We start from the raw sequence: 53503 nt of genomic DNA, 5'->3' as shown, positions 1-53503 counted from the left end.
GGCCACTTAATTAGATTTTTCAAATTATTATTTTTATTATTTTAATGCCAAATAATTCTAAACCTAGACCTAGTAGTTGCCTATAAATAGAAAGTGATGGCTCATTCACAATACATGCTTTCATTAGCCTTTCTGACAGAAATTTCTCTCTTCAGAAAAACTGAGCCTTCCTCACTCTCTACCTTGGCCGAAATCTCTCTCTCTCTTTTCCCTTCATCTTTTTCATGACCCTAGTGAAAGAGTAAGTGCCCACACACAGCAAGCAGTAACTCAATCATAGATTGGAAGACTGTGAAGGATCAAAGCTTGAAGAAGAAGAAGATTCGGGCTCAGATCTTGATTATACTCTGCTACAGAAAGGAATCAAGGGTTAGAGATCTGAGTGGAAGGAGACATTTATTCCGCTGCATCAATGTAAGGTTTTCTTAACTTTATATGTGTTTATTTTATCGTTTTAGAAAGTTCATATTTAGGATGTTAATAAACATACTTGTGAGTAGATCTAAGATCCTGGTAAAATAATTCCCAACAAACCGTTCCAGGCAGGTCACCGTACTAATTAGAAGAGCCTATCAGGTCACTAACTGCCAACAGCCAGTGACTGATGCTAATATATCCACGGGGCCACAGAACGGGTCAGAAGAGCGTTTGGCTAAACACAACCAACAAACCCAAGTCGGTGGACCATCCAATCCAAGGACACAGGTTCAAACTGGGGGCCAACTGGTAGATGGGAAAATTTTACCAACTTGTCCTTGGGGAGGGAATGATCAGTTTAATAATCATACTCAAACAGAGATATCAGGCCAACCCTTTGCTCAAAATAGTTAAACACAAAGGCCTCTCGACACATCAGTATTTGACCGATTAGGTACCATGCATGACCTCAAAAATGACTTGAATTGCCGGAGAGGATTGGACAGACATGATATTCCTCCTACCGTACAGTAAATACAAATAACTATGTACCAAGCCCAGTTCAAAGAGATCTTCATGTAACACAGATCAGCCAACAGGCAGGTCAAGTTGATCCATTAGATCATCTTAAGAGCCTCCTCAAGGCCTGATTGGCCCAAAACTCATAGATTTGGAACTTGACCAGACTAGAGGATTTCTATTCTCACCATAAATCAATGCTCTCGACCTACTTCCTAAGTTCAAATTGCCAACATGGAAAATGTATACAGGCAAAGAAGATTCGTTGTCTCACATTAAATACTTTAAAATGCAAATAACTTACAAGCGGTGAGAGGTAATCTACGGTGCAAAATCTTCCTAACTACTTTAGCCAAGGCCGCCTAGCAGTGGTACTTCAAATTAGCTACGGGGAAGTGTAATTTGTGGAACTCTTTCATGTCAAAATTTCATGCACAGTTCTCCTTATCTTGACAACTACCATCTCACTTGGAAGACCTGGTAGAAGTGAAGCAAATTCCAGGAGAACCCTTTAGAGCTAGCATCAGTAGATTCATGACTTAAGCTACAAAGGTGAAAGAAGTGACTGAGGAAGGAAGGTTGGCCGCAATCTTAGGAGGTATTGAACCCCTAGGGGAATTATGGAAAGACATTAAAAGACTTCTTGTGGGGTCAATGGCAGAATTCTTTGACCGGGCAGATGGATGTATAAAGCTCGAAGAAGCATTTCAACATGTGGACACAACTGGACAAAAAAAAAATCAACAACACACCACTGTAGCCAATACATCTGTCATGCCAGACCAAAATTCACAAAATCATAGTTGCTCGAACTAAGGTAGAAAAGGTTCAAATAATGGCAACAGGCAGGGTGATGGAAAGAAAAGCAAGTTTAGTGGCAACTCCGAACAGCATCCTCGAGAGAATGCCTCAAAGTTCAATGCATTACTATCCTAACAGAAGATATAGAGACAATCTTTACAACCACCCAGTCTGTGGTGCCATATAAAAAACCTCCTCCTATGAAGAAAGACATGAGCAAAAGGGATACCACTAAGTTCTGTCATTTTCATGTGGATTACGGTCACGACACAAATGAATACAATAACTTGAAGCAAGAAATAGATTTCCTCAAAATCTTGAAGAATATATAGAAATTTTTAGAAACCCATGAATGGTTGAATATGAATAATTTCATGCCAAATTAAAGTGATACAAAATTAGAGAATCAGAAGGTTTAAGCGTATGTTAATCAAAGCTAAAAGCCCTAATGTCATCTACTCTATGATCGGTCAAGAAAAGTTCAAGAACACAAAAATTTAGCAGCAAAAAATTCAGAAAAAATGCATGTACTCAACAGATATTGCATAAAAAAGAGGGAAAGACAATTACTCATTGTTTGAAGCTTTTTGAAATTGCTCGGAGGGTATCAGCAATGGAGTTTCGAACAAGCTTTCTTCGAAGATTTAAGAATAAAAAAGGAGAAATTCCTTGCTCTATTTTTCTAAAAGTAAAAATGGCTAATAAAATCCCCTAAAAGCTTACAACCTCTTTTATAGGCATTTGAAAGGAGTAATTAATTGATTTAAAATTCAAATATTTTAATTTTCGCCCCTAAATTGAACATTAGTACTCATTACAAATGGTACAGACATCACGCATGTAGTGTCACTCAACCGTCAGTGCGTGATTCGAGATACACCTTTCAAGAAGTATATTAAATCTCCCATCTACCGAAGAGATGTTCGATCAGGTCACATCGGATCAAATATGACAACTAGACACACATCACCCATCTGGACAGCGTCCTGGCCAAATAAGTCCACGTGCGACCAAGAAGATCCCGCGCAGACTTAGGGGGAAAATGTTATCAAAATTTCTACACTATGATGTGGCATCTATCTAAGAGACACGTGTAACATATTTTATAACCTTGGCAAATAATTCTACTCCTAGTAGGTCATACCGACTGATGTCGCCCAATTAATTACACTGCGGTCGCGGTAGTAAATGGGCTATGTCGTATCCACAGGGAGGCAAATTACCACTAAAGATTAGTATAAATAGAAAAAGATAGAAATTGGAATGAATTAAAAATGATGAGGTGAGAAAGTTGATCAGATAAAGAACTTGGCAATGTAGAAATATAGCTATGAAAATTCTATTCTAATACCGATATCAATTCAAAACACAATTGTAATTCTACACCATTAATTACAACCGGGAGATGTATATAATAAAAGCACAAATTAATTATTTTTTTTTATAGAATAGAATTTTCATAGCACAAATTAATTATTAATCTTGCATAAATTGAATTTCACCTTAACTTAACATCATATCATATTATATATCATAAATCGACAAAATACCACTGTTGGCAGAATGCAGTAAACGATATACAACATAATAAATATACCAAAATAATTAATAGCCTAATTTACATAAGAAAAGCATGACTGAACTTATATAAAAGATACTATTAACTTTGAAGAAAAATTAGAAGATGAAGAACAATTTAATAAATGAGATATGGAGATGAAGCACAAAAGAATCAATATCAATATTAAGAATAAGAAGTACAAAGCTACACTCTAACCTCACCAATATTACTATTCTAATACACTCATTTTTGTCACTAAAATAAGTATAAATAAAATAATAATAAGAGAGAACAAGATGAGAAAGTGTATTTCTCTACTGTAAAATCTGATGCCTTTTGTATTGTATTTGGCTCCTTTTTATAGTGCAACATTTCTCCTCAAATCTGATATTTGCGTAGTGTGAGTAGAGGAGAAATGACATAAAATGCGGATGAAATGGTGTTATGGGGCGTCAGGTGGAGTGGTCAAATTTGGAGACATGCGGTCAAGTGGCACACAAATAGAACTTCTATCAGATGGAGTGGGAATCGTGCGTCAGTTAGCTGCTGAGGAAGTGGCTTCATTGATCAAGTGCTAGAAAATGGTGATGGTGGGACAAGCTTCTACGTGGGCTTTAGGAATTTAGTTGCATAATTGAAGACTTGGCCCTTTTTATTTGACAAAGCCCATTTAATTACAAATTTAGTTGTCCAAAAGAATCCACACTAAAAATGATCAACATAATCGTAGATAATTAATTGATATAGGTAAATTCATTTGGAATAAAGCTTGTAAAAAAATTGTTTGGCTTGAGACACCATTTTCATTTATACCAATTTAATCAAATTTGAAAAATGACACAAAATTAAACCAAATGAAATATTTTCAAATAAAATAATTTTATAATTAAAACCATGAAAATATTCAATTGACATTAATTTTAGCTACACTATTAAGGCTCAAAATATACAAATTTAGGCCTTAATCACCGACTGTTATGATGCTCAAAATCATACATAGATGGTAGGATGTCCGACCAGATAATGGATACACATCCAACCAACTTCACTAGGCAGGTAGGTCGCATGCACCGATTAGAGAATGCGAGTTAAAAAATTTGAAGGTATATCTTGTATATATCTCCAAGCTTGCGAATCACAATACGATCCCTATATTCATGGGATAGATTCGTGTCTTCTAAAAATAAAGGCAATCAACCTAAGTTTCCTATTTTTTCACTGTAGTTGTGGAAATAAACTAGTTTCTCATTTTATTTCTTATTGATTTAGGGAAACTAATTTCATGTAATTAATCCCTATAAATAATGAATTCATCTCACTATTCAGGGACACAAAAAATATTTAGAGAGAGAACACTCAAGACAAAAACCACGATCTCAGAGTAAATTGATTAGAGATTATTGTTAGAGATTTAGAGAGAGAATAAGTTATTCTGCTCACAAGTTAATACAACAGAAATAAAAGTAGACTCTTACCAACTACAAGCAGTCAAACCTTTATAAATCTATAGTATTTTCTTTACTTTAAACTATTTATTTTTTGTTATTTAATTATTCTTAATCGCTTTATTTTGACTCATTGTCGTTGGCTAAAAGCGAGGTCAATAAATATAATCAGAACTATATTATAAAACTAGAATTTATATTTTAATTAAAAAACTAAATAAAGTCTGTCTAAAACTAAATAAAAAGTAAGTTTATAAAAATTAGTAATATGTGTTGACTCAAAAATCTAGACTAAACTTCTAACCACACACGCTCGCTAGATTGGCGAGAATGTATAAGTAGTTAAGTAATTATAAGAGAGACACAATAAATTTATAGTAGTTCACTCCCTGTATCGTGATAGTAATAGAGCTACATCTACTTCAATTTTTTATTTCTCATGAGATATGGTAATTACAGAAAAAGACTAAGTGTCAAAAGCTCTAATTTCTAAAGAGACAAACTAGAGAGAAGCTCTCACCTTGTGGGTAATTTTCTGAATGTGTAAAATGAGCTTATGGAGCTCTCCTTTTATAGGTGAAGGATGCCCAAAAAATAGGAAAAAAAAATATAAATATAAGATGTTTTTGACCGTTGATGATGATCCAACGGTAAAAATTAGCTCTTGGTGGTGATGGCTATTTTTCAGAGCGAGTCCCACTACGGGTAGTCCAGAGCTTATTTTTTGTAACTCTCTTAGGGGTAAATTTTGACAGCGATAGCTTCAGAATTACGATTTAAGTGTGGGACATGACTTGATAAAGCATTGAATTAGCTTCAAAATATAAGTTGAATCACGTGAATCGAATCAAAATTGAGTGATTTATAGCTATTTTACTAGAGGCAGTTCATGACCCAGCGCCTAAGTTGACATATGACGTCAACCTGGACACTGGGTAAGTGTAAAAACGTCTAAGTGGTGTACTTTAAGATGCCTAAGTAATATTTTGACATCACTTAATCAGTTTCTGTATTCAGACGAAACTGGTCACTAGTTCTCAGAGATATTGCTATTTTGCAAAAATAAGAGACTCGAAACTCTTTATTTCCGAGTGAGCAGAAAATGATAAATGCAAAGTTGTGAATTTAACTTCTCTGACTTTATAATTAATCTTTGTTATTATGAAAAACTAGACGAATAGTCGAAACGGCGTTAGAATCAAATAAGCAAATTTTTCCTAATGTTTCCCTATTCCATATTTCTAGAGATTCAAATGTATAAGCTCATAATCTTGCTAAGAGGGCTTTATGGTTGTATTCCAAATTTGAGTGTTATGTAATTTGTACTTAATGTTGATTTTTAATGAAGTTGCAAATTTCAAAAAAAAAAAAAAAAAAAAAAGTAAGAAAAGCTACAATAATTTTTTATTTGACGATCGCTAGCTATATTTGGCTTTATTATTTATTAATTTTTTAGAGAAAATAATCTGAGAACACTATCAATGAGCATGAAACTTAAAGGAGTTGAGATCTAGAGAGATTCATTAATAAATGGCACTAGTTGTTAAAGTAAATTTAGCAAAAGAATCTTAGTTAGGTTAACCATAAAGTTTTAGTAATTTTTCTCTTTTAATGATTAGTATTTTTAATTTAAAGCTCATATTTTATCTAGAAAATATGATGCTACTCTCTTTTTACAGTTATATATAATACGATGAGTACAATTTATGGCAAAGGGTATTATTCCCTTGTACAAACTGACATTAGCTAATATTTTATGTACTTAGACTAGTTTACACGTGATACAAAATCCACATACACAAGTATAGGGCAATATAGTATACATATACTCATATTTACAACTTCACCAGTTAAAACTAATGGACTCAAAATGTAGATTATCTGCCAAACCAGAGGCACAAATTTTGGCAACCTCGTGTCTCATCTTTCTTGGCCCACAAACAAGAACTCCAACATCAGAAGCTTTCGACTCAAACAAGATTTCTGCATGCACAAAAAAAAAAATTTGTTTATAATATATATATATATTAAGCTAATTATAATTTTTGGCCCCTGAACTTTGACATATACCAAACTATGCTCCCTGAACTTTCAAGGTCGTTAAAAATACCCCCTGAACTATTGAGATTGTTGGATTTAAGGACTTTTATCTAATTTTATTCAATTTTACTATTTCAGTGATTATTTATATCTCAATAGTTCAGGGAGTATTTTTAACGACTTTAAAAGTTCAGGCACATAATGATTTAATACATGTCAAAGTTCAGGGACAAAAATTCTAATTAACCTATATATTAATGTACTAATTGACTTACTCTTAAGATCAGGCCTGGCACCAAAATGGACTTTCATAGCTTGCGCTAGTGACTGATTAGGAAGGCTTTCCACCTCTCTATTCCCTACTACGTAAGACCATGCAGCCGGAGACGACGTCGGTGGCGTCTCCATTTCCAAGTGTTGAATTTGTTTATTATTATTATTATCTTTCTTAGAGTTACGACTCTTATTTGACAAAACAAAAGCCACACTTGAGGCCAAGCAAATGCAAGCACACACCAAGAACATGTCCCAAAGACATCTGTAAGAGTAGTGGTAAAATCCCCCAGATTTATCCACGGGATAAATATAGTAACGAGTTACCAAGCCCAACACTAAGAGGAACAAGACAAAAGAGGAGGAGATTATTGCACCCAGCCAAAGCCAGCTGTTTGGGCCTAGAGTTGCAGAGATGGGTGAGTCTAGTGGGTTGGGCTTGAACAATACGGTTTGTATTGGGCTTTGTGCTTCAATTGTTGGTTGCTCGCTCTCTTGGGTTACGTAAGCTTCTATTTGAAGCTCTATTTGGGAGATTTGATTTGCTTGTGGACTTGATATGGGAAGCAAGAGGTCTAACATGGCCAGATCAGCTGAGTTCTTGAATGCACAAATAAGGACAACTCGAGGAATGTGAGAGTTGGGAATTGTGTTTTGGAACATTATCTCTCGGATTATAGAGATGAAAGGAGTAATCCCACTTCCACCACACACCATAATTAGAGCTTCATGCCTACACATAAATATGGGTAGAAAAAAGTTCAGAACTATAAAATTCTATTTCAAATTAATTATGAATGGAGTAACACATTCTTATAGTTATAGTTTAGAGAATTGCTAAAGGATATTTATGGCACCTAGCACCCTTATAAAGTATAATATTATTGTTATTGGTACAATTTAATAATACATCTCACTTATTTTAATTTAATAAAAATTATAGAGAACTGTTAACTAATTATAAAATGTATGTCATAGAGGTGTTAAGCATCTTGGTGCCCCATAGTCTATAGTTTATTATATATAGTTAGCTTAATATATAATAAACTATAAGAATGTGTCAGAATTTTATGATGATGTATATTGTGACTGGAGAAATGCTAAAGGGCACCAGTGGTGCCTAGCACCCTTTATGTGTTAGTATCGCTATTAGTTCAATTAAGTATCGGGTCCTACATAGTTTAGTATAATAGTTTTTAGGGAGTATCGCTAGCCAATCGCAACGTGACATGTCGAGAAGGTGCTAATATTTTCCATAAATATTCAATAACTGAATAATTAGAGGTATAGAACCAAGATTAAAAACTTGTGGAATATATTTATAACTATATTGTACACTGTTATTAAAATAAATGAAAAGGTCCCTAATGTGCAAGAGCCTCCATACATAAAATAGTGTAACAATTTGTGAGTGAGAAATAACCTTAGAAAGGAAAATGAGGATGGCCCATATGGTCCTTCAACAGAAACACCCAAGTGATCCACATTAGAAAGCTGCTTGTACAATTTTTGAGACCAACTTCCTTGGCTTTTAATGACAATACTTAGCTTATCAGGCTCCATATTACAGTTAGAAGTTACTGTAAAAGGGTGCCATTGAAGCTTTGAAATTGTTGGCACATTTATAAACAAAATACTCGTCGGATTATACTCCAACTCTGTAATATAATATAACAAAAAAATTATAAGTATAGTCACATATATACAACATTTAATACGTACGTACTAAGTATTATGTAATATGTACCTTGAGTCTTGGCAAAATTGAGTTCAAAAGCTCCACAAGGCAGAAGACGAGAGGAGAGTAATTTGATTCGATTCCGTGACTGTAAAAATCTCAAGTATCGATCGATAAGGAAGAGGAATATCCCCGGAAGAATCATGCAGAGGTAGGCAGAACCAACGTGGAGTACATAAAAGATTATATACAGTGTATAGAGGTGGTGAGTATAGAAAAACAGCTCAAACATTTTTCTCCTAACTTTATTTAAACTGGTTGCCCAAATGGCAAATGCAAATACCATTGCAATCTCTCCTGCTACATTTGACACATAAGTTTGGCTCCACTCTAGTGCCTGCAACCAATAATAATAACATTAATTTGTCTTTTTCTTATCTCGTATGTAAAAGAGATTCCAATTATGTGGTCAACACTTTAAGAAGTTTACACCAAACAAAACAGAGATAACACAAAGAACCGTACATCGACCATTTGATCGGTCATGGCCCAGTAAATGAAGAATCCAACGGTGTGAGCAGTAAAAAGAACCGTGGAGAGATGACCAAGCCAAATGTGATATTTAATGCTAGACTCTGATGTGAGTCCAACCAGAGGAAGAATTGAAGAGCCTCTTGTTACTGGAAAAAACAGAAATGCCCAGCATGTGTTTCCAATATAACCAAGTCTTAGTGAAACACTCCTGAATTTTGCTTGCCATCTACAATAATAATTCATTTAAACTTATACATTATATATATATATTAGCTATACAGTTTGGAATTAGTATATATAATTATTGATTCTTACACTTTCTCTCCCACTTTATGCATGTGAAGACTGCCAAAACTGACATATAAGTAATTAGCTAGAGACCATGTGAGGAGAGCAATAAACATGAGCACAAAACAGATCTCTACTGAGCTAACTATTCCCAGAGGTGCTTTTACACTGACTGGATTTCTCCACGAAGCCAAAGTACGATGAAATTGGCTGCTTGTTACACCACCACTACTGCAAATAATTATTAAAATTAATTATATTAATACACACCAAAGTTTCAGAATAATAACAACGATTATTTCATTAATAACCTGTTGGAGGATGACTTGTTATTGGATTTCTTCTGGAGATGAAGATAAACACAGCTCAAAGCTCCTATAAACATCATAGGGAATGTAAAAAGAAGAAGATTTGTCCCTGCAAAGTAATAAGATTCTACTAATTAATTGAGAAGAAAACATGTAAATTTTTTTAAAATATTTGTCAATTAATAAACCTTGCTCTCGTAAGTATGTAGTTGAGCTGAGTTTGGTGGTTAGCTTAGGAGTCCATTTCTTATTGTAAGATTTTGTAGGTAGCAAAACCCAAACCAATAACGACCCAATAAACACCACAAGGAAGATTGTCTTTAGGACTGTGTTCCTCATCTTCATCTTATATTATTTTCTAATTGGCTTTGGAAACTCTTTCCAAAGATGAGAGGAGAAACCCCTTTTGCTAGTACCACTGAAATAATGTTCTTAGAGGCAAGCTTCTATATATATACAGTACAAGTATAATGCTTTATATCTCATAAAATGTATGTGTGAAGCAAAAGAGCATGATTCATGCTTATATACAAGTGGATTTTAAACACTTATAATGAGAAGTCAAAATGAAAGAATGATGAAAATAATGTATCTATTATTGCTTTGCTTCTTTTACATTCAAAAGAGTCGGTTTTATTATCCATTGATTTTTGTAATATCGTGTCAATTTTTCTCCGGTTGATGCCAATAGCGACACTCATGAAAATGACATTATTCTGATTTCTGATAGTAATAGTTCAATACTAATACTATTGAACAAGCTTTACTATTAAAACAAATTATTTATTATTGTATACGTACAGATATCACAATGCTTTATGTGTGTGTAATCTCAAGTAAGCACAAGTGCTGCTCAGCAGAATAATCTAAGCCGTCCATCAATCTAGAATCTGGATCTAATCATAAACGAACAATCAAGATTTGTCTGACACTTTCTCAACATACGATTTTCCTTTTATCTCTCTTTTTTTTACTTTTTTTTTTTGGGGTCCACGTCCAATTATTTGGCCATTATAATCAGCAGGATTACACTAAACATATAATTGATGTTCACATAAAGTAACTATTAAGTTCCATCTATATAAATATTGGTATATGATTTTGTCTAGTAATATACTCTCATATATCGTGGTACATTAGATTGGTCTCATGGTACATTAAATGAGTGTCAGGTACGTTTTTACTTTTTAACCCTAATTACCCCTAGATCAATCTCAGCCGTCAGATCAAATAATTTCTTCATCTGACGGTTGTCGTACATCGCAGATTGCAATCCGTGAAAGTACAATAACGGGACAAAATCATATCCCTATAAATATATATCTGAAATTAATATATAAATGATTTGACTTTCAGGGGATAATGCAAGTGCATTTGACTATATATGGATAATTAATCCGTTTGTGTGTAGTACATACAGTACATAAAACTTCTGACATTGTAGATAGTAGTACAACAACATATGAACTAAACTATTTTCTAATCTAAATATATTCTTCTAGTACTAGCAAACGTTATAACCTATTACAAAGAAGAAAATTTATATACCATATATAGCATATACTAATTAAGACTTAGAAAATCAATTAACTAAGGATTACAAGCTGTTGATTAATTTCTACATGTGTTTTAGAACCATCATTCCAAAACCAATGCCAAGAAACGTTGCAATGGAAATACCAAAAATGCCTGCGAGGATTGAAGGGACAACCAAAGACCACCATCCTTTAGCTGTGGCCATTCCACATGCAGTGGTCGGGCCACCAATGTTGGCATTCGATGCCAAAAGTAATAGTTTAAGGTCCAAACCAAAAAGCTTTCCCAGGCCCAACACAACCACCAAATGGACTGTTACTTGAACCAAAGCAAACATGAAAATACCAGGGGCAGTGTTGATCACATTCCATATGCTCCCACTTGCACCAATAGCAGCAAAAAATACCTGTAGTTGCAATTATATATATGCATATAATCAAACCTTATCTTTTGTAATGTAATCACCAATGAAAAATTAGCATATCCTTTTTTCTTTTACTTTATCAGGGTTTTTAATATTAGGAAGTATAATGTATTGTATTTCAGGATTTTCTCTTTAAAATACTGATTTTAATTCAGTTGACCAAAGTTTTATTTTTCTTTTTTTGGTGGGGAGCCATAATATATGAAAAGTTGACTTGAGAGATTATTCAAAGTGTCAATAGCAACAACATATTGTACTGAATGATAAGGTACTTGTACTGTTTAGTTTAATAGCCTTATTCTTAAGTCTTTTATAATAAACAACACTCAACTTAGCTCTGAATTTCTGAGCTGGGAAACTCATAAACAAAGCAAAGAGGATACTTCGAAAACAAATATACTATTTAATACAAAATAAATTTGGGGGGAAAAGTTTACCTGCATTAAAATGATAGCAATAACATCACCAGCAGGTGCAATGTGACCAAAATATTTTGGTAGAACAGTGGCTAAAATGACAGCAATGGCAGTTATTCCTGGAAGGCTACCTCCTTGAATACCTGTTAACTTTGTGAGATATGTTCCAGCCTTGCATATGAGAAAAGAAGTAGCAACAGCTACACCAGTTTGCAACACTGGAATCTTATCACCATTATCAGATTCCGATTTCATTGTAGAATCTACCAATATTAGAAGAAGAAGAAGAAGAAGAAGAAAAAGCATTATGACCAGTAAATGTTACAGCAGAAATGAAAACACCATTTAGCATCCAAAGTAAGACAATGTAAGAGATGAAATTGAATGGAAGACATACCATTTGTGGTTTTTGAAGCCTCGGGTGGTATTTTAGAGGCAAGTGCAAACAACACTATAAAATAAACTGCACAAATAACATTATCTGCTGCTACTCCTGCAGTCAAAACTGATGGAGTGACACCAAGGGCCTCCGAAATAGCAACATAATTAACAGCTACCAGGATGAACCAATTGGAAAAGAAATGAAGTTTTTTATCAATCATTAATATTATAGCTAAGAATTGTAGTACAGATTATGAGAAGCATTGATAAATGTTGATACTCACATCCTCCAATATAGCTACCCATCAGGGCAGCAGCTATTTTCCAATTATCTGCACCAAGTGATCGCATAGGGACCAATGCAAAGGCCACCAAGGTTCCAACTATAGTTGCAACTGTCATAGAAATAGAATAAAGTTAATTTAGAATCGCACTGCTATAGCCTAGCTGTTATGCTTACCAAACCAGATTCAAACAAGCAATAAAATCATCAGTGTAGCAGCAACAATATCCAAATACAATCCACTAAGAAAACAGTAAAAGAATACAGAAAATTACAACACAGACCTTAAAATGGTCAGAGGCAATACAGAATGTTAAAGAGCAAAACAATGGCAGTCCTCTCTCTCACTCTCTACTCTCTCAACTTATTAGAGTTTGTCCCCACACGGCTAATGTGTAGAAATAAATTGTGATATATAAGATGAATGGGCTACTCCGCTCTCATTGCCAATTGGTTTTGAGATGGAACATCATCCAACTTATCCCCAAATTCTAACATAGCTACACCTTTTCATTCTTTTTTACCTCACTCAGTAAATCATCATGCACACCCTATTCAGCACCAGCTTTACCAATCCTTATTTCATGATTATAGGACAAATGGGATATCCAATTTGTTATTACAAAAGCAGCCAATCAGGTTGGGCTCCAGTACACACTAGCACCAGCACCTGGTCACTAAATCTTAAAGAAAGACATGTAGACCTCCTCACAAAGTGATGACACATCAGCACATTAATTTGTATCACCATCTTCAACATTTCAGACAATCAAACAGCAATATCTAATTGGGGTTGGCCTATAATTTGCTGCTTCAACTTAAGAGGTTAGTTTCCCAGATGACTCTCTTGAAGAAATTTCTTATGCATAACATAACGTCAAAGTTCAAATTTAGGAAGAGAAATATTGTAAAACTCGTATTCTCTGAAGATTTGTGTAAGAAAAGAAGTAAAAGTACCTGATGCAAGCAAAAAAGCTAAGAGCAATGTCCCAGTTGAGCGAATGACATTACGCAAATCTGCTCTAAACAAGAGCAATGGAATAGTTAATGGTAAAAGGAACTCCATGACAACTGAATATGCAGGTGCCTCATAAGGAATTATGCCTAAATTACTTGCTCCAAGTCCAACCAAGGTGCTCACAAGAGCAGCACTGACCATGCTACCAATCTTAGTCTTCTCAGACCTTGCTTCCACACATACAATATCATTACCCTATGATATGTTAAGAAGAAATAAAATATGCTTTGTAATGAAAAGTCAAAACAAACATAAATAGAGTCACCCAATAAGTCAAACAATAATCTTCCTCTTTCAGTAAATTAATTTATTAATCCAATATTTTCCAAACATAAACTAAAAACTCCATTATTATATTATCACTTACCAGAGACCAAAAGCACCAGTTGCAAAGAGAGCGGTCCACGTACCCCAATGGTCATCCGGAGCTATAATTGGATACTTAAGCTGCGACCTCACCTTCCCTGCTCTACCCAAAGGTCTTCGTTTCTCAGACTTGTTTTGTCGCACCCGACGAGTACGGTGCGCCGGAATGTGAACGGAGAGGTGGGCAAATGACACGTGTAGCAATGGGATTGATGGTGAAAGATGAGAGAGAGGTGAGGAGAGCAATGGTAATCTCAAAGAAGCCATTAAAGTTGTGCCGTCAGCTTCGTTGTGTTCTACTTCAAAATCTTATACACAGTTCTTCATTTTTTTTATTTTTTTTGAATAATTAATGGAATTTTTATTAATGGCAATTAAGTACATCTCTCAACTACATGAGACACAGTTAACATTAGAATTAGAAAAATAAATTAAATAAATAGTCTCCTAATTCTTAAATTGTTTGACAAAAAAAATTAAAATCAAATCAAATAAAAATGAATGCAGTATTACAATTTATTTTAAGAAAACATATATTTTGTTTCATTCACTTCTCAAAAGAGTAAGACACGACACTACAAATTATTGCAGTAGTTTCATTTAATCTCATAGTTTGAGCATTTGATTATTGTGTAAGGTACGTAACTACATGTAACACCCTAACTAACATAGGCGTATTACGTGATTTTTAAACATGATGTGCAGCTCGTTGCTAATCAACGAGGTTTATGGAAAAACGTGATTAATTAAAATTTTGCTTTTTAATTAAACTTATAAAACAACATTACAAAAGACTCGGGATCCCGATTATAAAATCATTTACAAAAAGATTTAACTGTTTAACTGATATACAAAATACATGTCGCCTAGCGACCAGTTACAAAATCAGCCTCGCTGTCCCGATGATCGTACGCTCCAGGCCTAACCGCCCCGACATGTACAACCTTCATAAGCTCGCTCACGGTCCATCAACACTAGCCTTGCCTTTACCTACACATCAACGTAGAACTGTGAGTCGTACCCCGCAAGAAAAGCATAATAATACTCATACATAATTCGAACTGCCGTGTCCAACACGATACTGAGTCCCGCTACTGCCATGTCCAACATGGTACTGAGCCACTACTGCCATGTCCAACAGGGTACTGAGTTCTGAACGTTCATGGGGGACGCGTACTATTGACAAGTATCCTCCCGGACGGCCGAACCTGGCCATACTCCGCCGCTCGGTCATACTCCGTACCGTACCGACGGGGATAGGTCAATAAGATCGAACCACCAACCAAATGTCACTGACGGCCGAACCGGCCATACTCCGCCATTGGTCATACTCAAATTACCGTACCGACGTGACAGGTTGGATGGTTCGAAGCCTAAATACATAACTAATGTAATCTAGCAAGCTTCCTACATGCACGCTAAACATGTAATCTACATATGCATACCGTTATACTAATCTTACTGATTCCGAATTCAGTGTGCTCGACAACCCGACCGGAACCGAAGCCGAGCGCTTGACATCGGCTCCTAAACCATAAAAATCACAACGCTATAAGTGACACGCTAAATCACTTCCCGGACTAAAACTATGAACTAAAAGTTTCCCTATCGATAAAAAGCATGGCAATACCCCCTAAAACATAAAAACGAGGAAAACTAGGTTTCGAAAATTCCCCAACCCAGTAGATCGGCTTGCCCAACCGAATTCCGGCTCGGGAAATTGTGACACCCATCCGACCCGATGCACAACCGAATTCCTGCTCCTCGAAAGAACATCAAATAATCAAATCTTGCACAATTCAACCCCAAATCACCTCAAACTTTCCGCACTGCTCTATACCTTCCCTAGAACATATCCAAGGCATCAAAACAACCCGTAAAACCTCAAACATGAAAATGCCATTGGAGCTCAAGCTTTGAGTTCTAAACTCAAACTTGAGCAAAACCACCTAATCAGCAATCAAACTAGCTTAAAACCTCTTAAACTAGCATAATATAATCTCTGAAAACAAACAAAAACATTAACAACAATACAAAGAACAGCATTACCAACAATTTCTTCAAAATTTACATTTTTGAGCTAGAAAAACCAAACTTGAAACAAGGTAGCCTATATGCATTTCTAACAAACCTTTTGAATCACCTCAAATTAACATGCTTACAATCCTTTAAATTAATACAAAATCACAGCAGCAACCATATATCAAAATCATGCATGCATTTCATCAATTTTCCTTAAAATTCAAGAAAACACAAAGGCAAGTTAAAAGTGATCAAACCTTGGCTAAGATTACACAAATATGAGTTGAAATTCACAAGGATTTGAGGAGAAAAAACCCAGCTTTTGAATCCCATGCACAGCCGAAATAGAGAGAGAGAAAAGAGAGTGTTTCCTTTTCAAGATTTTCTATTTTATTTTTCTAAGTGTTGAAATGAGAGAAAAAGATGAGTAAATGCCACATATCAACTTACATATCAGCCAACAATTAAATAAATAACATTTATTTTTCATTTCATAAAGTCACAAAAGACAAAATACTAATGGGGCAAAAAGACCATTTTGCCCCTCCACCATAAAACCACATAAATCAAACTAAAGGGGTATTTTTGGGACATTCTAAATTCTACCATTCCCGACATTCCCAATGTCTAAAACCCGTCCCCAAACTACTAACCTACTAAGTTGTGATTTCTACTGAGCCAAACGCCGAGTTCCAAAATACCGGGCACCGGAAATGCAAAATAGGCAAGCTACTGAATGACATAAATAACAGTATAATAAATTATTTAAATAGCTATAAATAATTTCATAATTAATCACAATTAACTGATAATTTCCAAATTAACTAAGCGGGCTTTACAACTATCCCCCCCTTAAAAGGATTTCGTCCCCGAAATCTAACTCGAATAACTCGGGATATCGAGCTCTCATATCTCGACTCTAGCTCCCAGTGGCTTCCTCCACCTCGTCCGTTTCTCCGCAGAACCTTGACCAATGCTATGGTCTTATTCCGAAGGACTTTATCCTTTCTATCCAGATCCGCACCGGCCGTTCCTCACAGTCATGTCCGTCCGAGCGCCGAAGACTCTCATAACCGAGTATATGAGTAGGGGTCCGAAACGTACTTTCTCAACATCGAGACATGGAATACGTTGTGAATCGCCGATAAGGCCGGGAGGCAATGCTAACCGATATGCCACTTGACCTATCTTCTCGAGAATCTCGAAAGGTCCCGTAAATCTGTGGCATAACTTGCCTCTTTTCCCGAAACGTTTAATCCCCTTCATCGGGAGATACTCGTAAAAACACATGGTCCCCTACTCGAACTCAACATCTCTCGCGTTTCTGGACCGCGTAACTCTTCGTCCGCTCCGTGAGGCAAGCATTCTAGCTTTTATTTTCTCTATCGCCTCATTGGTCCGCCGTACCGACTCAGACCTAAGTATTTCCTCTCCCCCCGTCTCATCCTGTAGGATAGGGATCCGCATTTCCTACCGTACAACAGCTCATGTGGAGCCATCCCTATCGTACTCGATAATCGTTGTTGTAAGAGAATTCTATCAACGTAGATATTTACTCCATGAACCCTCAAAGTCCATAACATGCTGCTCAACATATCCTCCAATATCCGAATTGTCCTTTCTGACCGACCATCCGTCCGAGGATGGAATGCTGTACTGAATTTTAGCTTCGTACCCATTGCCCGTTGCAAACTTTGCCAAAATTTGGAGGTGAACTTCGGATCCCTGTCCGAAACTATAGACTTCGCACCTCGTGAAGTCTCACTATCTCTCCGACGCCGCCCGCCAACCGATCCACCGAAAATGTTGTTCTAACCGGCGAAAAATGAGCAGATTTCGTAAATCGATCCACCACTACCTGCATGGAATCATACATACCCGTGGTCCTAGGTAACCCGACCACAAAATCCATCGTAATATCCTCCCATTTCCATTCTCGCAGAGTTAGAGGCCGCAACAACCCCCGCCGGGCTCGATGTTCGCCTTGATCTGCTGACAAGTGAGGCATCTCGATACGAATTCTACCAAATTCTTCTTCATACCGTTCCACCAGAAGTACGGTTTCAAATCTTGGTACATCTTGGTGGTGCCGGGATGCAGAGAATACGGGGTAGAATGAGCCTCCTCAAAGATCTCATTTCTAAGTTCCACACTGTTCGGAACACAAACCCTGGCTTTATACAAAAGCATCCCACTGTCTGACACTGAAAAGTCCTTGGCTTAATCAGCCAACACCTCATCTCGGTAGCCTATATGCATTTCTAACAGCTTGAATCACCTCAAATTAACATGCTTACAATCCAGAAATTAATACAAAATCACAGCAGCAACCATATATCAAAATCATGCATGCATTTCATCAATTTTACTTAAAATTCAAGAAAACACAAAGGCAAGTTAAAAGTGATCAAACCTTGGCTAAGATTACACAAATATGAGTTGAAATTCACAAGGATTTGAGGAGAAAAAACCCAGCTTTTGAATCCCATGCACAGCCGAAATAGAGAGAGAGAAAAGAGAGTGTTTCCTTTTCAAGATTTTCTATTTTATTTTTCTAAGTGTTGAAATGAGAGAAAAAGATGAGTAAATGCCACATATCAACTTACATATCAGCCAACAATTAAATAAATAACATTTATTTTTCATTTCATAAAGTCACAAAAGACAAAATACTAATGGGGCAAAAAGACCATTTTGCCCCTCCACCATAAAACCACATAAATCAAACTAAAGGGGTATTTTTGGGACATTCTAAATTCCCGGCCATTCCCGACATTCCCAATGTCTAAAACCCGTCCCCAAACTACTAACATACTAAGTTGTGATTTCTACTGAGCCAAACGCCGAGTTCCAAAATACCGGGCACCGGAAATGCAAAATAGGCAAGCTACTGAATGACATAAATAACAGTATAATAAATTATTTAAATAGCTATAAATAATTTCATAATTAATCACAATTAACTGATAATTTCCAAATTAACTAAGCGGGCTTTACACTACACTACTAACAATCTCTCCAATTGTAGAGAACTTATTATTTTCAACCACCATGGAGAGTCATAAGATAACAAAGAAGAACTAATATTTTACCAGGATCTAGATAAACTAACAAGTATGTTTCATTAACATCCTAATATGAATTTTTAAAACAATGAAATAAACACATAAGGGATTAAGAAAACCTTACATTGGGTGCAGCGGAATATAATGACTCCTTCCGTTCAGATCTCTAGCCCTTGATTCCTTTCTGTAGCAGAGCATTATCAAGATCTGAACCTGGATCTTTTTCTCTCCTTCTTGAGCCCGATTCTCCTTCTTGTTGATTGAATTCTTCACAATCTTCCACACTATGATTGAGATACCAGTTGATGTGTGTGGGCACTCACTCTATCACTCAAGGTATGAAAATTTTAAGAAGAAAAGAGAGGGATGTGGTTTTGGTTTTGCTATAGGAAGGAGGCTTAAAATTTTACTGAAGGAATGTGATGTATCATCATCTTTTTCCTTAAGCCATCACTATCTATTTATAGGTAACCACCTAGATTTAGGTTAGATTTATTAGCATTAAAATAATAGAAAAATAAATGGTAAATTCTATACTAAGTGGCAGGCCTTAGGATGTGGATTGGGCCCCACTTTGCAATTTTGCCATTTTGTCATTTTCCCATCTCATTTTCTCAAAAACGCTAATTTTCTAATTTAACCACTTAAATGCCAATTCTAACTATTTAATAACTAAAAATTAATTATTAAATAATATTGTCATTTAATATATATTTATTAATTAGACATATAAAGTCTCTTAATTAATAAATAAAACCAAGAATCTCTTTTCTTCACAATTTTTCCATTGCTTAGTGAAAATTCATAAACTAGATATAGTCTAATTTTAGAATTATAATTGATTAATTAAAATCAATTTACTGAGTCTTACAAGCAGTATGGTCTCAACTAGTATGGGGACCATAGGCCTATATAACCGAGCTTCCAATAAGCAGAACCAAAACTTACAAGGTAAATTCACTGACTTATTAATTCCTTGCTGCATCCACGCATAGAACTTGGAATTGCACTCTTAGTCATATAGAACGATCAATATGTTCCACGATATAGATACGCTATAAATTATCCATTGTTATAATCCCAATAATCAATGATCCTCTATAGATGATGTACATTGCATAGGGATAAAATTACCGTTACACCCTTTCAATGTACTTTATCCTTAAAACACTTGCCACCTATAAATGATATTATAGTGAACTAATATAGTCGCTAAAATGAACGTTCTATCATTTATCTCTATTTAGCAAGCTCGAAGGAAATCATCGTTTCACTTCTAAATACCTATAGAAGCTATAGATTCCATATCTATGATTAGCGCTCCCACTCAATTGCACTACCATGTTCCCAAAATGTACGTATCACCCTGACCAAAAAGTAGGCTTAACTAACAAATCAAAGAACATGTATAATACTCTTGAGATCGACCCTAAACATATCAGGATTAAGATCATTTGATCTAGGATCAACTAGGTGATATTGAATTGAATAGATATTACGGTAAATTTATCATATCTAATCAAAGTTCAATATCGGACCCTTCCAATATATACTCCATACATCCGATACTGGTAAACTTTGCCAATGCCCTGGAAAGGACATAACACGTATCCAAGGTGTAAGCATACCTATCGTTGATTATCATGCCAGTCTAAATCCAGTGAACTGACAAATCAGGGAATTAAACTTTCAAACATATAATCAAGATTATATTCCACTGTGCTGACAACACTATAATCATTAACAAATACATATGTTTTGGACTTAATAGAATTTATACATTAAACAATCATGAAATAAATCATGTGAACCATGCAACATAAAATGTTATTTCTGATCTTTATTAACTAGTAAATCTGATTATATTGAAATGGGTTTTATTTAGGGCACAAAACCCAACAAATTCTTGCTATAGTGTTTTTCCCTCTATGTTTTTCTTGGATGAAGAAGAAAACTTAGAGAGAACTTAGGAGTTCTTTCTATCCCCTTTGCATGAAGGGTTAAAGGGGTTTTTATAGGCTTAGAGTCGGATTCGGGCATACCCGAGACCCATTTAGAGTTCATCTACAAAATAGACCCACTATTGGGGTAAATACATAGAGTACATGAAATTGAGGCCCACTACAAGATTTTGGCTCGTGGGCCGAAGGTGTCCATACGGATGGGGCCACGCGGTCTGGAAAGGCCTCACGCGCGGGTGCTGCTACAGTAGACAAGAATGTCAGATAGGCAAAGTTGGATAAAGAGGACATACTCCCTTTGGTGGCTCATGCACTATCATGTTCTGACATAAGGGACAAGATCTAATTTGGTGGACCAAGTATCAGAGGGCAGTCACGTCATCCTGCAAGAGGCTTTTAGAGGCACCTCTTAGACTTCCTCTCCAGATTGTCTCAGCGATTGTTTGGAAGGCTTCGTTTGTGTAACAACCTAACTCCTAAAGACGCCATGTGTGTACCTTTACAACATAGTTTTTGTAATAGTAGATTAATAATTTAATAAAATCAGTGGTAATAGTAAAAGTTTTACTAAAATAAAACTATAGCAATGAACAGGATTACATCGATAAAAATTTATTTTTGGGATCACCTGTTACAAAATTTTTACAAAAAGACTATATACATTATACAAAAGTAAGTCAAAATACACATCAAGTGCCGCACAAAACATCTTTTGACAACTCGACCATACAAGCCGGATAAGTCAATATGTATATTTGTCAGAGAAGATTGTCATCTCATGACTACCCTAGTTTTCTTTTGCATTTACCTGCACCGCAAAGTATCCATGAGTCACAAAGACTCAGCAAGAAAAATAAACATAAACACATATCAATCAGAAAACCAATTCAGAATAATATAATTAAACATTATAACACAAGTACTTGTCTAATAAGATAAGTCATAGTCGTTACTTCAGAAAGTAACCATTTCCATTATTGTCTAATAAGACAACCCTGATGCCCTAACCCAGCATCCACACATCTCTTGTTATCTAATAAAACAACCCTGATGTCATATCTTGGCATCAACATACCTTTGTCATTGTCTAATAAAACAATTGACAAGTATGAAGACTAACAATGGTTTTGATTGACGTCGTGACTTTCTCTTGCTTAACGATAATTACCGTATTTTTACCTCGATCATAATCGAATCATAAACGATAATAATCGTATCTTGTCATGTTATGTAGTATGGATGTACTTTCTTACCTCTAGTTCTAATTTAGGTATGTCGGTCGACCCAAAATAGAGAAAGATCAACGATCCCAGACCCTATGTCACAACAACAAAAAAGAATCGATTAATCAACTTGACCTAACCCATAATAGGTCTTAAATTCATAAATGGAGGTTTCCCTATTGATAGATAGCATGAGAATACCTTAAATATTGAAAAAAAAAATACAAAATTAGGGTCCCGGGACTAGTCTCAAAATGGACGGTTCGTTCTAAAAATGGTCGACCTATTTTAGAAATAGGACAGTCTGAAATTCCCTTGTCCAATCTTAAAAAGTCCATATCTCACTCATTCTTGAGTCGAACCTTACCAAAATTTTTAGAACACCTATACACGTTATAAGAAATATTTTTCATGAATAAACCTCAGCAAAATTCCCAACAAAAATCATGTTATCAAGCATGAGCCAAGTTTGAGTTCGTTAAACTCAAACTTGCATAACTGTTGCTACAACCATCCAAAAGACTTCAAACCAATTCTAATCAATCCTAAACAACCATGGGAAGCCCTTCCTAACCTCCCCAGACTCCCTCAACAAGTCCTATCCAAAACAGCCACTTAAAGCCAACTAAAACCTTACAAAACTAATGAATTCGGGTTAGGGTTTACCTTAGATTGCTTGGGAGGATGGAGGTGTTGTTTCTTCTTGCTATCCTTGGCTGAAATAAGCTTGAAAATGGAATAAAGCTTGCTGGTTTGTTCTGGTTTTGGAGGGTTCAAAAATGGAGAGAAAGGATGAAGAAGAAATGTGAGTTTTGACTTTTCTTTTCACTTTGAATTTCTTTTGTTTTGATTTCTATCTTAAATCTTTCCAAGTTGTTGGTCACCACAAATTTGGTGAGCCACAACCACTATTCACTCAAAATAAGGTGATTAAACAAAGGACAAAAAGACTAATATTCCCTTACTTTCCCACTAAGTAATCTCGTAATCCTAGGGATAAAATAGTCCAATATCGTTACCCCGCTAAATCTTGATATTCTAAAATCAAATTATCATAATAATTCCATTGAAATCATATTCTAAAATTGTTGTGATACTTTTAGCCTCTGATCGAGTCCCCAAGGTCGTTGAACTTAGAAATATTTTTATTCAACGAATAACATACATCATACCCACATATTCCAATAAAATGTTTCTAATTCATAAATTACGACTATTTATCCACTTATGGTAAAAATTCCTAATTCACACTTAATTAGATTATTGGAATCATAATCCTACTCACTGTACCCTAATTACTTCATATTTATATAATAATTTCTAATTATTCATAATTAGGTTCGAGAATATTACAACTATCCTCTCTTTATAGAAATTTCGTCCTCAAAATTTACCTGAACAACTCGAGATACTGCTCCTGCATTTGTGACTCTAACTCCTAAGTCACTTCCTTGACCCTGCTATTTCTCCATAGTACTTTAACTAGTAGGATTGTCTTGTTCTGAAGTACTTTTTTTCGGTCCAAAACCTGAACAGGTTGTTCCTCATATGATAAGTCTGTCTGAAGCTCAATATCATCATAGCCCAAAATATGTGTCGAATCTGATGCATACTTTTTCAACATAGAGATAAGAAATACATTATGCACTTTGGACAACCCAGGAGGTAAAGCTAGCCATTAGGATACCTGGCCTACCCGCTCCAGTATCTCAAAAGGACCAATAAATCTAGGGCTTAGCTTCCTTTTCTCCCCAAATCTACATATCCCTTTCATAGGCGGTACTCAGAGAATTACAGAATCTCCAACCTAGAACTCAATATCTCTACGCTTTGAATCAGTGTAGCTTTATTGTCTTCTTTGTGAAGCAAGCATATGAGATCGATTTTTTTTATGACTTCACTAGTCCTTTGAACTGCTTCAAGCCCAAGATATCTTCTCCCGCCGGCTTCATCCCAATAAATAGGTGATCGAAATTTTCTTCCATACAACATCTCCTAAGGTGCCATGCTAATGGTACTCTTATAACTGTTATTGTACGAGAACTCAATCAACGGTAGAAACTTGTTCCAAGAACTTTCAAAATCTATCACACATGCTCGTAGCATGTCTTCCAGTATCTAAATAGTTCTCTCAAATTGACCATCCTTCTGAGAATGAAAGGATGTAAATTTGAGATCCAAGAATGAACTGTGTAAATTACGAAGCTAGTGGCGAATTTATCTCAAGGGATTGCAAGTATGAATAACTAGTATAGAAGTTGAAACAAGTGCTAAAATACAACTAAGAAAATATTCAATTGTAACTGAAACACCAAGTGAAACAAGGTTACCAACCGTTGAAGATAAAGGACAATCCAAGCCTATTTTTCTACATATAACTGAAATTGAAAGAACCTAACTTCACAAGGTATTTATTGTGTGTGATCCAGAAGATCAAGGAAAAGAAAATTTATAGGTACATGTGAAACAAAAAAAAAAAGAATAGGAGCAACAAATATGGCCAAAAAAGTCATAACCGGAAGACATGTCATAACCAAGCGACTAAATATTGAGAGAATATTAGTTTGAATTCTTTAATTTTTTCTGTGAACGTTTACTGACAGAATTGTTATTTTAATATATTGCTATTACATTTCATACATTATTGGTTTTAAAAAGTTGCATAATAGTTGTTTTATAATTGAATGCCAAATCCAAACTATTATAAAAAAACACGTAAAGCATTAGCAACACCATATTTGAAACATTAATTAGAAGTTCAAAAAAAATTTCTTATTACATTGACTAGCATGTTGATCATTCAATAGTTGTCCAACCGTTGAATGATAGTTGTATAGAAGGTATTACAGATAATGTTAGAGATTTTATAACAATGGAAGAAAATCAAGATATTACAACTCTATTGTAAAATAATACAAGGACTAAAATAAGAGGTTGATTAAATATATGTTACAATACATATATATACATATATATTATATATATATATATGAAAGGTAGGAGAGAAGATTACAACACATGTAATATAATATATGTATATATATATAACAAGAGAATAATATATATATATAAACACTCACTCACAACCTTGAGTGTGGATTAGTGGGGATCACCATGACTTGAACAAGGTATTACACCTTTGTCCAAAAGCTTATTTCCCCCTATCTCTAAGCACTAAGGGAACTCTCATGGAAATAGCTTTGGGAATTATCAAGCCTTTTAGGGTTTTCTAGCAAAGTGCTTTCTTGATAGAAAACTTGACATCTCGTACTCCCAAATGAGCACCATAGACCTCCTTTATATAGTGTTTAGGATATCACCATTTGAAATTCAAAATTCATAAGTCATAACCTCCATGGTTGTTATGGACTCAATAAAGAGATGTAACTCATGCACACCTCTTATAGAGATGTAACTCATGGACACCATAACTCATATACCATTAAGAATTTCAAATAAAGATGTATAACACCTTTTACACTCTTAAAGCTGGTGATAATGGTGGAAGTTACTCATAGTAACAACTCCTCCAAATATTACAAAATGATGACACATAATATATAATGTCATATGTTACATATTAGTTTGTTACATGTATTTAATCTACACATTATATTATTGATAAATAATATAACAGATAACACATAAATTCAAAAGATTCAAGTGATTTCTCTAACTACTTTCCTAGCTATAATTATTAGACATCTTGAATAAAAATTATCCCACAGTTGAATTAAACATTTTATATATCGGCATAAACGAAAAATTTACACAAAAATATATGCATTGAAACCCAAAAACATATGCACTAAAGATAACAATCTCATATTTAGTTCTTAAACAAAAAGAAAAAAAAAGTAATATAATTATAACATCAATAACCAAGTCTCAACATCTAGCATTAAAATAACAAACAATAAAAATAAACAATAACATTCAACAGGCTATAGAAATCAGTCCCCAATCACATACCCTTATTCTTCCCTTGAACATTCTTCATGGACTTCTTAGGCTTTTCATCCTCACTATTAATGTTTTCATCATTTTTACTTTTACCATATGCAAACAAAAGCACAGCAAGCCTCGTGCGATAAGCTTCAATATTAAAATCCAGTGGAACATCTTTTTCATGATAAAGAATTCAGTAAATGCAGCAACAAAAGTACCACAGTCACTGTATAACAAAACAATAATCAAAATAGTTAACACTATAGTGAAACACATCAACAACTAAAATGCAACAACACAAATATATGGGGTCAGAGAAGAACAATGCTTGATCTCAGACATGAATATCCAAGAAATGACAGAATTGAGTAGCACGAAATATTGTCATCACATCCTTTATTTATTTTTTTCTTAATGTTGTCAATATCACTGTAAGTACAAGTAGAGTAGCACTTGGACTTGAAATATTCAAAAGTATGGAATTTGTATTCCCGATTCTGTAGGGATAAATAAAAATAAACATGATAATGATAATATAAACGGTTTTAAAACTATCTTGAAACTATACTAAATTAATAAAAAATCATTCACGTAATAGACCTAATTCATAACTAGTAGGTAAACTATATTGCAACCATACATAAACATCACATGCCTAACACCCAAAACAAATAATCTAACATACACTATACTTAATAAAACAACAAAACATGTAAAATATATGAAACCCTAAAATCAAAATCACATATAAAAATACTAAAAAACATAGACAAAATGCATAAATTAGGGCAAAATGAAAAAGAAACTATAATGAAACCTTACGCAGTCCATCGACACGCTTCTTCCCCTTCTTAACTTTTGATATAATACTTTTATCAACTTCATTCTTCTTCGATTTCTTCTTTATAGGACGACATTCATGCTTTGTTACTGGTTCAACAAAAATTTTCGTCAGAATTATTATCTTCCACAATAGTTTGTTTCCCTTTACATTTTTTGGCCACTGATTTCACCTATTAATGGAGATTTAGAACTTTTAGTAATAGTCTTCTTCAAAAAGGGTGTTTTCACCGCAGGAGATGGAAAAGACAATGAATGCATGATAGCTATTTATATAGAAATTTATAGAAAGAATAATGAAAAAAAAAATGGATGATGGAGAAATGGAAAGTTTTTTGGTGAGAAACAAATTTTTGATTGTGGTTCAAAATAAAAATTGAAATTGAAAAAAAAGTTTGAGTTGTGATGGTTACATAGTGACATCATTATGTATGTATGAAGTGTGATCAAGAAATAATTTAGTAATTATTATTTTTTTAAAATAAAAATGTTTAAATATTTTTGTAAAAGATGTTTTTTTTTTTTTTTTGTATTTTCTATGTAAAAAATTATTTTTTTTTTCCTTCAATAGGTTATAACTACTTAAGTGAAGTATGTATGTACCTGAGCCGAATAAGAAAGCCAAGAGAAGTGCCCCTGTCGACTTAATCACACGACGCATATCAGCTCTGTACAACAACAATGGAACAGCCGTTGGAAGTAGAAAACTCCATGACAATCGAAAATGCAGGAGCTTCTAATGATAGAATTAGAACCCCTAAATTGGTTGCACCAAGTCCAAGGTGCTCACCAATGCTCCACTTAATGCACTCCCAATCCTTCTCTTCTGCTCCGATCTTCAATCCCATAATAAATAAATATTCTTCTTCCAGATCAATATAACTTGCTAATTCAAAATATGCATAAAAGCCAGTTGTTCACACCCAAGATTTCAGAAAAAGTTAAGACCTTTAAACACTTCTTTTTCACTCTGCTAAAATAAGATTGTAAAATTGCTCTCCATTTGGATGCTGAAAAAATCCAGAAGCAACACAAATTACCAAAAACTGCCACAACACAAAAAAATCAGTTGATGAGTAACTTTGTTTACCAGAGACCAAAATGAGAGGAACATTGCATTGTGAACTAACAGTGACACCTCCAACTGGATTGTTCTTACTCTTTTTCTGGGTACCATTACCAATTCTTACAGAAAAAGTACAAACAGAAGGAAAGTTCTGATTTTTATTATTAAAACAAGCTGATGAGCTTTGCAGGACACTAGCGCCATCGATAAAGAATGAGAACTCTTTACAATGAAAAGCATCGGCGATCATGATCGTTTCTACTCACAGGCACTGACACAATTCCTTCCTCCTAAAATCGATTCAGTTGCATTTAATTTAATCATTTCGATGTTAAAGTATGTAAACAACTTTAACTTTAAAAATTAAAAATGTAAGCACTCACAAGTAAGGATTAAAAAATTCCGAAGGCAAAGTTCCTCGACTCTACACAAAGTAACGCAGAAAGTAACAAATTTTAAGATGGTTGTATGAATTAGATTTTGATTAGAAACCTGAAAGCAAAACTACATGACAATCAGCTTAAAGAAAACCTTCTTGGGTAATGTTTTGTTATCAGAAAATTCTAAACTGATCAAAGTTACATCATATGTAATGAATACAGTTTCAGTTTCAGTTACACCTGCAAATTTATCTTTTATCTAAGAAATACTGTCTTCATGCTTCTGCTTCTTTGCAGTAGGGCCTTCTTCCTCCAAGGCTTTCAGCTTGTTCTTAATTGCAGCTATTTTATCACTCCGACTCAACTGTCCTGAGTTACTACCAGATGTTCTGGCTTTGTTTGTCTCACTGACTCCTTTTGAAGAATGTTCGGCTGATTCAACTGTGTATTTATTACTGGCAAGGTGGACAATTAATGGGCGGCCACAAGCTAATCTTCCATGCATTTTCTCCTTGGCTAGTCTTGCTTCCTGCATGCTCACTTTAATGATGGAAATCAGGAAATGCTTATAAACCAAAATCAGAAAGACCACAAGTAACTTACCTCTTTGGTACTATACTCGACGAAAGCAAAACCCCGAGGTTCTCCACGCTTAGGGCCACGAGTATGCCATATAAAATCTTCGGATACGATTTTTCCAAAAGGAGAGAACATTTTAATTAGAGCCGCCCTGAAAAAAACAGGCAGCAATATGACAATAATCAAGATAAGATATTCATCATCTAAGAAACAACTCAAAATCCATGCGGTTTACTCACTCTGTTATTCTTAGGTCAAGGTTACCAATGTAAAGCTTGCTTTCGCTCTTCTCATCAATAAATCCATTGGGATCCTGCACCAAAACGAATCATGTTATTTGACTTGATTTATAATGTATTGATTAATGAAACATAATGGTGACTTAGAGTCTTAAAAGTTTATAGCATGATTAAGAACATCTAATTGATATGCTGCATAGTGAAAACAATTTAACAATTCCCACACAAATCCAGGGCAAAGAAAAACAAAATGTCGACATTGCCCATTCAAGGATGCCAAAACTTTAAAAGAACTAATAATAGATAATTACCCTACAAGAAACATGATCTAAATTTCATTCCCTAGATAGAGGTAGACAATTAAATCATGCTACCTTTTTCTTCTTCTTTTTTTCTTTTGCTTAAGGGACCCCCTTAAAGGGGACCGTAGAACATGCTACCTTTAGAGACGAGGATGAGGGAACATATAACCTCAACTAACACTTGAAAATATGTACAAATGACCAATATATGTATGGCCCCATGCTTGGAACTGATGCTTATTATACACATAGCAGAAAGCATACACTAGATTTCTTATTGAACAAAGATAACCCATAAAAATGAGTCCAAAGAAGATAGAACCCCATGAGAATTGGACTTGTCTTCACTACAAATCCCATTCTAAATGGCTATTTTATTTTAGTGTGCAAGAGTATACAAAGTCATTCAAACCACAATCTCCAACACAATAAAAATTTAGTTACGTGCCATACCCAATATGAAGATTTCTCAGTCTCGTTTGCAAAATAGTTTTAAGCAGTTTAGGAAAAATATAACAATAAAAAATAAAATAATAACAGTTCAATATGATCAAATATACCATGGCCCAAGAGCATATAAAAAATCCTTATAGAAAGGCCAGCATCACTGTCCGTACTGACCTGTAATTCTACACCAAAAAGAAAAGGAAAGAACGATAAGAACATCAAAATCCTGAATAGGTACTCTTGATCTATATATGCTGATAAACGTACTACGAAACCGATTGGAAAACCCTAGATGCTAAACCCCAAGGAATGGAAGATGGGTTTTACTTACTCGCACCAATAACTCGGCGATGCACCTGATACGGAGATCGAATTGCTTGCCGTGCCCCGACCCAATTAGGCGAAAAGACTCAAAAAAGCTTCGACACACAGAAATGCCACGTTCCAAATTCAAAGACTTCTTTTTCTTGATATTTTTTCGTTTTTCTTGAAAGGGAGAGATTTGTTCTTTCTTTCTTTCTATTAAACTAGTTAATGTTAATGGTAGTGCATAATATAAATATTGTGAGAAATAAATCCTGATTTTAATTGGGAAATTTCATTATTTGCCTTTAATAATATAACCTATATCAAAATTTATACCCTTTTATAATTTGTACAAATTTATTCCTCTAATTTTAAAAGATTCTTAAAATACCCCTAAATTAAACTTTCTCTCTCTCAGACGTTCCCTCTCTCTTTCTGACCTTCCCTCTCTCTCTCTCTTCACGAACCAGTCCTCCTCTCTCTCTCTCTCTCTCTCTCTCAGACGTTCCCTCTCTCTCTCTCTCTCTCTCTGTCCTCCTCACCCCTCACGAACCCACGAACCCACGAAACGGCCTCACCCCACGAACCGGCCTCACCCCAGGAACCCACGAACCCACGAAACCCAAGGCGACCGACGACGACGAAGAGGACGAAGACCCACGGCGGCCCACGGCGATCCACGACCACGACCACGAACCACTGAACCACTGAACCAATCCAATCCAACGGTAAGTTTTTTTCTGTTTAAATTTTAGAAATTTCAATGCGAATTTGTGTATGTTCTTCAGATAACATTATTTTAGATTGTATATGCGAATCTAGATGTCAATTATTGCATGTTGTATATGTTGGATATGTTTCAATGGTGTTTGTGTGTTTTTACAGCGTTATCGATGAAATGTCGACAGGATATCGATAGGATATCGATATGTATAGGTTTCTGTTTATGTGTTTGAACATTGTTGTCGACAGGTTGTCAACATCATGTCGACAATTTGTCGATGGTTTTACCTTTGTTTGATGTTATGTAGTTTTGCCATGTAATGTCGACAATTTGTCGACTATATGTCGATATGTTGTCGATAATAAGTTGTAGTTGATTCTTTTGGTAGTTTACTGTTAGAATGTCGACAATTTGTCGACAGTATGTCGATAGGTTGTCGATAATAAGTTGCAGTTGAGTCTTGTGGTAGTTTACTGTTAGAATGTCGATAATTTGTCGACTATATGTCGATAGGTTGTCGATAGGTTATTAGAGTTGATCGTATGGTAGTTAATTGGTATAATGTCGACGATTTGTCGACTGTATGTCGATAAGTTGTCGATGTTGGTCGTTTGTCACTACTCTTATGATAATGTCGATAGCATGTCGATTGTATGTCGACGATTTTTCGACCAGTTATGAATGTTTGATAATGTCGACAGAATATCGACATGATGTCGATGTTATGTCGACATTTCTTAACTTTTTTGACATTTAAATTTTTTTGGTCTTTGATTTTTCAGATGGCTCCCAGACTCATTATTCCAGCACCCGAGCATTTTACTGGCCGCGTCACATATAGAGGCACTGGAATTTTTGCAAAAATCAAAGCTCGGTTTGAGGAGTTCAACCTTAATAACACGGCGAAGGAAAGCCGTTTCGGGAGCTTCTAGAATGTCGTACCCTTGACATTCTCCTCGGTGTTATTTCACCAGCTGATGCTCCACAAAATGAAAGTGGATGCTCAGGAGGAGTTGAGGATGCGGTTTTACGTTGGTCGGAAGGAGGTCAGATTCGGAGTGCTGGAGTTTGCACTCATTACAGGCCTGGACTTCTCCTCGGGGCCAACAGAAGAGGAGAAGGCTGCGCAGGTCGCGCGCTTGGGGTCAGACCGATTGATCAACAAATATTTCAACCGGTCTGATAGTGTGAAGACAGAAGCACTCCAAGATAGGTTCACAAACTGTCAGAACCCGGAAGACTTGTACAAGCTCGGCTTGTGCTTGTTTGTGGAGTCAGTGCTTCTGGGCCGCGAGGCAAACGCGCTGATTACGCCTCACATACTTAGATATGTGGAAGACCTCGAGTTCTTCTTCCGGATTCCTTGGGGGAAGCACTCATTCGCCAGACTCATGCACTCGCTTCAAAAAGACATGTTGAAACAGAAGGCCAACTACGAGAAGAAGCTGAGTTCGGATGTTCAGCACGAGTGCAAATACACAGCATATGGCTTCGCACCTGCAGTACAATATTGGGCGTACGAGGCCATTTTGGAGGTTGGGAAGAGGTATGGCACGAACCACGGGATTCGGTTCCCCAGGATGCTTAGCTGGACGAGCAAATGCGATATTGGGAAGAAAGACGTCAGCGCATTATTTTCTAGACGGGTATGATTTTCACTTATGTTCAGGATAATTATTTAACATAAATGCTTGTAATAAATGCTAAATGGTTTTATTTTGATATTTTTTGAACCATAAACAGAATCTTGAAGTGGTGAAGGGGCTACTTCCACGGACAGAGGAGGAGGCATTTGTGAGGACCATATCTTACGATGGTGTGGAGAACCTGGTTGATGATGGTGTGGATGACACAGAGGCTGAGGCAGGTAGTCAGGTACCAGAGACTCAGGTCCCAGACACTCAGGAAACAGACACTCAAGTACCAATTTTTGGAACTTTTTTTTATGTCTTTATTTTTTATTGTTTTTGTTTTGTGATATTTGTTACATTGTGGAATTATCGTATGCTTACCGTATTTTTTTTATATATATTTTTTCAGGCCACTAGTTCAGAACCTCAGCCCAGTGCACCATCTTCATCAGGCGTTCGGGGTGCCGAGTACACTGATTTAGTGGCGAGGTTGGATAGGATCGAGGCTGACACTCAGGGTCTGTATGCTGCTCATGTCGAGCTGAAGAAGGCATACGAGACCAGCCATGTAGAGCTGAAGGGTGGTCAGAACGTAATTATGGAGCAGCTCAGAGACATATTGGCCATGTTGAATCGTCCGCCAACGACAGCTTCAGCACCGGAGGCCCCAGCAGATCCATCTACCCCACCACCAGCTGCTTCACCCCAAGTAGAAGAGGAGGAGGTCTTCCCCGACGATTACGATCCTTATGAGGGAGCTCCAGCGACTTCGATCGAGGCACAACCTGTTATCCATGTACATGACACCGAGTCGCAGGGTGAGATTCTGTCGATAGAGGCACAACCTGCACTGGTTAAGAGTCGGAAGAGGAAGAGAAAGCCTCCTGTATGGTTCGGTGACTATACGGAGATGAAGAGGAGACATAGGCCATCTTCGACTTTTGATCCCCTGGAGCCACCGGATGAGAAATTGTTAACCACTTTTCGAAAGTGGTGTGTTGGACTCATTCCGAACCACCGACTTCGGGATTTGAGAAGTGGTGATTACGGTCCAGGATTCTTTTGGATAATGCTCACACCAAAGGAATGGCTTACAGATGACGTAAGTAAAGTATTTTATAATATTACTTCACTTTACAACTTTATGTGCAATTAATATATTTTTTTGTCTAACTGACATTTCCCTTTATATGCAGCATATAGAGGCAGCAATGCATATGCTGAGGAGGCGACGCACCGACTATCCACTGACATTTCCTCAGAAGGGTGTCATTCTCTCCACATTCGTGACCAGCATGATCAGCAGTGCATGGACGAGCCACAAGGGTTCGAGGAGAAACTTTGTGTGGGAGGATTATATCCTGGACTACTGCAGAGGGGTTCATAAGGTATTGTTTTAGTAAGATTTTAAATGTTAATTGTTTGGGAGGATTATTATGGTTTGTTAATTGTTTCGTTGTTCTCTGTAATTACAGTCCCAAGTCTTTGAGAGATGGAGGGGTAACGAGTTTATTTACTTCGTTCTGAACCTTCCCGAGGCAAGGCACTGGGTCACACTTGAAGTCGACATAGAGCTGTGGAAAATTAATGTCTACGACTGTGATTCCAGCGTCTGTCATTGGACCGCCATGGAACCCATCCTGAAGACTTGGGGAGAACTGCTGCCCTCGCTAATCCTTGCAACCGGGGAATTTCCACATAACAACCAGATTATGGCGTTAACTAACAAGGACATAGCGATAAAAAATGCACTCGACTCGAGCCACTCACGACTTAGTTCCGAAGTCAACAACTAGGTACATAGCGATAAAAAAGTACTATAGTATTAAAATATGTTTTACGTTAGACTGACTTTACATTTTATTTTGCATTTAGTGGTGATTGTGGCGTCTATTGCATTGAGTATGTGGAGCATCTCATGATGCAGCGTGGATTGACCGATGTGACGCCAGACCGGATAGCTATGTTTCGTCAACGGTGGTGTGTTGATTTATTTTACCAAAATGTCGGCTGATTATATGTGTAATTATTGGGACATTGTATATTTTGTGTAATTAACATTACAGTTATGTATATATAGACTTTCTCTTCGTTCAAATTTTGATAATTATTCGTGGTTTCAAATATAAAATATCGATATTATTCAACAAAAATAACTATTAAACCTAAAAATAATTAAAATATTTGAAAAATATTCAACCTCAACAAAAATAACTATGACAAAATATGCATCATTACAATATATCAAATTTCCCAATAGAAAAAATGTTATTACAACGAATAAGTACAGGACGCCTCAAATGCGGGCTTTGCATGTTGCTCTGTTGTGGCCTGAACTGCCACAGCGGCTGCAGTTTCGTGGTACAGAACCTTTTTTATCACCAGACGGGAAACGGTTCTCCCGTCTTCTTCCAGCGTTGCTTTTTCTTGGACGACCTACAGGCTTCTTTTCCACAGGTACCCCAACTTTCATATTCTTGATGTGTTCTGGGAGAACCCAATCATCCTCGTCACCAGCAAGATTGATGGTATCATCGTAAATCTTCCTCCACGTTTCTTTTGAATAATAAGGTGAGCAAAGCGTGTACACACTTGTGTTCGTTTTCAATGTCGCGGCACATGCATGAAGGCAAGGGAGTTTCAATAACGTGAACACGCCGCAGGTGCATGTTCTTTCAACTAGATTCACATCACCACCTCTTTCACCGTTAGGTCCCCTACCAACGTTATACAAATTGGCTCCATTTCGTTGGACGCGCCTGTACCTTGCATTTTCATGAATTTTTGCCAAGTTTTTTTCAAAGAGCGTGGCCAAAGGGGTGGTACATTTGTCAGCATTTTCGAGGCGATCAGCGAACCACGATTGGAGTGTGAACCTGATAAATTCAACCAAAGTAGTTATTGGATATTTCCTGAACTCTTCTGTGACACTATTGAAGCTTTCAGCAGCGTTGCTCGTCATGATGTTGTATCTATCGCCCAAACAATAAGGGTGAGCCCACTTCTCAAACCCTATACTCTCCACATATGCAGCAATGGCCGGATTCATCTTTCTAAGCTTCTCGAACTCTCTATCACATTCAGTCTTCGACCATGCGTAAGCAACATTATATATTTGGTTGTGAAAAGCATCAGTCTTGAATTTGGCGTTCACGTTCATAACAATGTGGTGATAGCATGCACAGTGGACTGCTTCGGGAAAAACGAGTTCAACAGCATGATCAATGCTTTGATGCCTATCTGACACAAACACTAAGTTCTCAACCACGCCAATTGCTACCCTCAACTTCTGTAAGAAATACGTCCAGGAGTCGTTATTCTCACTGTCAACGATACCATAAGCAACCGGCAACAATTGGTTGTTCGCATCGTATGCCACAACAACTAACATTATACCGCCGTACTTCGTCTTCAAGAAGGTGCCATCGATACTCAAAACAGGACGACAAAAAGAAAAGCCCCTTCTACATGCACCGAGTGATATAAAACAGTACTTGAACCGCTCATCCTCTAAGTACAAGTCAGTAATGGTACCTGGATTCTTCTGTTCCAGCATGTACAAGTACCCAGGAAGCTTCATGTATGAAAACTCAGGTGTACCCCTAGCATACGTAAGTCCCATCTCCCTGCACCTCCACACCTTCACATAACTCATACTGATACCATAGTTGTCAAACATGTCCCTCTGTATGTCTTTAGCCTTGTACTTAGTTCCATCTTGGGTGTACTTCCCCTTAATAAGGTGGCCAACTACCCATGGTGCTGCTTGACGGTGATCTGAACGTCTCGCATTCAAGTTACATGTGTGTTCATTGTGAAATACAGTGACCTCAAAGTTGTCAGAATGCATCTTCTTCCTCCCCCTCAATCTCCATTTACAATCTGGAGCCTTGCATGTAACGTACAACACATCAGGGGATGACTTCTTCACCATCCACTCGAAATTGTTATTAAGTGCAAACCTACCCACTACTTGTCTCAGTTCTTCCTTGTTTTCATAAAAATTACCAAGCTCTATCACCCCTGCTTCCTTACTTTGTAAACAAGTAGTTAGCTCATGATTTTCCATTATATCTTCCTTTGTCCACATGGGAGCTTTGAACTTGGTACAAACTTCAAAAGAGGAGAACGTTGAGAAGGTTGCATGACGAGCATGTTCTTCAGTTCTGCCTTGTCGACTACTGCTAGTTCCAGGTGTAGTGCGATTTTCACTACGAGGTTGTCGTTCTCGCTGTGTACCTTGGTTACTCGGTACACACTCTAACCTCAACGATGGTCCCGCTACGGCTTCATCGACTGCCAAATCATGTTCATCGTCCATATTCAAATCTACAATAGGATCGTTATTGTAGAAGGGTGTATCGAACTCTTCAAACTGATGAAATCCTGTCGCTTCTTGTTCTTGCCCTACATTGGTCGGAACCTCTAAATTGGTCGGAACCTCCTCATTCACACCAATCCCAACATCTGTTTCGGGAACGCAAGACCCTACCACACTTCGAGGGAGAGGATTAGTAGGCGGCGTAGACTCCGAATTCCCAACTTTTCTCACCTTGGTCACGAATAATGGCATAAACTCTGTATTTGACATTGTTGCCCTCATCTCTAAAAACGTTCTCAGTTGGCGTTCTCTCTTAATAACCTCTGGCGCAACCATTTTTCCCTTCATGTACAAGGAACAAATCTCCAACTTTAAATCATACGCTACCGGATCAACTTCCAACTCTTCATATAAAATTTGTCGCAGTTCTTGTAGGGTTGTCTCGGTTGTAACTGTCAACGTCAAGCTGCTATTTGCTTTGTAGATCCAATTATAATTCTCACATAACCAAACACCATCGTACGATACAACAAGGAACACTTTCTCTCCTGCAATTGCAAACCAAAAAAGCAAGGTGAGTAAAGGAAAAAACACCCAAAAAAAAAAAAATCGACATCCCATCGATATCAATCGACATAATGTCGATAATCACAACAGCAGAAATTAGGGCACTAATTGTCGACATTGTGTCGACATAATATCGACATAACGTCGACAACCACGCCAAGCATGCTCGCCATCGATATAACATCGACATACCATCGACATTCAATCGACAAACACACAGTGCATGCGTTTCGTGTTTTACGGTTACACATTTAATGTTAATAAATTTTACCTACGTTCCCAACAACCCTTCCCAACTGACACGTTGCATGTCAGACACGTGTCCTATCGACAAGCTATCGACATGACATCGACATGGTATCGACAAATGAGTTAGTAGTGTCACTAAATTGGCATGTTGTCGACATCATGTCGACATAGTATCGACATTCAGTCGACAAATACACCATTTCATGCGTTTTACCTGTACAGTTACACATTTAATGACCATTAAATTTTCCAACATTCCCAACATGTTTACTGCTCTATAAAAGCGAATCCCTTTCTTATTCATAAGTGTTCTTGTCTTCTACTTCTCTCTTACTCTTAAAAATTTCTCTTATTCTTAAGTTCTAAATATGGCCCCAAGAAAGAACAAAGGCAAATTCCCCATCTTAACTCCTGAAGAGCTGAAGCAGGAGCCTGATGTTGGCATAATTACTCCTGAAATGCAGAAAGTTTTTGACGCCCAAAGAGCTTTCGAAAGAGAACGATGTGGGAACGAGTTCAGGTTCAGGCAACTTGAAGCACATTTTTGCAAAACTGGTGTATGGCCGGCTCCACCACCAGGGTTCCCCGAAGGATGCCGTCGTTGCAAACTAGGCATCTTTAACGGTAAACCGGTGAAGCCTGGAACATTATGCAAGTATTGCAAGGCTCACCCACAAGCCAAAGAATTTAAAAAAAAATAATTTGTTATGTTATGGCTTGTGGTGAGTTTTATTTAATGTTTGTGTTTTTTTTATGAACTTTATTTTCTGTTTTTTTTATGTTTTTTTATGTTATGTTTTTTTTCTTATTTTAATGAAATTTCCCTTTTATTTTATGTTATTTTAATGTTATGTTATGTTATTTACGGCTTTTTTTCATTTGCATCGATATTTTGTCGACATGGTGTCGACAAAATATCGACAACTTCTAAAAAGAGATAAACGCTTGTTGTCGACATGCTGTCGACAACTATCGACAAAATGTCGACAAATTGTATTTAGTGGGTTTGTTGCTTAATGTCGACATAACGTCGATAATGGTCGTCACTGACCTTTCCTTCTGTAATCATCGACAAACCATCGACATATTATCGATATATCATCGATAACACTGGAAAACCCAGAATTCGACTGAAAACCAGATCTGCCAGATCTCAACAATTTCAGACCAAAAAACAGCAGTTCCAACAAATAACACACATATAACAATTTTAAACTACATAAAGTCAAACAAAATGCTTAAAACACAACTTACCCATTATAATGGTGTAAGATTCTTGAGTGATATTGGGTTGTGCTTCGGTTTTCCACCAACACCCACCGAGAAAACAACCATTCAAGAGGGAAGAAAGAGAGGGACGAGAGAGTGGGACGGACAGAGGGAATTTATTTGATAAATTTTTCAGTTTTTTCTAGAGAGAGAGAGTGGTGCACGAGAGAGAGTGGTGCACGAGAGAGAGGGAAGAGAGAGAGAAAGATCAATTTCAGATTTTACCTATTTTATTTTTTTATTTTTTGAAAAAAAAGGGTAAAATGGGAAGTTTATGTAATTAATGGACTAAATTTGTACAAATTAAGGGAGGGTATAAATTTTGATATGGCTTGTATTATTAAGGCCAAAAAGTGAAATTTCCCTTTTAATTTAGCTAATGTACATGGACACTGCTGTAAAAAAATTATCAATAATTTAGATAATGTCCCTTTTGTAAAAATAAACAATAGTAAATGTTTTCTCTTTTTTTTTTTTTATCAATATATTTCAATTTCTATGTTTAAATAATTTTTTTTTTGGATAAGTCTATAATACATTTTCTAAAAAAGTGTTTGTTTACAGAAATTTTTCAGAAACCGAATATTTAAGAGCTAAAGAAATAATAACTTGCAAAAGTAAAGAGATGATTTTTTTACGTGGTTCGGGTGTTTATAAACCTTAGTCCACGAGTCATTCTATTAGCCTTTGAGGATGGTATTGATGTGTTTACAATACTTTTGCAGGAAACTCTAAGTTTCTATTGAAGAAGAAGACGTAGAGTGATATTGGTAGAGTCTTGGCTATGCAAGTTGTAATCTACCCCTTCATATGAGAATTGGGAGGTATTTGTAGGCTAAGTTGCGGGTATGGACAGGCTCATGATCTGCCTAAGGTATCTGCTGAAATTCTACTATTGGGGTAAATCACATGCAATGTTAGAGCTGACTGAATAATCCTGTGGAAACATTATGCCCGTGCGTGCAGCAGCTGGATAATGGAGACTATTTTGTACCACTCAGGCACATATCACGCAAAGGTTCAACATTTAAAAGTAGGAGCCACGTTGTAACATCTTATCCTATGGGGACGTCACGTGTGTGGTTTTATAAATTAGTTTAGTACTAATTAAATAATTAATTATTAAAATATTTTATAATGTTAAAAACTTCACCAAAATAAAACACTAAAAATGGACATCATAACGACACTAAAATTGTGTTTTGGAAATCCCTGTTGTAAAAGTTTTACAAAAAGACTAAATACAATGACAAGTCAAAATGTAAAATCAAAATACACAGCAGATACAGCCCAAAATAACTCCTGACAACTCGGCACACAGACCGGTTTAGTCAATATGTTGCTGAAAACGGCTGTCACATCATGGTTGAACTAGCTTTCCTTTGTCTTTACCTGCACCAATACAAAATCATTATACTAATAATAGAAATAATATTCATTTAATAATATAAATTATATATATTATCTCATAAAGTAACCATCTTTATTACATCACATTGCCTAATCAGGCAAGTCGATTTTTTAATCTGATAATCATGTATTGCATTGCCTAATCAGGCAAGCTCATGCCATAGCCTAGTACTCACATGTCACTGTCGCCTGTACCTAATAAGATACGCTGCCATGAAGAAATCCAATAATAGTTTCAGTTTATGCCATAACCCGACATTCACATGTCACTACCACCCGTACCTAATAAGGTACGTCGCCAAGAAAAAACCCAACAACAGTTTCAATCTATGCCATAGCCTAACATTCTCATTTCACTGCTGCTCGTACCTAATAAGGTATCGCCGACAAGAATATCGCATCACCTAATCAGGTGAGCCCGTATATCACATTCATGGTATCATCACATTATCATACCTAATGAGGCAATCTTTTCATTACATAATAATAATAACCGTATCTTAATCTCAATATCAATCAATTCTCAACAATACTATGTTAACTCAAATTTTAGGTCTCCTTGTTTTGATGATTAACAAATATTTGATTATTATTTGTTACTAATGATTTGTTGATTTTGTAGTACAATTAAAAGGTAAAATAATTTTTTTCAAGGCAAAATATTAATTTTACCAAACTTCTAAAAGTGACCCAAAGTAGATTCAACAAGCAAATCAACTACTTCATACTTGATAAGAGCAAAAGATTCATCAAGGTATCAAGAATTCAAGACCCTATTCAAAAGAGGTCTTCAAAAGCTCAAAGTCAAAAATCAACCTGAAAGTCAAAGTCAAAGTCAACTCTCAGAGAAAGTCAACTTTTGATCAAAACATGCAAATCAAACTAGGAAGCTCATCTACATTAACACTACACACAATCAAATGGCATAAATTTACTTTAGTCTTGTTAAAGTGATTTACATAGTACACTAGGGTTTATAAGTACAAATTTAGCCCACTCACTAACTTGTGCGACAAGTTTTATCACTCGGTGGTTCAAAAAAACTTTTTTGATTGACTTTCTAAATCACATTTTATTGAACTAAGAGAACAACATTAGAATTTTTGAAATTGGGCAATCGAGTAAAAAGTTATGCACGTTTTAGTCTAAAAAATACATATTTTACCATTGTTAGCCATCCAGAATTCCGATTGGAATCCAAAATTCTGGTTGTAATCAACCTGAAATTCTGGTTCACAGTAAGATTCTTCTTGGAATGTGTGCTAACAGCTACATTTTATCCCAACATTATATAAACTTCATTTTTACTCAAAAATTATAGTTGGTTCAGCATTTATATCATATACCTAATCTATTCAAGTGAGATTAATGAGCTCCCAAGTTTAAAATCTAACAAACACTTTACACACACTTTGAGCAAAAATTTGTGTATATTCATTTCAAGTGTGCTTGCTTATCACTCTAAGTTTCTATTGTATCATCATACTTTTAGAGTAAATTTACTTGTAATTTCAAACACATTTTTATATTGTGATTGAGGTGAGGTTGGCACTAGTATTGTAAAGTCAGTACAACAATCCAAGAAAGAGGTTAATAGTCCTTTGTTGGAATTTATTTTACCAGGATCTAGATTTACTAACAAGTATGTTTCATTAACATCCTAATATGAATTTCTAAGACAATGAAATAAACACATAAAAGTTATCAGAAACCTTACAGTGGTTGCAGCGGAATATAATGACTCCTTTCGTTCAGATCTCTAGCCCTTGATTCCTTTCTGTAGCAGAGCATTATCAAGATCTGAACCTGGATCTCTTTCTCTCCTTCTTGAGCCCGATTCTCCTTCTTGTTGATTGGATTCTTCACAGTCTTACACACTATGATTGAGATACCACTTGAAGTCTGTGTGCACTCACTCTATCACTCAAGGCTGAATAATATGAAGAGAAAAAGAGAAGAAGTGGTTCGGCTATGGGTATAGAAAAGATGGCTCAATTTTTCCTGAAGGCAAGAAATTTCATCCACTTTAAGTGTGAGCCATCACTATCTATTTATAGATAACCACCTAGGTTTAGGTTAGATTTATTTGGCATTAAAATAATGAAAAAATTAAATGGTAAAATCTACACTAAGTGGCCGGCCAAGGAATGGATAATGGGCCCCACTTTGCAATTTTGCCATTTTGTCATTTTTCTATCTCATTTTCTCAAAAACGCCAATTTTCCAATTTAACCACTTAAATGCCAATTCTAATTATTTAATAACTAAAAATTAATTATTAAATAATATTATCATTTAATATATTTATTAATTAGAGTTATCAAAGTCTACTAATTAATAAATAAGACCTAGGATCTCTTTTCTTCACATTTAAGCCCTTGCTTAGTGAAAATTCATAAACTAGACATAGTCTAATTTTAGAATTATAATTGATTAATTAAAATCAATTACCTGAGTCTTACAAGCAGTATGGTCTCAACTAGTATGGGGACCATGGGCCTATATAACCGAGCTTCCAATAAGCTGATCTAAAATTTACCAAGTAAATCCACTAACTTATTAATTCCTCATTGCATCCACTCATAGAACTTGGAATTGCACTCTCAGTCATATAAAACACTCTATATGTTCCACGATATAGATACGCTATTAATTATCCATTGTTATAATCTCAATAATCAATGATCCTCTATAGATGATCTACATTGCATAGGGATATAATTACCGTTACACCCTTTCAATGTATTTTATCCTTAAAACACTTGGCCGCCTATAAATGATATTATAGTGAACTAATATAGTCTCTAAAATGAGCGCTCTATCATTTATCTCTATTTAGCAAGCTCGAAGGAAATCATCATTTCACTTCGAAATACCTATAGAAGCTATAGATTCCATATCTATGATTAGCGCTCCCACTCAATTGCACTATCATGTTCCCAAAATGTACATATCACCCTGACCAAAAAGTAGGCTTAACTAACAAATCAAAGAACATGAATAACACTCTCGAGATCGAACCTAACCATGTCAGGATTAAGATCATTTGATCTAGGATCAATAAGGTGATATTGAATTGAATAGATATTACGGTAAATTTATCATATTTAATCAAAGTTCAATATCGGTCCCTTCCAATGTATACTCCATACATTTGATACTGGTAACTTTGCCAACGCCCTGGAAAGGACATAACACTTATCCAAGGTGTAAGTATACATATCGCTGATTATCATGCCAGTCTAAATCCAGTGAACTGACAAATCAGGGAATTAAACTCTTTGAACATATAATCATGATTATATTCCACTGTGCTGACAACACTATAATCATAAACAAATACATATGTTCAGGACTTAATAGAATTTATACATTAATCAATCATGAAATAAATCATGTGAAACATGCAACATAAAATGTGATTTCTGATCTTTATTAATTAGTAAATCTGATTATATTGAAATGGGTTTTATTTAGAGCACAAAACCCAATATTCTTGGCGGTGCAAAACTATTGTAAGAGATTTGGAGACACCTTGGTGAAAATTTCTCGGTTGTAAGGGTTAGTCAAGCCCGTTAACTTGGCTCGATATTGGAACTTAAAGCTAGGTCCATAGCTTTGAAGGTGGCTTAGCTCTACCGAACCTTGTAAAAATTGAGAGTTTGTAATTTCTTACCCTTAAACTCTTTACTTTACAAGTTTGATTATTTGTTATCATTATTGCTTGTCATATTACTTGTATTTATTTGATTAAGTGTTTAATTGCTTAGTTTTGTATTAAAAGTTTTAATTTATCGAAATTAGCTTAAATTTCCAATTCACCCCCTCTTGGAAATATATCTTGGGCTAATAATTGGTATCAGAGCAAGGGCTCAATTTATTTGACTAGATTTCACAATCTAGAGCATGGCGTTTCCAAGTAATTCATAAAATAAAATGTTAGAAGGTTTTAGCACAAATAAAGCACATACTTTAATACAGTAGATTTTCCTTATTGGAAAATTAGAATAGAAACTTACCTTCAATCTATAGATTATGATTCGTGGCATATTGTGTCTAGTGGTCTTTACATTGCTAAATATGTTATAAATGGTGTAAAAGTTGTCAAGATTTATGAGGCATATGATGAGAATGATAAGAAAATGCTTTCTAAACATGCTAAAGCGAAATATGCTCTTATATGTAATTTGGATAGAATTGAACAAGCCTCTGCTGCTTTTGATATGTGGAAAATGCATGAAGTTACTCATCAATGAACTAGTGCTATGAAAGAGACTAAAATTCAAATTTATTCCACTCAATATGAGAACTTTAAGATGAAAGCAGATCAAACCATTATTAACATGTATACTCTCTTTACTACAATTATGAATGGTTTGAATTCTCTTAGCAAGGTACTTACTCAAAAGGATAAGGTGACCAAGATTTTGATAAGTCTCACCAAGGCTTATCAAGGAAAAGTGGTTGTCATTCAAGAAGCCAAGGATCTTTCAACACTTCCCTTGGAAGAATTAATCGGCTCACTCATGAACCATGAAATTTTCATGAGTGCTCAAGAAGAAGAGAAAGTTGAGAAGAAAAAGAAGACTATTGCATTCAAGTCTTCCTCCTCACATGCCATTAATGAAGAAGATGATGATAGCTTATGTAGTGGCATGGAGGACTTGGCACTCTTCTCCAAGAAATACAAAAAGTTCATGAAATTCAATAAGAACTTTGGGAAGAAGCCACAAAGAGGGAGTGACTCAAAAGAAAGAAAGAGCAAAGATGATCCACCAATTTGCTTTGAATGCAAGAAGCCCGGACACATGAAAATGGATTGTCCAATGAGGAAGAAGAACAAATACAAAAGAAGGGAAATGTTGACGGATTGGCTCAATAGTGATGAAGAGGACTCTAAAGATGAAGGAAAGAATGAAGTAGTAAACATGTGCATAATGACATTCGATGATGGGGTAAGTATTTCTTGCCAAAATGATTGTGATAGTAAAAATGATGATGATGACTTAGATATGTCATATGATGAGTTGTCTAATTCATTTAAAGAACTATTTGATGATTTTGGTAAATTGCTTGCTAAAAATCAAACTCTTAGAGAGAAGACCAACATGCTTCTAAAGGAAATTGAAATTTTGAAAATAAATGAAAAGGAACTTTTAGCTAAGTCTCAATGTGCTACATGTTCTTCATATAAGAAAGAAATTATTAATTTAAATGCCTATGTGGAAAGTCTAAAGAATGACATATATACTTTCACTAGAGGTAAAGAATGTTATGATTGTTGGAAATATTTTACCAGGATCTTAGATTTACTAACAAGTATGTTGTTTAACATCTTAAATATGAACTTCTAAAACGTTATTAAATAAACACATATAAAGTATGATAAACCTTACAGTGATTGTAGCGGAATACAATGTCTCCTTCCACTCAGATCTCTAACCCTTGTATCCTTTCTATCGCAGAGTATCACCAAGAGCTGAGCCCGAATGTCCTTCTGTTGAATCTGGATTCTTCACGATCTTCCACACTATGATTGAGGTACCACTTGATGTTTGTGGGCACTCACTCTATCACTCAAGGGGTTCAGTTTCAATAGTGAAGAAGAGGGAATGAGGGTGGCAGCTAGGTTAGGAAGAGAAGGCACTCAATTTTTCTCTGAAGGAATAAGATGCATCATCTTTTTCCTGAAGCCATCACTACCTATTTATAGGATGCCACCCAGGGTTAGGTTAGAATTATTTGGCATTAAAATAATGAAAAAATAAATGATAAAAGCCTACATAAGTGGCCGGCCTGGGCTTTGGATATTGGGCCCCACTTTTACAATTTTGTTGTTTTATCATTTCTACATCTCATTTTCTCAAAAGCGCCAATTTTTAAATTCAACCATTTAAATGTCAATTCCAACTATTTAATAACTAAAAATGAATTATTAAATAATATTATCATTTAATATATTTATTAATTAGACTAACCAAAGTCTCTTAATTAACAAATGTACCCTAGAAACTCTTTCTTCACAATTTTACCCTTGCTTAGTGAAAATTCACAAACTAGACATAGTCTAATTTTAGAATTATAATTGATTAATCAAAATCAATTAACTGAGTCTTACAAGTAGTATTGTCTCAACTAGCATGGGGACCATGGGCCTATACATCCGAGCTTCCAATAAGCAGACCAAGAACTTACCAAGTAAATTCACTGACTTATTAATTCCTCGTTGCATCCACGCATAGAACTTAGAATCGCACTCTCAGTTATATAGAACGCTCTAATTGTTCCACTATATAGATACGCTATTAATTATCTATTGTTATAATCCCAATTAGATCAATGATCCTCTATAGATAATTTACATTGTATAGGAATTAAATTACCGTTACACCCTTCAATGTATTTTATCCTTAAAACACTCAGCCCCGTATAAATGATATTTCAGCGAACTGAAATGGGTACTCAACCATTTATCTCTGTTTAGCCAAGGTCGAAGGAAATCATCATTACACTTTCTATTTGCTAGATAAAAGCTATAGATTCCAGATATATGTTTAGCGCTCCCACTCAATTGCACTACCATGTTCCCAAAATGTACGTATCACCCTAACCCAAAAGTAGGCTTAACTAACAAATCAAAGAACATGTGTAATACTCCTTAGATTGAATCTAACCATATCAGGATTAAGATCATTAGATCTAGGATCAACTAGGTGATATTGAATTGAATAGATATTACGGTAAGTTTAATATATCTGAATCAAAGTTCAATATCGGTCCCTTCCGATGCATACTCCATGCATCCAACCCAAGCTTTACTTTGACCAATGCTCTGAAAAGAACATAGCACTTATCCAAGGTGCAAGTAAACTATGTTGTAGATTGTCATATCAGTTAAACCCTGTGTACTGATAAATCTAAGAATATATCTTTAATCACATAATCTTGATTACTTTCCACTGTGCTGACGACACAATAAATAAGAACATAAATGTGATAAGGGTTTGGATAAATTTATAAATCAAATAAACAAGTAATTGATAACATGAACCAAATGACACACAAACAAGTGAAAAATACTTCTTCTTTCTTTATTGATATTGAATAATAGAGATTACATTGAAATGGAGTTTTATTTAGGGCACAAAACCCAACAATGATCTCATGCTAGGAAGCCAATCATGTGGTTTTTTAAAAAGTGGCATTGGTTATGATCCTAGTAGAAAACAAAAGTTCTTGAGAAACTTTTTTGTGAAATCATCTAGTCTACCACACTTTACATGCACATATTGTAACCAAGATGATCGTACTATTTCCTATTGTCATGTGAAGAAATATGCATATCTAGGTAAGACTAAATGGGTACCAAAGGGTTCTAGAACTATCAAGAAAGGACCCAAAGTTATGTGAGTACCAAAAGCCAACAAATGAACTTGTTTTTGTAGGAATCAACAAGAAAGAGCCGAAGCTTATGGTTCTTGGATAGTGAATGTTCAAAGCATATGACCGGTGATCCATCAAGAATTTCAAGCTTTAAAAGCAAGGAAAGTGGCTTTGTTACTTTTGGAGACAATTCAAAAGGGAAAATCTTGGGCATTGGTGATGTTGGTAACGTATACTCTCCATGTATAAAAAATGTGCTTCTTGTTGATAATCTTAAACATAACTTGCTTAGTATTAGTCAATTATGTGATATAGGTTTTTGTGTTGTGTTTGAATCCTCGAAATGCTCCATTGAAAATGCTTCAACCAATGAAGTTATTTTTCTTAGAGAAAGGAACGCTAATGTATATGTTATTGATGTTGATTCATTTTATAGTAAAAATAAATTAACCGTTATAAATGATAATTTTTGGTTGTGGCATAGAAAATTAAAACATGCTAGTATGGATTCTATCTCAAAATTGGTTAGAAAAGATCTTGTTATTGATTTGCCATCTGTTCCTTTTGTCAAAGATAAACTTTGTGATGCATGCCAATTTAGAAAACAAATTAAAATTTTCTTTTCATTCCAAGAAAGAGATTTCAACTACTAGACCTTTGCAATTGCTTCATATTGATTTATTTAGACCTTCAAGAATTTCTAGTCTTGGTGGTAAATACTATGCATTTATAATTATTGATGACTTTTTAAGATTTACATGGGTTATTTTCTTGACACTCAAAAGTGATTTTTTGGAAAATCTTGTCAAATTTTGTAAGAGTGTGCAAAATGAAAAAAGATATTCTATTACCTCCATTAGGAGTGACCATGGTATTGAGTTTGACAATGATGCCTTAGAATTGTTTTGTGATGAACATGGTTTTAACCATAACTTTTTGGCTCCAAAAACTCCACAACAAAATGGAGTTGTCAAAAGGAAGAATAGAACAATTCAAGAAATGGTTAGATCAATGCTAAATGAAATCTCATCACCAAAATATTTTTGGGTCAAGGCCGTTAATACTTCTTATTATATTTTCAATCGTGTTTTTATTAGACCCAACATGAATAAAACTCCTTATGAGCTCTGGAAAGGGAAAAACCCCAACATTGGCTATTTAGAGTTTTTGGATGCAAATGCCATATTTTAAACACCAAGGACAACCTTGGAAAATTTGATGCCAAATCTGATGTTGAAATTTTTATAGGGTATTCAACACATAGTAAAGCTTATAGAATATATAACCAAAGAACTAATGTTGTTGAAGAATCTATTCATGTTGCTTTTGATGAGACTAACCCACCTACAAGCAAAAGTTTAGATGATGATGTTGTAGGTTTGGGAGATGAGATTCAAAATCTTGATATTGGAGAGACTTCCAATGCTCCTTCACAAACTCCCAAAGAGGAACCACCCATGGAAATGGTAAATGAAAGCCAATGTATGGATTCTAATCTTCCACATGAGTGGAAATTCAAAAGTTCTCATCCTATAGACCAAATTCTAGGTGATCCCTCTCAAGGTGTCACTACTAGAAACTCCCTTAGAAACTTGTGTAATTTCATTGCGTTCATTTCTCAAATTGAACCAAAGAATTTTAAAGAGGTCGAATGCGATGAATTTTGGCTTCTAGCTATGCAAGAAGAAATACATTAATTTATAAGAAATAAAGTTTGGGAGTTAGTTCTAAGATCATCAGATCAATCGGTGATTGGAACTAAATGGGTTTATAAAATAAGGTAGATGAGCATGGGGTCATTGTGCGTAACAGGACTAGATTAGTGGCCCAAGGTTATAATCAAGAAGAAGAAATTGACTATCAGGAAACCTTTGCCCCGGTAGCAAGACTTGAGTCCATTAGATTGTTGTTAACTTTTACATGCCACAAGAATTTTATCTTGTACCAAATAGATGTGAAAAGTGCATTCTTAAATGGGTACATTATGGAAGAGGTTTATGTCTCTCAACCACCCAATTTTTAAAGTTATAAATACCCTAACCATGTTTATAAATTGAAAAATACTTTATATGGTTTAAAGCAAGCTCCTAGAGCTTGGTATGAAAGATTAAGTACAATTCTGATCTCAAATGGTTTTGTAATGGGTAAAGCAGATAATACTAATGATATTATCTTTGATGCTACTAATGATGATCTTTGTGAAAATTTTTCTAAGTGTGCATAGTGAGTTTGAGATGAGCATGATGGGAGAGCTCAACTTTTTCCTTGGACTTTAAATCAAGCAACAAAAGGATGACATGCATATTCACAAGTCAAACCAAGTACATCAAAGATCTTCTTCAAAAGTTTGACTTGGCAAATGTAAAGTCCATGAAAACCCCCATGAGCACATCTATAAGGATGGACAAAGATGAAAGTGGTAAGAATCTGGACATTACCAAGTATCGAGGTATGATTGACTCTTTATTATATTTAACCGCTAGTAGATCAGATATTTTGTTTAGTGTTGGTCTTTGTGCTAGGTACCAATCATGTCCGAAAGAATCCCACTTAAGTGTTATTAAGAGAATATTTAGATACTTGATAGGCACAATGAATCTAGGACTTTGGTATCCTAAGAACTCAAACTTTGAAATAGTAAGCTACTCGGATGCTGACTTTGCCAGTTTTAAGACGTATAGAAAAAGTACTAGTGGAACATGTCACTTTCTAGGAAATTCCTTAGTGTCATGATTTAGCAAGAAACAAAACTTGGTAGCCCTATTCACAACCAAATCTGAATATATAGCTGCGGGTAGTTGTTGTGCACAAATACTTTGGATGAAACAAACTCTTAAGGATTTTGATGTTGATTTTGAGTGTACACCCATAAAGTGTGACAATACTAGTGTCATTAACCTCTCTAAGAATTCAATATTGCATTCTAGAGCCAAGCATGCCTTATCTCGTTTTTAACACAAAAAAAGTTAAAAGGTATGTAAACTAGAGTAACAAACTCTAGAAACCACTTCAGAATAACTTCCATCATTTCTAAATTTTATTCTACTATTCTAGCATCGTTGAGTGAATAACCAATGAAGAGCAGAAAACTAAATTCTTTGCTCCTTAATTTGTCGATCTTGAGTGAAAAAAATGTTGATTTTGAAATTAAAAGATAATTGCATTTTCAATTCTACAATATTTTTGCTTCTGAAATTTACTCGACATATACGTGTATTTTTGTGCAGAGACTGATATTTTTGTCTTGGTTACTTGTCCAGTGTTGAATTTGACAAGATGGAATGAAGCGGATGGACGGAGGGTCACCTTAGTTTCCTTCGCCCAAATGCTTTCAACTGATAAAGGAGAGTACCAATTTGTTATGTTGTACTCAATTTTGTTTTCTGGATGGACAGTGTTTATTTTTTCAATGCTCTATTTATTTTGAAAAAAAGAAAGAAATAAAAGAAAAATCAACAAAATAAAATGGTGTATACGTGGATAGTCTCAATTTTGTTTGTTCATATTCCAACAAACGAGCTCACATGCTCTGTGGTATTTGTACTCGGAGGGTGGCCTTCGGGCCTATCATTTTGAATGTTTACGCTCATCTATGATTGCATAGTTGGACATTCTATGTGTTGACAACATGGAACATGCAAGTTCCTGACAAGTTGTCAATACACTAGTCAGTTAAACCAAAACTTATGTAAAGAAAAGATCTTTACTAGTTGAAGGATACTTGGTCATCACATATACTCGGTATATGTGCGACCAGTATTAAATACTCTCGGTCTTGCTTATATTTTTGACTATACGAGACATAGTATGCGATTAGACTTGTCTCGGTGGTATCTTCTCGCAAATTCTCATCAAACAAGATTACCCTATAAGAGCTATCTACTAACACATCATCTTTTTATTAAAAACTGGGTTCACGTATCAATTTTATACAAGGTTGTACTCATACTTCTTGTCATCTCTCAAAAAATCCAAAATAATTGTGCATGAATTTTTACTCTAGATATGGAGGTCCAACAACGTGGAGCTTATTGGCCATGGGGGAGCTCAATAGCCAAAGAGGAGCTCATGGGCCAAGGAGGAGATCATTTGCCAAAGAGGAGCTCAATAGCCAAAGAGGAGCTCATGGACCAAGGAGGAGCTCATTTGCCAAAGAGGAGCTCATGGGCCATGGAGGAGCTTATTGGCCAAAGAGGAGCTCATGGACCACGGAGGAGCTCATTTGCCAAAGAGGAGCTCATGGGCCAAAGAGGAGCTCATGGACCAAGGAGGAGCTCATTTTCCAAAGAGGAGCTCATGGGCCAAGGAGGAGATCATTGGCCATGGAGGAGCACATTGGCCAAGGAGGAGCATTTTGGGCGCACTAAGCTCCCAACTCCGTCAGGTGCCGAGGTGCAACCATCAGGTGCTAAGGTGTAAAGAGCTCCTCAACCGTCAAATTATCTCAAGGACCTTATGGGCACGAACCGACCCAAGTAGCTCCCCTCAGGTACCCATGACCATCCGGGTCCGCTAAATACGAGGGACGCGTGCTGTTAGAGCTGCTCCGAAAATATAGTCAAAAAATGATAAGTGAAGAGATATTTATTTTTTAAATAATTATTTTATTATTATTTTGTATCTTGAGCCTAACCCAACTATAGTTATGGGAGGGCATACCTATGTTTAAGGGATTTTAAATCCTAGATGAATATCTATATAAGGGGGTGAAATCACTTGTAAAGGGACCCTGAAATTGATACTCACGAGATCATACTCTTGAGCTCCCTCTCTCAAATTCTATAAACTCACTTGAGGAGTAAACTCTTAGAGAACATAACTCTAGAGAACTCCCCTCAAGCATTGAGATCAATAACACTCCAAGTGGACTAGCCTATTACCGCTGAAAGGGGGTGAACCACTATAAAATTCTTGTGTTTATTTTTGGTGAATTTCTTTTTTCAAACCAGTTTACTTTGATTAACTATTGCTTGTGTTCATCTTGCTCGTTCTACGACCTTCTTAGATCCGTTGACGAAAAATCGCGTCAACAGTTTGGTGCTTTCATTGAGAGCAGTGAACACAAGTGTTAATCACCCTTTACCATCATGGTGAGTACAAGACGGACGAACTATGAGGAGGAGGACCATGATGACCCCATGAACGAAGGAAACACCATGGAACACCATGAAGAGTACCAACCCGCTGAGCCCGCTGGCGAAGGGACCTCTCGACGTCCAGGCAAACAAGCAATGCCTGACGATGAAGTTCGGGTCCAAGATGCAGGAAGCTCATCATCACCAT

The 53503-nt window shown here is 35.7% G+C and overlaps 5 protein-coding genes across 9 annotated transcripts; 1 reads left to right on the top strand and 4 right to left on the bottom strand.

Annotated features, from left to right (window-relative positions):
- Positions 1-6384: 6384 nt before the first annotated feature.
- LOC115716412 (ferric reduction oxidase 4-like) lies at positions 6385-10469 on the bottom strand. Of its 3 annotated transcripts, none has more exons than XM_061115380.1 (8): positions 10053-10469; positions 9868-9973; positions 9584-9787; positions 9260-9494; positions 8804-9131; positions 8480-8714; positions 7059-7789; positions 6385-6726 (listed from the first exon to the last, which is right to left on the bottom strand). In XM_061115380.1, exons 1-8 carry the CDS (start codon positions 10207-10209, stop codon positions 6587-6589), a joined length of 2136 nt encoding a protein of 711 aa, XP_060971363.1. In that variant the 5' UTR covers positions 10210-10469; the 3' UTR covers positions 6385-6586. The 3 variants fall into 3 exon arrangements, with proteins under 3 accessions (XP_060971363.1, XP_060971364.1, XP_030501059.2); XM_061115381.1 differs by having other exon boundaries at positions 9584-9784; positions 10053-10464; XM_030645199.2 differs by having other exon boundaries at positions 9880-9973; positions 10053-10464.
- Positions 10470-11214: 745 nt separating this feature from the next.
- On the bottom strand, positions 11215-14665 carry LOC115716415 (uncharacterized). 2 transcript variants are annotated; one of them, XM_030645202.2, is made up of 6 exons: positions 14290-14665; positions 13862-14088; positions 12906-13016; positions 12638-12793; positions 12262-12503; positions 11215-11806 (listed from the first exon to the last, which is right to left on the bottom strand). In XM_030645202.2, exons 1-6 carry the CDS (start codon positions 14553-14555, stop codon positions 11483-11485), a joined length of 1326 nt encoding a protein of 441 aa, XP_030501062.1. In that variant the 5' UTR covers positions 14556-14665; the 3' UTR covers positions 11215-11482. The 2 variants fall into 2 exon arrangements, with proteins under 2 accessions (XP_030501062.1, XP_030501063.1); XM_030645203.2 differs by having other exon boundaries at positions 13862-14117; positions 14290-14418.
- An 11676-nt stretch (positions 14666-26341) lies between these two features.
- On the bottom strand, positions 26342-28743 carry LOC115694756 (uncharacterized). 2 transcript variants are annotated; one of them, XR_009687793.1, is made up of 4 exons: positions 28438-28743; positions 28296-28357; positions 27951-28183; positions 26342-27437 (listed from the first exon to the last, which is right to left on the bottom strand). XR_009687793.1 is itself a non-coding variant. In XM_061115379.1 (3 exons), exons 1-3 carry the CDS (start codon positions 28661-28663, stop codon positions 28010-28012), a joined length of 462 nt encoding a protein of 153 aa, XP_060971362.1. In that variant the 3' UTR covers positions 27884-28009. The 2 variants fall into 2 exon arrangements, 1 of the variants encoding a protein (XP_060971362.1); XM_061115379.1 differs by lacking the exon at positions 26342-27437 and having other exon boundaries at positions 27884-28183; positions 28438-28663.
- A 131-nt stretch (positions 28744-28874) lies between these two features.
- Positions 28875-30775, bottom strand: LOC115724463 (uncharacterized). Its single transcript, XM_030653752.2, has 5 exons — positions 30692-30775; positions 30474-30542; positions 29612-29685; positions 29397-29523; positions 28875-29322 (listed from the first exon to the last, which is right to left on the bottom strand). Exons 2-5 carry the CDS (start codon positions 30474-30476, stop codon positions 29053-29055), a joined length of 474 nt encoding a protein of 157 aa, XP_030509612.2. The 5' UTR covers positions 30477-30542; positions 30692-30775; the 3' UTR covers positions 28875-29052.
- Positions 30776-33771: 2996 nt separating this feature from the next.
- Positions 33772-34817, top strand: LOC133038138 (uncharacterized). Its single transcript, XM_061116195.1, has 2 exons — positions 33772-34409; positions 34497-34817. The coding sequence occupies exons 1-2, from the start codon at positions 34212-34214 to the stop codon at positions 34815-34817; spliced, it is 519 nt and encodes a 172-aa protein (XP_060972178.1). The 5' UTR covers positions 33772-34211.
- The last annotated feature ends 18686 nt before the right edge of the window (positions 34818-53503 follow it).

Source organism: Cannabis sativa, chromosome 5, assembly GCF_029168945.1.
Source record: "Cannabis sativa cultivar Pink pepper isolate KNU-18-1 chromosome 5, ASM2916894v1, whole genome shotgun sequence".
NCBI classification, from domain to species: domain Eukaryota; kingdom Viridiplantae; phylum Streptophyta; class Magnoliopsida; order Rosales; family Cannabaceae; genus Cannabis; species Cannabis sativa.
This window is presented reverse-complemented; position numbering and strand designations above follow the sequence as displayed.

Coding starts and splice junctions, on each gene's coding strand:
- LOC133038138 (XM_061116195.1), top strand. CDS start 34,212: ATGCAGCATATAGAGGCAGCAATGCATATGCTGAGGAGGCGACGCACC. Junction 34,410..34,496: donor ACTGCAGAGGGGTTCATAAG/GTATTGTTTTAG, acceptor CTGTAATTACAG/TCCCAAGTCTTTGAGAGATG.
- LOC115724463 (XM_030653752.2), bottom strand. Junction 29,524..29,611: donor CTTGACCTAAGAATAACAGA/GTGAGTAAACCG, acceptor TGTTTTTTTCAG/GGCGGCTCTAATTAAAATGT. Junction 29,323..29,396: donor TCGAGTATAGTACCAAAGAG/GTAAGTTACTTG, acceptor GTGAGCATGCAG/GAAGCAAGACTAGCCAAGGA.
- LOC115694756 (XM_061115379.1), bottom strand. CDS start 28,663: ATGATCGCCGATGCTTTTCATTGTAAAGAGTTCTCATTCTTTATCGAT. Junction 28,358..28,437: donor TCCTCTCATTTTGGTCTCTG/GTAAACAAAGTT, acceptor GGATTTTTTCAG/CATCCAAATGGAGAGCAATT. Junction 28,184..28,295: donor TGAAAAAGAAGTGTTTAAAG/GTCTTAACTTTT, acceptor ATGGGATTGAAG/ATCGGAGCAGAAGAGAAGGA.
- LOC115716415 (XM_030645202.2), bottom strand. CDS start 14,555: ATGGCTTCTTTGAGATTACCATTGCTCTCCTCACCTCTCTCTCATCTT. Junction 12,504..12,637: donor GGCTTCAAAAACCACAAATG/GTATGTCTTCCA, acceptor TAATATTGGTAG/ATTCTACAATGAAATCGGAA. Junction 11,807..12,261: donor TTGCTATCATTTTAATGCAG/GTAAACTTTTCC, acceptor TTGCAACTACAG/GTATTTTTTGCTGCTATTGG.
- LOC115716412 (XM_061115380.1), bottom strand. CDS start 10,209: ATGAAGATGAGGAACACAGTCCTAAAGACAATCTTCCTTGTGGTGTTT. Junction 9,132..9,259: donor TGACCGATCAAATGGTCGAT/GTACGGTTCTTT, acceptor TATTGGTTGCAG/GCACTAGAGTGGAGCCAAAC. Junction 8,715..8,803: donor CAATTTTGCCAAGACTCAAG/GTACATATTACA, acceptor ATTATATTACAG/AGTTGGAGTATAATCCGACG.